Here is a 59,496-nt window from a genome sequence, read left to right on the forward strand (position 1 = left end):
AAAGCTTACTTGCCATCAGCTGTAGGAACCCCTTCTTAGGCCTGCAAAGTATGCCCACTGATTATATTACTAGTGACTTTTCACATCGGGTACTTTGATCAGACACTAAGTTAGCCATGGCAGACGAGGAGTCCTTTGAATTTTGCCAAACACTCAGGTTAGAGGCCCCTAAGTGGTTCCATGTTATGTGGGTGCACAGGGCCAAGGTTAACACAATCAGATATATGATGTGGGTTTGTGCCTAAGAAATTCAAATCAGTTTATCACCCTGAGCATGAAGTGAGCCTCTACAGATTGAGGTTCAATATATGCAGAGTAAGGAGTGGCATTAATAAGCACATGGTATTGTGAAGCAAGATATTCCAAAAGTTTTTTTAATGCCAAAAGGTGTGACCTTGTATAAAGAGTTGTTGCCATGTCTGGGTGAGAAACGTAGATCCTTGTCTATGGCCTAAGGATCTGTAACCATCTGCAAATGAGTTCAGTTCCTGGCCAGGGAATTCTTTAATGATAGCATGATGGCCTAGGGTCTAATCCATCTTATGCTCGGGATCCAATCTTTGATCAAAGATGTCCTGTTTGATCTAGGAACAGAACACAGCACACTGTCCATAAAAAATACAAACTCCCTGGTCTCTCACATGTTCCCAAGTGGACAATGTGTCTAAAAAGATGACCTCTTCCAGAACAGACTGCATCAATCAGAGAACAGGGACCACTGTTCCTCCTGTAGGTGGGATATGCCAGAGGTGCCATTCTGTAAGTACCAGTATCTCCTTAACGAGGTCACCTCTGGGTAGCAAGCCTGAGGGGGTTCTGCATTCGTGACACAAGGCAAGATGGACTGCCTGGCTTGGAGGATCAACTCAGGTCCTGGGAGGGCCTCCATTGAGAAGACACTGTCAGTCGCCAGCAGAGGATGCTCTAATTGTGTGCAGCACTGGTTGAGAAGTTTCAGGAGGAAGAATGCCTTGGGAAATTTATGTCCACCATGTGTGGTTCAGACTCCTGGATGCATAAGATAAGGCTACTAGAGCCTCTATGCTAAAGGAGTGTGAAGAAGGAGATGATAATGGAGCAACCGTTATTTCAGTAAATTAAGAGCCATTTATTTCTCCATTCAAAGTTAGCCGATCTAAGTGTTGTGTGAATAAGCAAGCAGATATGATAAATATGACAGATGGGGTTGCTGCAGTTGAGGAAATGTGCCCATGAGTTAGTTACAACTGCTTCTGTTTCCCTCTTGGCTCATAATCTCATGGTGTTGCCTCAGAGAAGCTTTCCAGGACAGGTTATGCATGGATTTTTAAAGATGTTCGAAGTAAGCAGAGACAAGTAGGCTTCAGCTAAGAAACAAAGAGCCAGAAATACTCTAAAGATGTCAATGGAAAGAAACTATGCTGATGCTCATGAATGAGGATACCCCAAGGCAAATTCCAAGTGGGATACACCTTGATATTTCAGAACTGCAATATTTCCAAAGATCTGTCCAAAGATCCTCACTTATAAATACAGATTCTCAAAGCCCTCTCAGTCCACTCTTAGTTTAGGTGATGAGGACACCTGCAGCCTTAAGAGGGTGTTTTCTCAATGCAGACTGGGCTGTAAGAAAGGCCTGCTGTGGCCCCTGTTCTTCTTCCCCAGTTCTACAATTCTTCCTAAGGATGCCACAGTGGTGAAAAAAAGAGTTGAACACATAAAATTCAAGGTTCAGGAGCTTAACTTTCTCCTATCATACAAAAGCAATTGTGTTTTGTATTAATTACACACACACACACACACACACACACAGTTGACCCTTGAATAAGGCAGTTAGGGACATCAATTCTCCATGCAGTTGAAAATTCCCATATAATTTATAGTTGGCCCTCTGCATCTATGGTTCCCCATCTGTGGATTCAACTAAACCCAGACTGAGTAGTAATGTAGTATTTACTATTGAAAACAATTCGTGTATAAATGGACCTGTGAGCTTCAAACCTGGGCTGTTCGAGGGTCAACTGTATATAATTCTAGTTGTACTTGTTAATTTTCACAACCATATAGTAATACTGCCCATGAAAAGACGGAAAACATTTAACCTCCCCCAAAGAACACTCTTGTGGCACCCACTTGAACAAAATCGCTCCAACCCGTTAACACTAAAAAAATGAAACAGACTGAATTCCTTTGTTATTTACAGAAGCTCATAGTGTTACCTTCGTTTCTCATTCTTCAACAACACGTGCTGGAAGTCTAAGCATATGGAAATGAAACCTCTGAGCAGCAAAATGGACTGAAGTGCTTTGTGGATCACTGACACAAAAGACTTCAGTCATCCCTATGCTAAAGACCTTAAAATTATCTCATATCTCCTTTTATACTAAATTAGGATGTTACTCAAACTACAGTTGACCCTTGAAGACAAAAGGTTACAGACGCCAACACCCAGTAGTCAGTAATCCGAGTAGAACTTTACACCAGGCCCTCTGTATCCACGGTCCTGCATCCTTGGGTTCCATCCATGATCGTGTAGTATTGAAGTACATATTTAATGAAAAATCCTTGTATGAGTGGAGCCGCACAGTTCAAACTCATGTTTTTCAAGGGTCAACTGTAATAGCCTTTCTCTACAGTTCACCTCAGTTATTCCTCAGATGATAGCCTCTAAGCATCAACAGCTCTTTTTGGTGTTTCCACTGAGAAATCACAGTAGGTTTGCACAGATAACACTCTACTCACAGAATAAACTCAGAATGAGCTGGAACTGTGTAGATGAATGTAACCGTTTCCCTAAATGGGAGAAACTCCATGGTTTAATGAAGCAAAACGAAAAAGCCAAATACTATAACATTTAAAAAATTTAAAGGGAAATGAAAAATACTCTCAAATGACATTAAACACAAATAGAAACCACAAATACCTACGGCCCAAATCAATAGGCAGTCCCAAGCCCTAGAAAACAATATCCAAAATCATGACTATATATTCTACATACACAATGTATAACAATTGCAAAAATGAAGATAAACCATGTCTATACTTGATGGGTAATCTTGACTGTGAGTCAGGAATGTATTGTTGCACTCTACTTCCACATCCAAGTTCTTCTTCAAACAGTGTTTAAGATGTACCACCTGGCACAAATTCAAGTGATCAATGACATCATCATTCACTGAGGCTCTTACCCTCACAGAAAAGATGTATTAACACCACAGCAACCCTATGATCTCATGGGTTTTTTTTGGCGCAGGGCAGGGTGGAAGGGGGGGGTGGTTGACTCGAGGAATGGGAGATTTCCCCAACCAGGGATCAAACTCATGTCCCCTGCAGTGGAAGTGCAAAGCCCTAACCACTGGACAATCAGGGAATTCCCTCATGGTATTTTTTTTTTTTAATTTACTGGCTGCATTGGGTCTTTGTTGCTGAGTGAGGGCTTTCTGTAGTTGCAGAGAGCAGGGGGCTACTCTTCATGTCAGTGGGCAGGCTTCTTATTGTGGTGGCTTCTCTTACTGTGGAGCACAGGCTCGAGGTGCACAGGCTTCAGTAGTTGCGGCACATGGGCTCAGTAGTTGTGGGGCACAGGCTTAGTTGTTCCACGGCATGTGGGATCTTCCCCAACCAGGAAATCAAACCCCGACCAGTGTCCCCTGCATTGGCAGGTGGATTCTTAACCACTGCACGACCAGGAAAGCCCAGTATTTTTTAATATTCATCTATTTTATACACCAAAAGTTTTACCATTTGTTAATCATCTCTCTTTTCTCACAAAAGTTTAAGCACCTGCACTGCTAGAACTTGTTTTTCTAATGCTACCATATCTAAATCCTACAGCACCTTGATTATGTGTGCTGAATTTGGTACACTGACTCTAAAGTGCATGGTGATGAGGGATATTGAAAAATTAGCAACAAAACTATAGTATCTGAGAAAGAAATGCTTGATTAAAATAGTGGTCCATGGGAATTTCCTGGCAGTCCAGTGGTTAGCACTCAGCACTTTCACTGCTGTGGGGCCAGGTTCAATCTCTGGCCAGCAAACTAAGATCCCACAAGCTGCAGGGCTTGACAAAAAAAAAAGAAAATAAAAAAAAGAAACAGTGGTCCTTTCTCCCTTGGTAAGTTTGCATTCTCTCACAATTTACCTAAACTTATAGCCCCAGTTGAGTCATAAAAGGGATATTAAAAATATTACAAAGTATAATAAGAAGTAACTTTATATATTTTAAGTGAGGTACTTTACAAAAACAGCACCTAATACACTGAGGGAAATGAAACAGTGCTTAGAAAACAAGTAGGAAAGATAAAAGCTGTTCCAGAGGACCGGGACCTGGCCTGCATCCACTGCAAGGGTAAGTCTTTTCCTGCTGAAAACTGTCACACAACTTTACCAAATAATATAACTGGTTACCATGATGGATCAAGACATTTATAAGGGGATTATGTAACCATAGCTCTAAAAATGGTAAAAGATAAAGTTCAAAAGCATTAAAAAGACCAGTATTCCCCTCTTCTTACTGAGGCTTCTTAAGAATTAAGTTTAGCTTTATTGCATTGTTTTTGCCTTCTAGAAAATGATTATGATTACCATTGATAGTTTCCCTCCTCACAACATTCAATATGGAAGAAAAATCTTGTTTCCTTGAGTAGTAGTCAAATCTTCTAACACAAGCTAAAATGCTATAAGAATTCCTTTTGAACATCCTATTACAATTATATGCCATAGTCCTTTACAGTTTGTGGTTATTCTTATTTGAATTCATTACAATCTGCTCTTTGACTACTGATGCAATCCTGTGAGGTGCTGGAAAAAGGGCATTAAAAAAACATGAATTTAACTTTTGGGCATTAAGAATGATTAAGAAATTAGCCACATGACAAAAACTGCAACTGAAAAAAAAAAAAGAACAAAAGAAAAAGAAAAAAAAAAAAAAGAACCAAAAAAAGAAAGAAAAAAAAAAGAGAGAAAAAAGAAAATTTCCTAGAGAAAAAATACCTGAACTGGTATGCACATAATCTTGACTCATAATGCACAATGAATAAATGAAGAAAATTAGAAAGTTTACCTCAAAACTGATAATTATAATGGGACATTTTCATACATCCTCTCAGGAAATAAAAAACACACTAGTTAAATGGCTTAGAGAACAGTTAATAAAATGTTTCTATGAAACAACTACAGAAGCATTCCCGTGACAAAAAAATTCACATACTTCTACTTACATACACACATAATTTAAAACATATTGAGAGATTACATTCAACTATATGAACAGGACACACCAACACAAGGAAGGAGCTTATTTTCACATGGAAGGATCAGGTGAAAGCAGCCAGTGTACAATGCAGTAGAGATATACATTCCCCTGTTGGTTTTTCACTGCAGCCTTGCAGATGTCATGATGAATCAGGAAAACATACTCACTAGCACCATTAACAGCCTAAAGTAGAATTTAGGATAATAATCTAGAGAAGAGGGGAATCAGACAATACTCCCAAGCACTAAAGTCCAAAGTAGCTTCCTGGTGGATACAAGAGACCTTACGGAAAAATGCAAACTCTAATGGATCTTTGATGTGCCTCTTGGGAAGACATCAGTGGAAACCTACAGCTCTATGAAAATGGAAATCAAACATTGGTGGTGATTTTGAGGTACTCTTGATTAGAAGGTCAAAGAATCCAAAAAATGGGCTGGAAGATGATATCCTTGAAGTTCCTATGTATTGGTCTCTCTCCCCGTATGGTGGCTCCAAACTCTGACTAATGTCTCATTCATTTCTGCCTTCCAAAGCCTATGCAAGTGAGGCTATTGGTGAATTCTAGCATGGAACCATAAAGGGGATAGATTCTATAAAATTTAGTTTCTAACATTACCCACAGGTTCAGATATCTGTTCCATCACAGGTCTCTCTTCTTAAAATCTATTCACCAAATAATAGTCAAAGGAAGGACAACAAGCAAAGGCCCAAATATAAAAACAATTATTCACATGAAACTCCAAAAAAGGAGCTTTGTCATTAAGAAAAGTAGAATACATAAAATAGACTATAAAGATATCCAGGAACTGCCCAGTATTCAGATATCCAGTAGGAAAATCCCAACAAATATCACATTTTCCAATTGCCCCTTAACACAGAATAAAACTATAAAAAATTAAACCTGACTATGCACATATCAGAAAGACATTTCAATTCACCCACGGATCCAACAGATTTCAAAATGGAGAGAGAAAACATTAAGTGATTCAAGTAAAAGCACCATCTTTTACTCTTATGTACTATTGTTGAAAGATGACTTGCAGAAGTATATCACCCCAATATTCATCATTTATGAAACTAACTAGTAGAAACCCACACTTCAATGATGTACTTTAAAAAAGAGGCCTAATAAAATATATTTACAACTTGTTAGAAACAATTCTTTTGTGTTGAAAGTTTTCTGGAACATTATACATGGATTAATTTTCATTGAGCTTTCTCATGTTACTTACGTTCATACTTTGTTTCTGGTGGGAGTTTTAACATGCAACAGATGAAGGCCAACTGAAGTCTTTCCCATGCTGTTTACATTCAAAAGGTTCTACCCCATGAGTCCTTTCATGCCTTCGGAAGGAAGTGGGATGACTGAAGGCTTTCCCACATTCTTTACATTCGTAGGGTTTCTCTCCAGTGTGAGTTCTTTCATGTCTTCGAAAACTCTGATACCACCTGAAAGCTTTTCCACATTCCTTACATGCATAGGGTTTCTCTCCTGTGTGAGTCCTTTCATGTGTTTGTAAGGAACTGTAACCTCTGTAGGCTTTACCACACTGTTTACATTCATAGGGTTTTTCTCTAGTGTGAGTTCTTTCATGTGTTCGAAGATAACTGGGACACCTGAATGCTTTACTACATTTTTTACATTCATAGGGTTTTTCTCCAGTGTGATTTCTCTCATGTCTCCGAAAACTCTGATAACATCTGAAGGCTTTTCCACACTGTTTACATTCATAGGGCTTCTCTCCAGTATGAGTTCTTATGTGTGTTTCTAAGAAAGTGTAATCTCTGCAGACTTTTCCACACTGTTTACATTCATAGAGCTTCTCTCCTGTGTGTGTTCTTTCATGTATTCGAAGTGAAGTTGAACAACTAAAGGCTCTTCCACATTCCTTACATTCATACGGTTTCTCTCCAGTGTGAGTTCTTTCATGTTTTTGAAAGGAAGGGTAATACCTGAAGGTTTTACCACAATGTGTACATTCATAGGGTTTCTCTCCAGTGTGACTCCTTTGATGTATTCGAAATGAACTGGGAGAAATAAATGCTTTCTCACACTGCTTACATTTATAAGGTCCAACTCCAGTGTGAGTGATCATGTGCACTCGAAGGCTAGCGAGAGCTCTAAGGGCTTTCCCACATTCCTTACATTCGTAAGGTTTATCCCCAGTATGAGTTCTTTCATGTTTTCGAAAAGAACTGGGACAACTGAAGGCTTTACTACATTTTTTGCATTTATAGGGTTTTTCTCCAGTGTGATTTCTTTCATGTATTTGGAAACCTATATTAGAACTGAAAGTTTTACCACATGGCTTACATTCATAGGGTCTCTCTCCAGTATGAACTCTTTCGTGTGTTTGGAAAGAAGGGTAATATCTGAAGGTTTTACCACATTGTTTACATTCATAAGGTTTCTTTCCAGTGTGAGTTCTTTCATGTATTCGGAGAGAACTGGGACAACTGAATGCTTTACTACATTTTTTACATTCATAGGATTTCTCTCCTGTGTGAGTCTTCTCATGTATTTGCAAAGTTTGATGATATCTGTGGACCTCTCCACAATGTTTACGTTTGTAAGGTTTCCCCTCAGTGTGGGCTCTTTCGTGTATCTGAAGTGAAGCTGAAGAACTAGAAGTTTTCCCACAATCCTTACATTCATAAGAGGCACCTCCGGTATGTGTTACCATGTGTCTTTGAAAAGTTTTGAGCTGCATGAAGGTTCTCCCACATTCCTTACATTTATAGGTTTTCTCTCCAGTGTGATTTCTTTTATGTTTTTCAAAACACTGCAGATAACTGAAGGCTTTCCCACATACATTACATTTATATGGCTTCCCTCCATTTTTCTGATACTCAGATGGCTTGTGTCCAATGTGACTTCTGGTGTACCTATTACGAGATGAATGATGCATAAGGACTTTTCCACATACTTTGTGTCCCCATGGTTTTACCCTGATAAGAGTTTTCTTGATCAGATTGAGATTTGGAATAAGGTTGACATTTTCTCTACATGGACTATCCTCTTTCCCTTCACAGATTCTTCCTACCTTATGACTTCTGCAAAAAACAAGGAGGAATTATTAATGATCTCTTTATTAATGATTTCATACTTATTAGAATATTTCAGTTACACTTTTATGATTCGTAGCAAAAGTATAGATATTTTCCTATCCTGAGAGAATTGTTCAAAATTGAATATACTGAATCCTCCACAAGAGGTCTCACCCTTGCTCACCAAAACAGTGGTATTTATACACAGGGCTTATTAATACTGTTTCCAAGTGAACTATTTTGCAAACACTTAATGTTATGTCATATATAAGAAAGTGATTTGGTGAAAGTTTTCTGAGAAGCAATAAATTTGAAGCATGGATTGTCTTGTTTCTTTAAGATCTGGTACAATAGGATAATTCTCATATGAAACACTGTGTTCTATTGTGAGTGCCACTCACCTTAGTTTTCTCCCCTGGTTTTTGCACTCATCTTCAATGTCATGATCTTCCCATGTTTTTCCTAAAATGCAGACACAGAAAAATGATTCCAAAGTATTAAAAGTTATAGAAAAATTATTAGATCCTAGTTCTACAGTGAGTTGTGACCATACCTAGTTTATTTACTTATGTCTTCCCTATACACATTCCACTTTTTAGAATAATATTGTAGGGCAGAAAAACTTGTCCTTTGATTGACAAGGTGAAGGAAAGTTCTCATCCTTACCTACTGAGGCCAGGTTCCTGAAGGTTTCACCCATCACATCTCTGTAGAGTTTCTTCTGTGAAAAATCCAGTAAAGCCCACTCCTCCAGGGTGAAGTTCACAGCAACATCCTCAAAGACCACTGTGTCCTAAAACATTCCAAATATATGTATGGTAGGATGAGTAAGAATGACAGCACTGGACATCTATACTCCACTTATAAGAAGGTTGCATATCATTCTGTTATTTCCCAACATTTATTCTCTGACTTGATCATCAGAAACTAACTCTCTGTCCATACTTATTTCCTCATAAATTTAACAGCATCAAGAACACACGAAAATTATTTACACAGTTCTAGTGTGATCGCATTACAAATCCTATTGCTGTCTAATGGCAGGGTCCAGAGTATGTTGGGAAATGACAGAAATGCTATACAAATAAAATAAATATTATCAATTTAAGACCATCGACTGGTGAGAAAAACTCTTTCCTTACTACCCACCATTTACATACTACATGAGACAGAGTGTGTAATATCCTATAATAAACCATAATGGAAAAGAATATGAGGAAGAATATATAAATTTTTTATATATATATGCATAACTGAACCACTCTGCTGCATAGCAGAAACTAACACAACATTGTAAATCAACTATACTTTAATAAAATATATTAAAAAAATAAAGAGGGACTTTATCATAATGACAAAGCTGTCAATTCTCCATGAAAGCATAACAATCGTTCACGTGTACATGCATCACAACAGATGGGCAAAACACATGAGGTCAAAACTGATAGAATGCAAGAAAATAAGTGAACCCACTACTAGTTGTAGACTTCAACACCCACTTAGCATAAATTATCAACTCCAACAGGCAGAAAATTAGGAAGGACTGAAATCAACAGCACCATGAAATGACTGGATTTAATTTTAATCCACAGAAATCATTCTTCCCAAGCTCATAAGGAATATTCACCAAGACAGAACACATTCTGGGACATAAAACATACTTTAACAAATTTGAAAGGACAGAAGTCATACAAAATATGCTCTCACACCACACAGGCACTAATCTAGAAATCAGTAACAGGATGCTAGTCAGAAACTCCCCAAAATATGTGGAGATTCAACAATAAGCTTCTAAATAATACATGGGATCAAAAAAAGAAGTCCCAAGGTAAAAAAAAAAAACTATTTTGAAGTAAATGAAAATACAACTAATCAAAGGTTGTGGGATGCAGCAAAACAATGCCTAGAGGGAAATTTATGCCATTGAACAAATACGCTAGAAAAAAAAAAAGAAAAATCCATAATCAACAATAAAAGCATCTAACTTAGGAAGTAAAGGAACAATTTAAACCCGAAGTAAGCAGAACAAAAGAAGTAATAAAAATTGGGAGGAAAAAAATTAATGGAGTATACTGAAAGAAAAAAAGCTGGTTCTTTAACAAGATCAATGAAACTAATAAACATCTTGTGATCATAACTAAGAAGAAGAGAGACAGAAATTACAACACAGGGCCATCAGGGGTAACCAGGAGGTATGGGAGGTGGGTGCTGAAGCCTCTTCACTATAGCGAAGGAGTCTCTGAGGACACTACCAGGTGTGCCTCTTGTACAGCAAAAGTCTTGAGCCTTCTATCGTAGGGGTGTCCATTCAAGGTGGCCCAATTTGCAAGTAACAGCATAAATGGGCTCCGGTAAATCTATAAACAAGGGATATGTTGCCTCCCAAACATCACAAGAATCTAGTCCATGTTGTGGGTGCTAAGAGGGACTATCGCTATTTCTTTACAGTGTCAGGAAGGGGTAGCCTTCTGTTTATTAATTTTTTTTAATGTATCCATTATAGATGTCCAGGTCTCATATGCTTGGAGCAATGCCCATCCACTTTTTACAAGCGCCCCCCCCCCCTTTCAATATTGTATGTCCTGAATGTCAAATGAACTTCCTCAGAAGAGATGTCATTTATGTCATCTCTCTACTCATGGCACAAGGTGGATGCAGTTCACATCCTGCCTTCAATTCACATCCTGCCTGCAGAGACCGTGTGCAGTGGCAAGGGTGTTGAGGTTCCCTGAGAGTAACCAGGTAAAGGTGTGCCATGTCCCTTCAGAAGTGAAGGCCAAGTGCAACTGAGAGGTTGTTGAAACAGGAATTGAACAGAACAGACACAGCCAAATCTGTGAGAGCAAAATGTTTAGCAGTTGCTGCGGAGATGGAGTCATTAATTTCCATAATGTTTCTGACTGAGAATAAGGGGTTTATGTGATGGGACAAGGCCTCAAGGTTGTAGCATTCCACCTGAGGTGTCTTTCACTCTTTTCAGGTTTAATGACAGGTCAAATTAGGCTATTCAAAGTAGAAACACTGGGGATAATCACTTCTTCCCAAAATAAAAGGTTTCTTATAAGTTTTCAATCCTCAAAGGCCCTGTTTAACTTATACTGCGTTATACAACTAATTTAACTAAGGGGTAAGGACCATGGCGTCTCATTTTGTGAAGCCAATTTGGAAGTAGCAAGAATTTTATTTAACTTAATTTTAATTTATGATTTATTAGTTCAGAGCTTTCCTGCTCACTATAGAACATGTTATGACAATGGGTGCTATTATCCTAATGAGAGACAAAGAGTTCTGATGGTTAAAGTAAAGTATACCAATTTGCCCTCTATATTATATTCAGTAATTCCTCTAAGATCATGCAGTACACCTTGCTTAAATTTACTGAGATCCCAGGCATAAACTAATTTGAGATCTCTCACTGAATAACTGCAAGAAGGTTTGTGAATTACTGCATTATAGGAGACTAACATTAATTCAAAACCTATATTCTAGAGGCTCAAAAGGCAAGGACTGCCCTTTTTATCTTTTTGGTTATGTAAATTCTTTTAGTATATTTTCGATTTCCAACTGGAAAGTTTTGGGCCTTTTTCAATACATTTTTCCTTTTGTTCCTTCTCTCCTGTCCTCCCCTGAATTGTATTTTAAGTCCCAGGATACACTTTAGAAAAGAAAGTGTCCTCTCTACCCTGGCATTCATAAAATTTTTCCTCCAGAGAAGCGCACACTAGTGCCATGCAGATCAGAGGCCTCCTCTACAACAACTGGGTATTTTATGGAGCTTAAGTTTTTAGTTTAAGTTTGAACTAATCCCTTTGCTGTGCCACAGTGAGGCTATGGGTGTTATCTGCCACAACTCAGATGGTCAGGATCTTCATTGCAGCAGAGGTACATAAGAGTCCTGGTAAGCCCTCACATTAGTAGAGTGGACTCAGCTCACCCCCTACTGGCTGCCTTTCCCAGTCTCTTTCTTTCTCTGAAATACCTGCTCTTTAAGGAGTGACCATCTGATGGGCTCACCTCATTCACAAAGTATAATCAGCCTTTCACTCCCCTAAGACAAGGCAATCCCAGCCCCAGTTACACTTTTACTTAAAGACACAGGTTCCAGCCAGCGCATCAACTGAGAACTACTTTAACAAAGGCCCCATTCCCATACTCCTGCCCAGAAAGGACACGAATTACCAAAACTTCCAACTCAGTGTCAGCTGTATACGGAACCCAGGCTTGGTGGGGTCAACAGTGCAACTCAGGGCAGTATAGAACACAGGAGGAGACCCCAACAAGCAGCAGCTCACAGAGTAGGAGCCTCCAGGCTTTCTGATCAGCCAATTCAGGTAAGAAGCACTAGGGGAAAAGGGAGGGTGAGGCTTAACTTTCAGTAGTCAAATATCAAATATGTGGACCCTCGACCACTCATTATAAGAACAAATCTAGTAAACATTTAACAAAATGATCAAGAAGTAATCAAAACTAGTTATTTCAGGGTGGCTAGAGTAAGAGCCGAGAAGTAGAGCAGGATATGTAGGTTAGTTTCCTATTCTAGGAATTTTTTAAAAATTCAACCTTCCCATGCACTAGTTACTGAAAATAAGGAGAGAAATTTACATACACTGTATTTTCCTATGATTAATCATTTTTTAAAATTAGCTCTTGCTTTTTAAAATTTAAACTTTTCTGTATAAGAAACCACTTCAAGATTTAATCCTTTAAACGCTAACATATAAAACTGCAGACCATAAGAAATTTTCAAATCCCTAACTAAAAAAACAAGGGACTTGTATCAACAGCCCTAACGTACAATGCTTCAACTTACAATTTTTCGACTTTCAACAGATACATTTACAACCATCCTGTGCCCATACAACCATTCTATTTTTCACATTCAGTACAGTACTCAATAAAGTACATCAGGGACTTCCCTGGTGGCACAGTGGTTAAGAATCTACCTGCCAATGCAGGGGACACAGATTCAATCCCTGACCTGGGAAGATCCCACATGCCACAGAGCAACTAAGCCCATACGCCACAACTACTGAGCCTGCGCTCTAGAGCCTGTGAGCCACAACTACTGAGCCCATGTGCCACAACTACTGAAGCCTGTGAGCCTAGCCCATGCTCTGCAACAAGAGAAGCCATCACAATGAGAAGTACGTGCACTGCAGCGAAGAGTAGCCCCCACTCACCACAACTAGAGAAAGTCTGCGAGCAGCAACGAAGACCCAACGCAGCCATGAGTAAATAAATAATAAAGATCCTTTAAAAAAAAAAAAGCTTAAAAAAAAAAGCACATCAGATATTCAACCCTTTATTACAAAGTAGGCCTACTGTTAGATGATTCTGACCAAATGCAGGCTAATGTACGTGTTTTGAGGATGGTTAAAGCAGACTAGGCTAAGCTATGATGTTCAGTAAGTTAGGTGCATTAAATGTATTTCTGACTATTCATGTTTTAAATTTACAATGGGATTACTGGGATGTAACCCCATCATGAATTGAGTAAGATCTGCAAAAGTTCCTCTCTGCACAATATTTAACAGAAAATATTTTATAGTAGGAGTAGCATATTATAATACATAAGGGGTTTCAATTAAGCCCTGAAATGAAATGTACCAGGAATTTCAAAGATTTCCATAAGCTTTGAGGCATTTTCCTCATATCAGTGAAAATAGAAACTCAACTGCTTTTTTTCTCACATGCATTAAAATAGGAATTCATTTGCCTTAGGAATAGTATAGTATCTTAAAAGTCAAAGTTCTCTAGACACATGGACAAACACTGACCTAAAAAATGAAAGAAGCATCTGAGAACTTAAAAACACCCATATTTACAAAAGTGTAAAGCAATTATATTCCAATAAAGAGCTTAAAAAAAAAAAACAAAAAACCCCAAGGAAACAAAAACTTCACTGAATCAACAAAACAAAACAAACAAAAACACCCATATCTCACATCTTGAGGTTCTCTTGCCTAAATGGAACCAAAATTCTATTTGGTTCCACAATTTTCTTATCTTACACTCTATGTGCCAATCAACTTACACAGTATAACCTTAAATGCCAATGCGAACTAGTTTCAAAGGGCAGCAATATTCAATGGATAAAGGAATCAACACAGATATGCAGCAGGCTTCCCTACAATTCAGAAAACAAAAACACCACCACATTCACAAAGTTGAACATAATCACAACTTGGGTTCTAAACTCTCCTGGTTGAGATGTAAACTCCTACAGTGTGTCAGTCTCTGGTGAAGGAGGGCAGGGACACCTGAGCAGCCAAAACAAAGAACTCTGGGAGCTCCACACGTCCACCCCTGCCCTGTAAGCATGAAAGCTCTCCCTCCCCCAGGCTTCTACTCTCACAAGTGAGGAAACTCTCAGCCCGATTCTGTTTAAGGGTCTGACCTAAATGAACTCCCAAATTCATCAACCCTTTGTGCACGAGATAGAATACATGACCTTCAGGCTTTCTCAATATGCACCAATTACATTCTGAATGCAAAACTTCAACATAAGGCCTAAAAATATCTAGACCTAAGGAATCACAACTTCAAACTCAGAAACAGCATCAGGACACCCTCCCACCCCCATGTGCACAGTGTTCCAGGGGTTTGGTAGCTTTTCTCAGTATAAAGGACTCCTTCTGTGGTGGGTGTGAGCAGGAAGGACACCAGCAGAAGGACGTTCCGCAGGAAGAATCCAACAGGCCTTTAAGTACTTCCCTTTGCAGGTAAAGGGAGCCATAGATTGGATCAGTGACCACAGGCCTCTGCTCCGCTCTGCAGTTACTTTGGAACAGGGTTGATACTTTAAATGACAGAAACCCAGTGTATGAACAATCCAAAAACCCACTCAAACCCAGCATTTATGTAGAAAAGAGGGGGAAAAAATTCTAAGGCACTTTGATGAGTTCAAACAGAAAACACCAAATATCTATTCCTTTCAGAAAAAGGTGTCCAGTAATTATTATTCCAGGGAAAGAAATTGGTTCGTAAATAATCATACTGGAACACTTCTGCTCTGCAATTCTAAGCCCTAGAAATTTACTTGAAAACACCCCAAAGTAGAGATGAGACCTCAGAAACTTCCTATACATGCTCAGGGGAATAAAGAGTGAAAGAACCCTATTCAAATGGAACGTGTAATAATGGACCATATTATTTTCTTCCCAAACTCACCTCTTTTTTGCCAATTTGGATCTATTTTATACTGTCTTTCAAGCTCTATTGAGTAAGTACATTTTATCTCTATTGAAAAATTGAGACTTAAATACATGATAAAAAACATCTTTCTGAGGTGACAAACCCAGAGAGGGGCTGTTCTGACAAGACAAAAAAACACCCAGGAAAATTTCCAAAGAACCTCCACCCAAAGCACTTCCCATAGGATGTGTGTGTGTCCAAGAAAGATTAGGGGAGAGGCAAGAGGATTTGAAGCAACCTAGTTCTAACTGGTTTTTCTCGGCTCTCCTCTCACCAAAACAGCCACAGACAAACATAAACCTTTTTAAAAGAGCATTCCGTGGCTCTGGAGGAAAAAGATAAAATTTTGCATCTGCTTGACATGCAATCGAAAGACAAATAGTTAGTTGATTATAATGCTGTGAATCAGCGAGGGGAAGCTGGCTTTGGGAAGGAGGTGAGGGATCTGAACACTTAGGGATTTATTACCAGTCCTAGGAAGAGCTAGGGCGGGGGAGGGACAGAGGTATGCATTTGAGACTCTGCTTCCCAAATATCTGGAAAACTCAGGGGAAAACAGGTGACCCCCGGGAGAAAGCTCCTCCCACGCACGAACCGCAGAGACGGAGGCCTGACGGTCACGAATGACCCTCCCAGTGGTTACCGCACAACCTGGGGAGATGCCGGGATGCAGGCACAGCGCTGCCCAGGGAAGCTTTGCGGTCGGGGCAAAACGCCGCGCGAAATGACGGAACAGGACGCCCGAGGTCCGGATGCCGGCCCAGCGCCCACGCTGCGGGCCGGAGGAGACTGAGGTCCGAGTCCCGCCACAGCCGGGTCCCAAGAGACGCTCCGCCCCGACTCCTCACTCCGGGGCAGCACACTCACCATTTCTAGGTTTCCTGGGTCTCCCTGAGTCCCTACGACTCCCACGACCAGCGCAAGACAAAGCGCAGCACACACCGCGGCCGACTCACCAGGAACCGCGAAGCACAGGCGATACACGATCCCCTACGAGGCCCGAGCAAGTAGAGACGTCCACGCCGGTGCGGTACGTTGCCCCCACCCACCTGCACCAGCGGCGCCCCTGATTGGATAGGTCGGGTGGCCACGCCCCTCAGTTTGAGTGACAGTTGGAGGGAGGATGCGCGGCTCACAGGCAGCAGCGTTTGCTAGTGGGTGGGAACATCACCCAGCCACGATTATTTGCGTTGAGGAAAAACTTACTCCTGGCCAGGGGCTGCCTCTGAAGTTTTCTCCCAGGTCTTTGTAACCATGTGGGCACAGTTTACGGGGAATTCTTGAGTTTTCGTGAAACAAGCACGCAGCATGAGGGTGGCCCAGGCCACACTGGAGCAAGAGGGTCTTCTGTCTCTAGGGGTAAAGGGCTTGGCATAAGACTTAAGACACTCCGGGAAATGCAACCTTGTTTAGAAACACAAGACAGTATATGTGACCTCACCACTTATAATAAAGAACCCGGCTGCATTTGATCTTTGATCCTTCCACCCATTCCTTTCCCACCCCCACTTATTTGGTACTTAAGTGTAAAAAACCCAGGGCACTTGAATCTGTGGGAAGTTTGAAACCAACAGCCCCAGCCTCAGTCTAACCACAAGGTGTGAGATGTGCTCATTAATCTATCAGCTGATGAAATAAAACTTCGTATTCTATGGAAAGTTAAGGAAAATTTAAACATAAAAACTTTTCTCTGCCCTTTGGCCTCCTCTCTCCCGTCTACTGTGTACTGTGTATCAGCATTGCGCATCAACCAAACCTCCCCACCGGCACAAATACCTGCTCAACCATAAAGAGCAACATTCTCCTAGTATCAAGAAGATATCTCCTTAGGAGATAGCCTTCCTGCTTAATCTTGTAAGGGGCCATGAATACCCATGACCCACTTCGTACTTCCTTTGCACATGTAGACCTGGATTGTGTAAACTGTCGGTAATATGTCATTTAATGTAGAGCCCTATGTCTCAAAAATCTTATATAACTGTGCTTTGACAACTAGTGGGCAGAATAGTTCTTGGAGCTTTCTGAGCAGTTGTTTCCAGGTTATAATCCTCAATTTGGCTCGAATAAAATTTTCCATTTCTTTCTTAGATCGACTAATTTTTTCCTCAACACAGGTTTCATTAAATTCACATTTTACACTGGAAGGAAATTTATTTTAGGTCAGATTTTGCCTGTGTTTCTAGAGAACTTCAAAATGTAAATAACTATAATGTCCCTAAGGCAATTGATCCCAATTTTCACCAATAGAAAAAAAAAAGTCTTTATGTAAACAGGGGAAGTATGTGGAAATCCATGCCCCCCCCCACCAGCTTTACTGAGGTATGACTAATAAAACTGTCTGTATTTATAGATTACAATGTGATGATTTAATATCCTACATTGTATCCTACATTGTATACTTGAAATCAGCCAAGACAGTGGATTAAGTGATCTCATTATCCACACAAAAAGTAACCATGTGTGGTGATGGATGTGTTAATCAACCTGGAACCTCTTATATGCCTACAAGATTGAAGTGCATAACTCAATGTATTTAATTTATATGAACACCTTTATTGAGACAAAATCATATGCCATACAATGCATCACATTAAAGAGTACAATTCAAAGGTTTTCAGTATATTTCCAGATACATACAATCATTCCCACCGTCAATCTTTGAAGATTTTCATCACCTCAAAAAGGAATTCCTCTACACTTTTTCACTCCCAGTATCCCATCTTCCTCCTCCAATATCCAGCCTTAGGAAACCTTAATCTACTATCTGTCTCTCTAGATTTCCTTATTCAGGGCTCTCAAATGAATGGAATTATGGAATATATGGTTTCTGTGATTGATGTCATTCATTCAGCATAATTTTTTCAAGGTGCACCCATGTTGTAGCACTGATCAATACTTCATTCATTTTTATGGCCAAATAATATTCCACTTAGATGGATAAAATGTTTTGTTTATCCTTTCATCTGTTAATAGACATTCAGATTATTTCCACTTTTTGGCTACTATGAGTAACATTGCTATAAATTTCACATACAAATTTGACCACATGTTTTCATTTTTCATAGGCATATAGCTGGGAAAGGAACTGGGGAGTCATGATAATTACATATTTTATCAAATGGCTGCACCATTTGTGAATAAAATAAAGTGTCAACAAAAAAAAGGATCTAAGTAGATTTCTGTGTTGAGCAAAATTTTCCTTCGAAGGTAAGGGAGAAATAAAGACTTTGAGACAAACATATTAGGGAATCTGTCACCAGTACACCTGCTTTGTAAGAAACATTAAAGGAAATTCTTCAAGAGGAAGGAAAATGATAAAGGGAGAGTTCTTGAGAAAAAAATAAATGAAGGGAAAATATCACTTTAAAAAGTTCTTAATTAATCTGATAGATAACACTTGTTGAAAATAATACCAGAAACAATTTATTTGGTAATTACAGCTTATGGATAAGTAAAACGAATGACAGCAATGTTGAAAGGGACAGGAAGAGAGTGATTGGGAATACTCTGCTATGAGGAATTTACACAACCAGTGAAGTGGTTTAGTGATACTTGAAGGTCGACGTGGGTTAACTGTAAATGTATATATACTACAAATTCAAGAGCAATCAATAATAAAGCAAATAAAGTATAATTGATATGCTAGGAGAGGGAAAAATAGAATCAAGTAAAATGCTTAAAGCCAGAGAAGACAGAAAAAAGGCAGAAGGCAAAAGGGAAAAAAAAGAACAAGGGCAACAAACAGAAACCACAAAAATTATTGTAGATATTAATATAAATGCAACTGTATCAATAATCACTTTAAAAGTGAGTGGTCTACTAACTCATTAATTTGAATCATTCTTGGAGTACGAAGAAATTGGCAAAGGAAAGACCAGTCACAGAGAATGTCTTTCTAAACATCTTCTACCTCCTCTATCTTCTGCTGCTGGAAGACAATTTTGATTGAAGTTCTAAAGTCACTTTCCCATTTCTCTTCATTTACACTGAAATCTCACAATATGAAGTGAAGGAGTTCTTAAATTAAAAGACTATGAAAGGGACATTTATATAAATGAGTGGCTCTTTTCCAGGAGCTTAACTTTCTCCTCAAAACATTTTAATGAGCCACGTGGTACAAGACAGCACATATCAAGAATTGTCACTATTCTCTCTTTCTTTCTTTAATTTTCCCTTTCTTTGTTTTGGAAAGCATTAAGAGCCTTTGACTCTCTTCTCCCTGTGTAGCATATGTCATATCCTACTGTGCATCCATCTGTTCTATTTCAATATAACTTGAGGGATAAGGAAACATTCAAGAGCCCAAAAACCACATGCTAGTTTTTTGTTTTGTTTTTTTTCTATTTTGTTAACAAATACAACGGGGAAAGAAAAAAAAAAGTCAATGGTCTAAGTACAACAATTGAAAGACAGACACTGTCCAAATGGATTAAAAAACAACACTCAATTATGAATTGTCTGTAACAAACCAATATTAACATTAAAGACAGATGAAGTAAGACTAAGATATGGAAAGATGTATCATGTTAGCATTAAAAAATAGTTGAGGGGACTTCCCTGGAGGTCCAGGGGTTAAGACTTTACACTTTTACTGCAGGGGGCACAGGTTTGATCCCTGGTCGGGGAATTAAGATCCCACATGCTGTGGTGCAGCCAAAAAATAAAAAAAAATTTTTTAAATAGTTGAAATATATAATTTCAGATAAAGCACAGGGGTAAAATGGGGCATTACATAATGATAAAGGGGTCAAGTCTCTAAGGAGACCTAGCAATCCTTATGCTTATGCACACAAAAAAGTGGCAAAGTACACCTGGGAAAAATGGAACTGCAAGGAGAAATAGATGACTCCACTATTATTATTGGAGACTTCAACACTCCTCCATTAATAATTACAAGAACCAGCAGCAACTGGATTTAATTGAAAACTGTGAAATAACTCCATCAAACAACAGCAGAGCATACATTCTTCTCAAGTGTATATGGAAAATACATGAAGATAAAACACATTGTATAACATAAAACACACCTTAACAAATCTGAAAGAAGAGAGATCATATAAAGTATGATTTCAGACCACAAAGACATTAATCTAGAAATCAATAATAGAAAGATATTGGGAGCTCCTCAAATATTTGGAGATTAAACAACACACTTCTAAATAACTCATGGGTCAAAGGAGATTCAAGAGCAATCAAAAATTATTTTGAATTAAACAAAAATGAAAGTAAAATTTATCAAATTTGTGGGATCTAGCAAAAACAGTGCTTAAAGGAAATTTATAGCACTGAAGGCAAACATTTGAAAAAACAGAGCTGTAATAAGTGATCTAAACCTCAATCTTACAAAACCAGAAAAAGAAGAGCAAATTAAACCAAAATTAAGCACAAGAAGATAAATAATAGAAGTTGGAGAAGAAATCAATGAAATTACAGGACACCAATGGAGAAAAATCAACAAAACCAAAAGCTGGCTCTTTAAAAATATTAATAAAATTAAGATACATCTGCACAAGCTGAGAAAAAAAGAGGGAAAAAAATTATTAATATCAAGAACAAAAAGGGAAAAATAAAACTGTAAGAGCATTTGCCAAAATACATTCGTGACAGCAAACTAGAAATAAAAGGGAAGTTCCTGAGAAAGACCACCTACAAAAACCCTGTGGTTAACATCATACTTAATGGTGAGAAACTAGATGCTTCCCTGGTAAGATCAGGAAGAAGGTAATGATGTCCCCTCTCTCACCAGTCCTAGTCAACACTGTACCAGAAGTCTAAGCTAATCCAATAAAAGAGAATACAAGGAAATGAAATAAAAGGTATACAGAATGGGAAGTAGGAAAGAAAACTGTCTTTTGTCATGTGTGACATGATTATGGAGAAAAACTCAAAGAACCAATAATAACAAAGGAAACCCCTTGAACTAAAATAAGAGAGTAGATTAAGGTTGGAGGATAAATGGTTATACAAAAGTCAGTGCTTCCCTATAGAGCATAAATGATTAATATACGAGTCAGTGCTTTCCTATAGATCCAAACAAATACAGTCAAGTGATCTTTGACAAAGGATCAAAAGCAATTTAATGGAAAAAAAAACACTTTCAACAAATAGTGCCAAGGAAACTAGATAGCCACTTACCAAAAACAAAACAACAACAACAAAACCCACCACATAATCAATGTACCAGACACAAATCATAAACCTTCCACATGAATTAACTGATAATGGATTATAGGTCTTATGTAAAATGCAAAACTACAAAACTCCTAGAAGACAACAAAGGAGAAAATCTAGGTGATCTTGGCTTTGGTGATAAATTTTTAGAAACAACACCAAAAGCAAGATCAATGAAGGAAAAAAATAGTAAATTTGACTTCATTAAAATGAAAACTTGTTCTGTGAAACCCAGTGTTAAGAGATTAAAAACACAAGCTGAAGTCTAGGAGAAAATCTTTGTAAAACACTTCTCTGATAAAGGACTGGTATCCAATATGTTCAAAGAACTCTTATAAGTCAATAAATCAAACAAATAATTAAAAACGGACAAAATCTCTGAACACATACCTCACCAAAGAAGATACACAAATGGTAGAAAAGCATAAGAAAAGATGCTCAACATCATATGTCAATAGGAGCTGCAAATAAAAGTAGAATGAGATATTACTAGACACTATTATGGCTCAAATCAAAACATCAAGAACAGGGACTTCTTAGGTGGCACAGTGGTTAAGAATCCGCCTGCCAATGCAGGGGACACAGGTTCGATCCCTGCCCCAGGAGGATACCACATGCTTCAGAGCAACTAAGCCTGTGTGCCACAACTACTGAGCCTGTGCTCTAGAGCCCATGAGCCACAACTATTGAGCCCGTGTGCTGCAACTACTGAAGCCCAGGTGCCTAGAGCCTGTGCTCCACAACAAGAGAAGCTACCACAATGAGGAGCCTGCATACCACAATGAAGAGCTGCCCCCGCTCGCCGCAACTAGAGAAAGCCCGTGCACAGCAACGAAGACCCAATGCAGCCAATAAATAAATTAATGTATTTATTTATTAAAAAAAAAACCAACAAGAACAAACACCAAACAATGGAGAAGATGTGCAACAACAGGAATCTGCATTCACTGCTGGTGGGAATGTAAAATGATATGCCTACTTTGGAAAACAGGTAGTTTCTTAAAACTAAACCTATTCTTACCATGCACTCCAGAAAGCAGGTTTCTTCCTATTTCCCCAAATGAGTTGAAAGTTATGTTCATAAAAAACCTACATATGAATTTTTATAAGAGCTTTACTCATGATTGCCAAGACATACAGGTAACCAAGATATCCTCCAATAAACAACAGAAAAAATAACCATGGGAACATCCATTCGATGAAATATTAGTAAATATTTTAATATCATTAAAATATTAATAATACTTAATATTATTAAAGGATATGAGGTGGGACTTCCCTGGTGGTCCGGTGCTTAAGACTCTGCACTTCCATTACGGGGAGGTGGGTTCCACCCCTGATCCAGGATCCTGCATGCCACGTGGTATGACCACAAAAATAAATAAACAACCTCATGAAAGTGATAAAATATAAAGTTAATATTAAAATAAAATAAAAATTATTTTTTAAAAAAGGATAGGCGGTATCAAGCCAAAGAGACATAGAGAAACCTTAAGATAAGATTGCTGAGTGATTGTATAGTTCAAGAAAGGACAGAACTATGAGAAAGTGAAAGATCTTTGGTTGTCAGTGACTTGGAGATGGGAGGGAGGAATCCAGAGGTGGAGCACAAGGGATTTCTAAAGCAGTGAAAGTACATGACACAGAAATGATAGACACACGTCGTTTCATGATGTCAAAGCCCAGAGATTGTAGAACACTGAATCAAATCAATCTTACATGTAGATTTCAATGCATCAATATCAGTTCATCGAATGGAACAAATACACCACAGTAATACAAAATATTAAAAGTAGGGCAAACTACGTTGGAGACACAGGGGTTATGTGGGAGCTCTGTTTACTTTCTGATCAAGTTTTCTGTAAAACTTCTGTAAAACTGCTATAAATAAAAGTCTATTAGGAAAAAAATAAAGACATCTTGAATGACAACTGAAAATGGTCACCTTTCACTCAACTGATTTGAATTTATTTCAATTTGGTGCTCTTATGAGGCCTGGATCCTGAGACTTGAAAGAAAGGGTAAAATGACACTGAATGCCGTGTTTCACAGCCCAGCACTGTATATTTTGAGAAGTGAAACGAGTGCCTTGGTTACTATCAGCAGTGCCTGGGACTCTGACATGGATAAGAGTCTCCTGGTGAGGCCTTAGCACATATATAGACAAGTATTACCTTGATGTCTATCATGGGCATCTGTTAGGCAAGAGATTCCCAGAATTCTTTTACCACAAAATTCTTAGGCAATCATCCAGAAGACTGTAAACACATGCCGTCCAAGTCAATTGCTGGTCAGGGCTAAGACGACAGCCTGATGTTTGGTCAGCTGTGGACCCTTGAGTCCAATCCTTCATCAGGATGTCCCAGTTAAGGGATGAAAAGCAGTACTGCCTGAGCTGGATCATGTATGAATGTGGAGATGTTGTCTCTAATGTCTAAATCTCCCACTGCTCTTCACTCAGGGAATCCTAAGGAGCTCACAGGGAGCCTAGGGGTCTGGGAAGGGGAGTGACCTCCTTCAGCATCTGGCAAGATACTGAGGAGAGGGAAGGCCACCCCTCCTGCAGGTAGGTTATGGCAGGGGGTCCAGGTTTAGCTGTATCTTGTCTCAAGGGGTCTCCATAGCTGTGCTGAGCTCTTGGGGTCCCAAATCATAATGGGAATCTGGATGAGGGCTCACATGCTCGGGGCCATCTACTCTTAGCACAGCTCTGTCAGAAGGGAAAACTGCTGCTTTGATGGCACACAATGTGGGGCCTAGGGCAGGCTCTGGCATCAGAAGCCTATGAACAACTTCCTGGGACCTCCTAGGTGGTACAGTGGTTAAGAATCCACTTGCCAATGCAGGGGACACGGATTCAATCCCTGCTCCAGGATCAAAGCAACTGCAGAGCAACTAAGCCCATGTGCCACAACTATAGAGCCTGTGTGCCACAACTACTGAAGCCCACATGCCTAGAGCCTGTGCTCTGCCATAAGAGAAGCCACCACAGTGAGGAGCCCACACACCACAATGAAGAGGAGCCCCCACTCACCCAACTAGGCAAAGCCCGTGTGCAGCAACGAAGACCCAATGCAGCTAATAAATTAATTAATTTAAATTAATTTAATAAAAAAGAAGCCTATGAACCACTTCCTTGGGTTTCCCTGGTAGCACAGTGGTTAAGAATCCGCCTGCCAATGCAGGGGGTACCTGGTTTAAAAGTTAATTACAAGGACTTCCCTGGTGGTGCAGTGTTTAAGAATCCGCCTGCCAATGCAGGGGACATGGGTTCAATCCCCGGGCTGGGAAGACCCCACGTGCCACAGAGCAACTAAGCCCATGTGCCACAACTACTGAGCCTGTGCTCTAGAGCCTGCGAGCCACAACTAATGAGCCCATGCTCCGCAACTACTGAAGCCCGCGCACCTAGAGCCTGTGCTCTGCAACAAGAGAAGCCACCACAATGAGAAGCCTGTGCAAAGAAATGAAGAGTAGCCCCCCCCCCCCCCCCCGCTCTCTGCAACTACAGAAAGCCCGCAGGTAGCAACGAAGACCCAACACAGCCAATAAGTAAAAATTATTTATTCTTTTATTTATTTATTTAAAAAAAAAGAAGAAGCCTATTAACAACTTCCAGGCCATGATGAGTAACTCCAGGAGCAGGAGAGGAGGTCACTGAAGCCTCTGTTGTGAATCAGTGTCTGACAGCACTAACAGGAGTGCCTTTCATCTGGCATTTTGACCAACGTCCAGAGTCATTGTTTTTTTCATAGGAACTATTCAAGGTGGGCCAATTTACAAGTAATAGTATAAATGGGCTCAAGGAAAATTTGTAAACAAGGAATAAGATGCCTCCAGAACACCAGAAGAATCTAGATAAGGTTGTGGGTGCTGAGAGGGACAACAGTTATTTCTTCACCTTATCAGGGAGAGAGTGGGACCCAGATTACCAAATGTTAGGAATTTAAGCAAGCTACCAGGAGCCTCACGACAAATACCAACAATACCCTATCTACTTTTTAGGACTTCTTTTTGTCAATATTTTTATGTTCTGATGTCCTCAGAAAAGGATCATTGTGTCATTGGTGTAATGTCACACCTGTGCTTCTGGAGGAAGGAGGCTGCAGTTCAGATCCTGCCTGCAGAGACTGTGTGTGTTCACAGTGGTATTCCAGCTCCCTGAGGGTAACCAGGTAAAGGTGTATTATATCCTTTCAGAGGTGAAGGCCAACTGCAGCTGAGAGGCTGTTGAAATAGACACTGAACAGAATAGACTTAGCTAAATCTGTGAGAGCAGAATATTTGCATTGCTGAGTAGGTGGAGCCGATAATTTCCATTACGTTAGGGGCTGGGAATAGGGGTTTTTTGGTGCAACCACAGCTCATAGTTGCAGTAATCCAGTGTGAAGTGTTCATTCTTTCCAGGTTTAAGAATAGGTTAAGGGAATTCCCTGCTGGTCCAGTGGTTAGGACTCAGTGCTTTCACCTGCCGGGGCCTGGGTTCAATCCCTGGTCAGGGAACTAAGATTCCACAAGCCCAAAAAAAAAAAAAGAAAAAGAAAAAAGAAGCAAGAAAAAAAGAACAGGTTATGAGGCTGTTAAAAGGAGAAGCAGAGGGAATAATCACTTTTTCATTAAACGGTGTTATACAATAGTTTCAATCCTTCAAGGTGCAATATAAGGTTTAATTTATATTGGGCCAGATTAAATAATTTAACTGTGGGGGGAAGGCCTGTGGGGCTCCATTTCCCCTACCTAATTTGAAAGTGTCAAAGACTATATTAAAATTTCATTTATAACTCAATGGGGGCTTCCCTAGTGGTGCAGTGGTTAAGAATCCACCTGCCAATGCAGGGGACATGAGTTCCAGCCCTGGTCCGAGAAGATCTCACATGCCGTGGAGCAACTAAGCCCTCGAGCCACAACTACTGAGCCCATGTGCCGCAACTACTGAAGCCCGTGCACCAAGAGCCTGTGCTCTGCAACAAGAGAAGCCACTACAATAAGGAGCCTGCGCACCACAATGAAGAGTAGCCCCCTCTCCACAACTACAGAAAGCCCGTGCACAGCAACGAAGACTCAATGCAGCCAATAAATAAAAACAAAACAAAACAAACACAAACAAAAACTCAGTGGTTCACACCTTTCTTTGCTCAGTGTGGGCTATTTTAAGACAATGGGTGCTATGACCAAAAGGAATTTAGTTCTCACAGTTAAGGTGAAACATCCATTTGTCCTCTCTATGATACTTAGTTAACTCCCCTAAGATTATCCAGGATAACTTGCTTAAATTTTGTGGGATTCCCAGGTATCCCACATTTGGGCCCTAGTATTGATTATTTACACTGTGGTTTGTGAATGAGTGCATTACAGCAAAAGGTAAAATTAATTTAGAACCTGTGCTGCAGAGGCCCAAAAGCAGAATAGTTTCCTTTCATATCTTTTTCCTTAAAAATTTTTTAAATTTATTTTTCCTTTCATCCTTTTTGTTGTGTAAATTCTTTTAGGATATTTCGAATTTCCAGTTGGGTCAAACTGTAGACATTTGTTTTCTGTATTTTTTTCCTTTGTTTTCTCCCTCCTATCTTTCCAGGGTTTTTTTGTTTGTTTGGGGTTTTATTTATTTTTTTGTCACTGGATATACTCCCAGGGAGGGGGTATTCTCTACACCCTAGTGTTTGTAAATTTTTTCAACTAGAGAACCACAAAAAAGTGTCATCCCCCATGACAACTGTCACCTTATAAATGTTAAAAACAAGATAACAGGTTCAAAATGAGATCACTTATACTAAGCAGCATGCCACCAAACCAAGTTAATTAGTTTCGGCTGTCCCAAAATGGAATCTTAAACCATCAATCAGGAATTACCTGTTCAACACTAGTTAAATAATCTGCCACAAAGACCATTACCATCCCCTAAGGGAAGTGACCTCGCCAGACCAATCCACTTTTCCATAGTATTAAAGTTCCTTGTCCCTACTCCCTTCTGCCTATCTAATCCTTCCATTTTGTGCAGCTCTTTGAAGTTCTCTTCTGCTAGATGAGATACTGACTGATGAATCATTGAATAAAGCCAATAAGATATTTAAAATCTACCAGTTGAATTTTGTTTAGTATAAAGTTTAAGGACTGCTTGAATTTTGCTGTGCTGCAGTGAGGCCATGGTTGTTGTTTCCTATCACCCTGATGGTCGGGATCTTTGTTACAACAGAGGTAGCAGCAGCAGAGGTATTAAAGTGTCCTGGGAAGCCCTCTGGTATTAGGAGTGTGGATTCAGCCCACCATCTAATAGCTGCCTTTCCCCCCATGTTTTCTTTCTCTCTTTCTTTTTTAAAATAATTGTTCCTTCGGAGGAATCACCCAACATGTTCATCTCTTGCACAGGGTTTAGTTTCCCTCTCTCATCAGGGCCAACCCATCCTCTGTCACAAATTCACTCTAATGCACAGACAATTCGGGCAAAGAAACTGACAGGTTTAATTTAAGGAGGACCTCATTCCCATACTCCTGCTCCCAAAGGCTTAGGAATTCTTGAAACTTTCAACACTGGTCGTTTAATCATAGAACTCAGTCCTGGTGGGGTCAATCAACAATGCAACACAGGGCAGCACAGCTCACAACTCAAGCTCCCCAGCAAGAAGCAGCCCACAGTGCCAGCCCCCATCAAGCAGCAGAGCAGGTGAGCAAGTCAGGGCAAGAGAAGACAGACCCACAGGTGGTGGTCATGTCTGGACATGTTGTTCACTGCACCAACTGTTATGTTCACCTGCACAGGTGCAGTTCCCATGTTGAGTGACGCCAGTGTGGCATACACACACACACACACACACACACACACAGAGGGTAGGAAAAGGGTCATGAATCGCATAATTGAAGTTTCAAGGGAAGGCAGGGCAGGCCTCTCAGGCTGCACTGAAACGGATTTGGAAAACAAGGAAAGGAGCCTAGCCTGGGTGTTCGCTGTGGCTGGGGTTGGGGCTGGGACAAGAATTCTTGCCCGAGGGCAGGTATTTGTGTGATCTGAATATGCTGCCACCTCTAGAGGAGAGATCACCCAGATAGTCTCATCAGTTTATCCAAGTGGAGGCATGGGGGGAAGGGATGAGGTTTAAGCTGAGAGCAGTCAAATATCAAAAAGTGTGGGCTCATTACAAGTACAAAGATGGGTAAGAAAAATATGCATTTGCAATTGCTTCTTTTTAGATAAAGAAACACAGGATACTCAAGAAATGATCACCACTAGTTTTTCTGGGGTGGCTGAAGCAACAACGGTGGAGGGAAACAAAATGTTCAGGCACTGACTCTAATTTAAAACTTCTTATCTTACAGAATTTTGCTAACTGTTGCACGGCTATTTAAAATAAGTGGAATAACTTACATAAACCATATTTGTCTATCCAATAGACTATTTTTAATTAACTTGCTTTTGCTTTTTAAAACAATTTTAATTCACTTAATTTTTACTTTTCTATAAGGACACCATTCTAAGATTTAATCCTTTAAACACTAACTCTTATAAAAGTTTTAACCATAGAAAGAGAAAAATTTCAAATTTCTTTCTAAGAAGCACTATAAACTACAAACTTTATAAACATTACAAACAAGAAGCTTTACAGTTTCTCCCTATATCTTACTCTGGGGGATTATTATCATGCATCACTGTTATGAGTAATATAATGCACTAAGGATTGAGACAGGCTGGAACCTGGGGCCCTTTGCTGCAGTGCTTGCATCTAGACAAATCTTTCCTTGAGTAACAGAACATGAAGAAACTGTAAGAGACTAAACATAACTGCACGCATGCGAAGTTGGGACAAATTATGAACAACAAGGTACAAAAAGACCAAAAACCCACACAGCACCACCAGGGGAGTGGGCAGACCACATAAGACACCTCTCCAGAAGGACCGCTGGACACACCCCTGCCCTCACCCCATATAAGGTACCGGCTGCCCACTCCCCCTACAGGGAGCCAGCAAAGGTACCTGTTCCTTGTTTTCCACTTCCTTCTGCTGCAGCAGGGGCGCCAATAAAGCCTTGCCTGAATTTCCTGTCTGGCCTCTTATCAATTTCTATTGGTTAAGGAGGCTAAGAACCCTGGTCAGTAACAGGATTTGGGACTAATCCGTAGAATGTATTAGACTTCTCAAAGATTTATATGTTTTAAGTAGTTTTTCTCATAGCAATTAAAAATAAAATTCTGTTTGGTTCCAGAATTTCTTGCGTTACCTCCATTGCATCTCTCAATCAGCTTACATTTTCAAAGCCCAACAGTGAAAAATCTCATACATTCATAGGAAATAATATCACAAATTACCAAGGGAAAACTGAGTTCAGAGCCGCAATATTGAATATATAAAGGTATACAAGGAAAGAAATGCAAATGTTTGAATCAGGTGACATAAGCAGACTGTTCCCCTATAGTTCAGAAGAAAACCCAGATTCCCAAGCTTGCAGTCCAGTCTCCGCCTGCTGGACTACAACCCCTAGAGTCTGTCCCTGGTGATGGAGGGCTGGGGGACATCTGAGCAACCACAGAAATGAACTCTGGGAGCTCTGCACACCCTCTTCTCAGGGCATAATGAAACTACTCCCTCTCTAAGGCTTCAATTCTCTTGGCCAGTTTCAATTTAAGGTTGTGATCCAAATGAACTCCCGAATTTCTAAACCCTTTGTCCAGAAGACAGAACTCCTGACCTTCACAGACTTTCTCAATGTACTCAAGTTACTAAGTGCACCTACAACGTGGATGCAAAGCTCAAGCCCATCTCTACAACCACGGTTAGAATCTCAGAAAGCACCTCACCTCCCCATCCCCCTACCCACCATCCCATGTGCAGACCCAGTTTTCCAGGTCTCTGTAGCTTCTCTCAGTACAAAGTTTCCTTCTGTGTTGAGTGTGAGCAGATAGGACAGGTGCAGAGGGAGGCTCCCCAGGAAGAAAGTGGGCCTTCAAGTACTTCCCTTTGCAGGCTCAAGGGGGCCTTAGCTTAGAGAAACTGACCCTGGGCTTCTCTTCTCACCTAGTTGATCTGGACGGCCATTGAGACTTTAAATACAGAAACCCAGGGTTTGAACAATCCAGAAAAATCATTCAATCCAGGGTTTATGTATAAAGCATGGAAGAAAAATTTTAGGCAATTTTTTAGTTGGAAAAAAACCCACAAATATCTATTCCTTTCAGAAATTAAGTATACCAGTTATTATTTCTATGCTAAGAAACTGGAAATATTTTATGATTTCACTTATATGTGGAATGTAAAAAACAAACAAACAAACAAACAAACATAACAAAACAGAAATAGATCCATAGATATGGAGGGCAAACTAGTTGTTGCCAGAGGGGAAGGGGGTAGGAGATGAGTGAAGTAGGTAAGGGAGATGAAGCGGTACAAACTTACATTATAAAATAAATAAATTATGGGAATGTACAACAGAGGGAACTAGTCAATAATACTACAATTACTCTGTATGATGATCATTTTGTAATGTACAAAAGTATCAAATTACTATGTTGTAAACCTAAAACCAATATAACGTTGTATGTCAACTATACTACAATTAAAAAGGGGGGGGCTAGAAATTGTTGGGAAAACAATCACATTGAACACACTTCTATGTCTTGCATGTCTAAGCCCTGATACTGTATTTGAAATCACCCAAAAGAAATGGGCAGAATTCAGAATGTTCCTACACTGCTCAAGGGAAGAAAAAAAAAAAGGAAACAAAAATTTAAACGAATGGAAAGTAATAATAAAATATTTATTTCTTCTTCATGACTCTTTTGCCTCTTTGGAAATATTTTATATTTTCTATCAAGATCTATCAGTAAATATTTAAATGTTTATTTCAAAATAGAGTTTACAAAGTGAGTAAGTGGCAAACAGGCAGGGGCAGTGCTCACCTCGAACTGTAAGGAAAGCACAGATCACCCAGGAAAGTCACCAAAGAGGAACCTCAACCCAAAGGACTCCCATAGGATGTGTGTGCCCAGGGAGATTCTGGGGAAAGAAACACTAGGCTTTTTTTTTTTAATTTATTTATTTATTCATTTATTTATTTTATTGGCTGTGTTGGGTCTTTGTTGCTGTGCGCGGGCTTTCTTTTAGTTGCGGTGAGTGGGGGCTACTCTTCGTTGTGGTGGGCGGGCTCCTCATTGCCGTGGCTTCTCCGCTTGCGGAGCACGGGCTCTAGGCGTGTGAGCTTCAGCAGTTGCAGCACATGGGCTCAATAGTTGTGGCTTCTGGGCTCTAAAGCGCAGGCTCAATAGCTGTGGCACACGGGCTTCCTTGCTCTGCAGCATGTGGGATCTTCCTGGAGCAGGGATCAAACCCATGTCCCCTGCTTTGGCAGGTGGACTCTTAACCACTGTGCCACCTAGGAAGCCTGAGACACTAGGCTTTTAAACAACATAGTTCCAAGTGGTTAATCTCTGATTTCCTCTTATGTAAAACATCCACAGGCAAAAAATATATCTTTAAAAAAACCCACCCATGGCTCTGTGGAGGACTGATAAACAATTAACATACTGCATACTTTAAAATACACCACAGAGGACATATATTTGTAATGAAGCCATGAACTGGAAAGGGGAAGACGGCGTTTGGGACTGTGGGGAAAGATCTGGAAATTTAGGCATTTACTGCTTGACCTCGGAAGAGCTGGGGTGTAAGAACAGGGTCGTGGATTGTGACCCTGTTCCTCAAACATTTGGAAAAGTGATGGGAAGAAGAGTCCCCTCTCCCCGAGGAGAAAGGAGCGACTGGGGACCCCACAGACCACAGCTCCTCCATGCAGGAATCCCGATACTGAGTCGCGACTGTCCCCTGATAACCCTCCCCGTGGACACCACACTATCTGGAGCAGACACGGCCCCAGCAGCGAGCGAAGAGGCCCAGACTGCCGGCGGAGCCCCCACGCTGTGTGCTGCGTGGGGCGCTGGGGGGACTCGGGTCCGCGGGTCCGGAGTTGACCACAGGGAGGCCGGGGGTCCCACCACGGCCAGTTCCAACCAGTCCCTCTGCCCCACCCCGTCTCCCAACACCAGGCTCCCCAGCTCACCATTTCCCAGTTTCTCTGGTTCTGGGTTGTTAACCTCAGGACTGTCACAGCAAGTGCAGGTCACAGCGACAGAAGATACCACGGAGCCACTTGAGGACTTCAAGGGCAGAAACCAAGGACCCTGGGCGTAGCCAGACCTAACAGCATTAGAGCATGCATACCACTCCGCCCATGTTGTCATGGGAGCGCCGCCCACACATCTGTAACAGGCGACTCCCCTAATTGGACAATTCACAAGGCCCCGCCCCCCTGAGTGACAGCAGGCCAGAGGTCCGGTCTCTGAGCTGAGCTGGTACAGGCAGTGGGTTGGAACTGTCCCCTCCACTGAATCTGCATTGAGCCATGAGACTATGATGCCCTCATGGAACTGTGACACTTCTTCACAAACATGGACACTTACAAGTAACTTCACCATATGTAATAATGAGTCTGGCTCCATTTTGATCTTTGATCATCTCTTGCGGGACCTCAAGGTGTTACATAGAGGAGCTAAATCAGACTCCATGTCAGATCTGTTTGTTTTACATTAACCTTGTGTTCTATTGCTTTTGCTACAAGTTTAGAATTTTGCTTTATAGCCTGAAACATACAGGATAGCCCATTCTCCAGCCTCTGACCTTAAAAGGTATGATACTTTTTCATTTATTGAAGTTGCAGAACAGAGAATAACATTTGCCTTGTTGGAGGTTTACAGGAACACTGTGACCTGACATAGGTGGATAGCTGCAAGAACAAAGGATTCTGGCACCACGAAGTCTGCAACAACCAACAACACCCCCTTCCTTTTTTAGTATAAAAGAAGCCTGAATTCTAACTTAGGCAAGATGGTTTTTTGACAGACACTAGTCTGCCACCTTCTCGGTCTGCCTGCTTTCTGAATAAAGTCATATCCCTTGCCTCAACATCTCGTCTCCAGTTCACTGGCCTGTCCTGCAGCAAGCAGAGCGAGCTTGGACTCTGTAACAAAGGGTACTTGGCTCTGGTGGGAGGATGAACCCCACAGTCCTCGACCAGGCCCTGGCCGCAGATGCTAGAACATGGGAAACACTCAAGCAGAGAAACCACCGGAAAACCTTTTCAATGGAATTCCATTAGTACTCATTTGTTGAATGGTCAAAGGTGGTAAAACTGAAAGAACACTGCTGAGTGAAAAATAATATATGGTACAGGTATGAAGGATAAACAGTAAATCAGCACAGTGTTTCCCTGAGTTCTGTGAGCCGCTCTAGCAAATTAATCAAACCCAAGGAGGGGGTTGTGGGAACCTCTGATTTGTAGCCAAGTCAGACAGAAGGTATGAGTAACCTGGAGACCTACTACTTTCAATTGGCATCTGAAGTGGGAGAAAGCAGTCTTGTGGGACTGAGCCCTTCACCTGTTGGATAAGATGCCATCCACAAGTAGACAGTGTTTAGTTAACTTGTAGAACACCCAGCTGGATTCACAGAAAATTGTTTGTTGTGGTGGAAAACCCTCACATATTTGGTGACCAAAAGTGTTACAAGTGAAGTGTTGTGAGTGAAAGTAAAGGAGACACACAGGCGGGAGGAACTGGGTTTTCTCTAATCAGGAAGAACACTGAGTTTTCCCAGCACATCAGCAAACATTAAAAAATGGAGTCAGACACCACCACCACCACAAAAAAAAGAAAGAAAGAAAGAAAAAAAGAGTCAGAGACCTCTGGTTTCTGGTTTGGCAGATAAGGAGCTTAGAAGGTGACATTCCCATCTTCACTTAAAAAAAGCAAACAAAATCAATGACTCTTTTTAGATATATCAAAGAATCACAGGGCAAACCACTGTCTCCAAAATTGGAAAGAGACAGAAAAATAGCCATTCTGAAATATGCCCATGGTATTCTGCTAACAAGTCCTGTCCTCAAAAGTTCCTGTTCCACCAGAGCCTAACTGACTGGGATTTTTCCGGCACCCACCGATGTGGTGGGTGAAAAATTATCAACTTAGGTCCCCTCTAGCCATTCTGCCTGACCTAAGTCATATAACACTTTGCTCAAAGTCATAATCAGAACAGCGTATTCGTAATTATAGCTTATGGATAAGTGAAATGAATGACAACAATGTTAAAAGGGACAGGGAAGGAGGAATTGAAATACTCTGTTACAAGGAACTTGCACATCCAGTGAGTGGTATAAGGTTACTTCAGAGAGAGCTTGGGTTAGCTGTAGATGTACACTTCAAGCCTAACTACTAAGAAATATGTATAATGATATGCAAGTGAGGAGAAAAAATAGCAACAGCAGAACGCTCAATAAAAAGTAGAGAAAGCAGAAGAAATGTGGAAGACAGAAAAGAAACAGAGCAAAAAAGAAAAAAACAAATAGAATACAGTCAAAATGCAGTAGATATTAATCTAACTATATCAGTAATAACTTTAAACATCAATAGTCTACTTACATGTGAAAAATAACTGTCACACTGGATAAGTTAATAATTATATGTTCTCTACAAGATTCAGACTTTATACATGGAGACACAGATAGACTAAAAGTACAGGGATGAAGAAAGATATATCACGTCAACACTAAACAGAAGAAAACTGGCAGAGCTATATAATCAGACAAAGAGTACAGAGCAAGGAAAATTCACAGAGATAAAGAGGAACATTATAACATAATGATAAAGGGGTCAGTTCTCCAAGAGGTCACAGCAATACTTAGGGTGTATGTGCATAGTAGCACAGGGGCAAAATATAGAAAGAAAAAAATAAACTGCAAGGGAAATGGATAAATCCATTATTGTAGTAGGAGACTTCAATATCTGCCCCATCGGTAATTAAGAGTTCCAGCAGGCAGAAAATCAGGAGGGACACAGTTAAACAGCACCAACAAGCATGTGGATTTAAATGAAACCTATGCAACACTTCATCCAAACACAGCAGAATACACATTCTTCTCAGGTTCATATGGAACATTCACAAAAACTGACCATGTTTTGGGACATAAAATGCACCTTAACAAATTTGAAAAAAGAGAGATCACACAAGGTATGCTTTGGAGACTACAACAGTATTAATCTGGAAATCAGCAGAATGATAGTTGGAAAACCCCCAAACACTCAGAGATTAAACAACACACTTCTGAAGACCACGTGAGTCAGTAAAAGTGTGATGTCAGCAAAAAGGTAGAATAAGACGTTTCTCAGTGTACTGATTCTATAGTCAACCAAGGACAAAAGCACCTCTGTGGAAGTCTGGGAGTCCTTTGGAGAAATTCCAGCACACCACTGGAGCAAAAAAATCTGAAAATAGAACACCATAGAAAGGTAACAAGAACAGTTTTACTTGACTCCAAAGGTGGCACAGCTCACTGCCAAGAAAGACCTCCTCAGCTCATGATTTCCCCCATGGGGAAAGTGAGAGCATAGGGTTTTCAGCATTTGGAGTCCTCAGTGATGTGGGACACTGCCCAAGAGTCTCGCATCTTCCTTCTCTCAGTAAGAATACTAAGAAGATCAGCACAGCTGAGAGGCTAGAAGGCTGGAAGCAGGGAAGAGTTGCAAGGACCCAAAGCAACCAGAGCCTGGAACTCAACAAATGGTTGCAGACCCTACTAACTTCTGGCAGGATTCATCAGGAGGCTTGCATTTCAGCCACTTGGGGTGCAGTGCCTGCAGACACTTACAGGTGGACCAAGGGCACACCCAATGCTCAGCACACCTCACTACCCCACCCTCCCACTGAATATCCAGTTCCCTATGCATGCCCCAGACAGCAAGTGCAAGCCTCTCCAATATCTTGTAAGCACATGCATTCAGCTGGTTCAACTCAGTGCGATTGTTAGAAGACACATAAACTTTAGCATTTCAGGGGAACACTGTTGGGAAAACAAATGAGAGGCACTTAGCAACTGACCTGGCTTTGAGGAATCATAGGAAGGCCTACAATCTCTTAAGAACTCTCCCCAAAGAGGGAACAAGAGACGTGAAGCAGATGCATCCATTAAAAAGGGCAGAGAAAGCCTCATAATCCTGAGCTGGGCTGACTGGTCAAAGTGTTTCTCTCCCAAAGCCAGTCAATAAAGACCGCAGGAGCTTCCCAGGTAGCACAGCAGTTAAGAATCCACCTCCCAATGCAGGGGACATGGGTTCGATCATCTGGCAAGATCCGACATGCAGCGGAGCAACTAAGCCCATGCGCCACAACTACTGTGCCTGCAGTCTAGAGCCCTCAAGGCACAACTACTGAGCCTGTATGCCTAGGCCTGTGCTCCACAACAAGAGAAGCCACCGCACTGCAAAGAAGAGTAGCCCCAACTCGCTGCAACTAGAGAAAGCCCGAGCAGCAACAAAGACCCAACACAGCCAAAAATAAATAAATAAATTTATTTAAAACAAAAAAAGACCACAGGAAGTGACTGCTCCTTCATATGTGAACACAGCAATACAAGACTTTAAGGAATCAAAAAAAAACCAGCAAAAAAAAATCTCAATAATTTTCTAGTAAACTATTCCACAGAAATTCACAAAAATGGAGATCTCAAACCTCCTAACAAAGAATTTTAAATAATTGTTCTTAAGAAAGCTCAGCACGTTTCATGAGAACATAGATAATCATTCAATGGAATCAAGAAAACAATACATGTACAAAACAAAAGGTTTAACAAATAAATATGATAAAGAACCAAAAAAAAATTATGGTAGTGATGAATACAATAAATGAAAAGAAAAACGTAATAAAGATGTTTAAAAGCTGACTTGATGAATCAGATGAAAGAGTCTGTAAACTTGAAGATTGATCATTCAAAATTATCAAGCTGAAGGAGAAAACAAAAAAATGGAAAGGAATAAAGAAAACTTCCAGGACTTAGGGGACTCCAGCAAAAGAAATCATGGAAATCTCAGAGAAGAGAGACAAAAGGGTAGAAAACTTATTGAAAGAAATAATGGCTGGAGGGGCTTCCTAGGTGGCGCAGTGGTTAAGAATCTACCTGCCAATGCAGGGAGCATGGGTTCGATCCCCGCTCCAGGAAGATCCCACATGCTGTGGAGCAGCTAAGCCCGTGCACCACAACTATTCAGCCTGCGCTTTAGAGCCCATGAGCCACAACTATTGACTCCATGTGCTGCAACTACTGAAGCCCATGTGCCTGAGCCCGTGCTCCACAATAAGAGAAGCCATGGCAATAAGGAGCCTGTGCACCACAACAAGGAGTAGCCCCCACTCACTGCAACTAAAGAAAGCCCACGCACAGCAACAAAGACCCAACACAGCCAATAAAATAAATAAATAAGTAAATAAATAAATAAATAAATTTATATTTTAAAAAGTTAAAAAAAAAAAGAATGGCTGGAAACTTCCCAACTCTTAGGAGAGATATGGACATCTAGCTATGTGAAGTTCAGAGATCTCTATAAACAGGTTGAACCCAAAGAAGACTTCACAAAGATGCATTATAATCAAATTACCAAACATCAAAGACAAAGAGAGAATTCTGAAAACAGCAAGAGGAAAGTGACACATCACATAAATGGAAACCTCAATTAGACTATCAACGGATTTGTCAGCAGAAACCTTGAGGACATGGGAGAGTGGCATGATGAAGAAAGGAAAGAGAGAAAGGAAAAAAGAAACTGCCAACCACAAGTGCTTTACTCAGCAAAACTGTCCTTCAGAAATGAAGGAATGAGAAAGACTTTTGCAAACAAGCAAAAGCTGAGGGAGTTCATCACCATTATACCTGCCTTACAAGAAATGCTATAGGGATTTCCTAAAGTTGAAATTAAAGGAAGCTAAAACTAACCAATCAAAGAAACTAAGAATTGGTTGTTTGAAAAGATGCACCAAATTGACAAACATTTAGTTAGACTAGGAAAAAAGAGGAAAAAAATCAAATTAATAAAATCAGAAATAAATGATAAGAAATCACAACTGATATCATAGAAATACAAAGGATAAGAGATTATGATAATTATGTGCCAACAAATTTGATAACCTAGAAGCATTAGATATTCTCATAAACACTCAACCTACTAACACTGAATCATGAAAACAGAAAATCTGAACAGCTAAATAATGAGTAAGGAGATTTAATTAGTAATCAAAAATCTCCTAACAAGGAAAAGCCCAGAACCAGATAGCTTCACTGGTGAATTCTACCAAACTTTTAACAATTAATTCCAATCCTTCTCAAATTCTTGCAACAAATTAGACAGGAGGGAATACTTTCAAACATTTTACAAGGCCAGCATTACCCCCAAAACAACCAGACAAGGACACTACAGGAAAATTATAGGCCCATATCCCTGATGAACACAGATCTAAAAATTCTCAACAAAATAATAGGAAATGAAATTCAACAGCACATTAAAAGGCTTAAACAACATTGTAAGTTGGAGTTATCCCTAGGATGCAAGAATGGTGAACACACACAAATCAATAAGTATATTACCAAATTAACAAGATGAAGGATAAAATTTTTATGATCATCTCAACAGATGTGGAAAAAGTTTTTGACAAAATTCAACATCCTTGCATGATAAAAACTCTAAAATTTGGTTTAAAAGAAATGTGGCTTAACAACATAAAGCCTTATATGACAACCCATAGCTACCATCGCACTGAATGTTGAAAAGAGACCTCTTCCAGAACTATGGCACCTAGAAAGGGTGCCATAGGAGGATGGGGAGGACACCTCCGCCTGCAGGTAGGCTATGCCAGAGGGCTCAGGTTTGGCTCCATCATGTCTCAAGTCTCAGCAGACGTGCTGAGCTCGAGGAGTGCTGTTTCCAGGACCCAAGCCACAATGAGCAGCTGGGTGGAGGATCAGGTGGTCAGGTCCTAGGACAGCTTATATTTCCAGGAGAGCCCAATACCTGGTGGAAGTTGCAGCTTCAATGGTATGAAGTGTGGGCTAAGAAGGGGGCAGCTCCTTGAATAGAAGTAAAGTTTGTAAACAAGGAACATGTTGCCGTCAAACACCCCAGCAACCTAGGAGATGCCGTGGGTGCTGAGAAGGACAATATTTCTTCATGGTGTCAGGGAGGGGATTTACCAAATAATTTTTAGAACTTTAACCATGATGTCAGAGCCTCACAGCAAGCGTGAGCTCATGGCCTGTCCACTTTTCATGAGCTCCCTTTTTCAATATCCGTATGTCCTGAATGAATGTCAAATGAACTTCCTCAGAAGAGATGTCATTAATGTAATGTCATACTTTTGCTCATGGAGCAAGGTGGATGCAGGTCAGACCATGCCAGCAGAGACTGTGAGCAATGGCAATGGTGCTGAGGTTACTGGAGGGTAACCAGGTAAAGGTGTCCATGTTCCTCTAGAGGTGAAGGCTATCCACAGCTGACAGGCTGTGGAAATAGGCACTGAACAGAACAGACTTAGCCAACTCCATCCAATCCTGTGAAAGCAGGATATTTACCACTTGCTGATTGGATAGAGTTAGTACTTTCCATAATGTTGGAAACTAGAAATAGGGGCTTATTTGATGCTACCACAGTCTCAAGGTTGTAATAATCCACTGTGAGGTGCGATTCATTCTTTCCAGGTTTAAGAACAGGTGAAATTGGCTCTTACAAGAAGAGGTACTTTTACTTCTTTTTTAAAAAAAATTATTTATTTATTTTATTTTTTATTTATCGGCTGCATTGGGTCTTCGTTGCTACATGCAGGCTTTCTGTAGTTGCAGAGAGCAGGGGCTACCCTTTGTTGCAGTGCACGGGCTTCTCACTGCAGTGGCTTCTCTTGTTGTGGAGCACAGGCTCTAGGTGCATGGGCTTCAGTAGTTGTGGCACGTGGGCTCAATAGTTGTGGCTGATGGGCTTAGTTACTCTGAGGCATGTGGAATCCTCCTGGACCAGGGGTCGAACCCGTGTCCCCTGCATTGGCAGGCGGATTCCCAACCACTCTGCCACCAGGGAAGCCCTACTTCTCCTTTTAAGAGAGGATAATCACCTCTTCACTGAATAACCTTTGTATAATAGTTTCCAATCCTTCAAGGCCCTGTTTAACTAACCTTGGGCCATGTTACATAATTTACTTGGGGGATAAAGTCTGTGGGGTCCCAGTCTGTCAAGCCAGTTTGGAAGTAGCAAAGACAATTTAATATTTGAATCATTGGTTCAGTTTTCCTGTTCACTTTGGGATACTTTAGGACAATGCCTGCTATGGCCATGAGGAATGTAGGCAAGAGAAGAGCTGGCTGATAGTTAGGGTGAGACATGCCCATTTGTTTCCTATTTTATATACAGTAATTCCCCTAAGATTATCGGGGTAACTTTCTTAAATTTAGTGGGATCCCAAATATGACTGTAATTTGAGAACTAGTATTGTTTATTTGCATGAAGGTTTGTGAATTAGTGCATTACAGCAGATGGCAAAATTAACTCAGAACCTATGTTCTAGAGGCCCCAGAAATGAAACAGTATCCCTTTATCTTTTTTGTTGTATACATTCTTTTCATATATTTTGGATTTCCAATTGGGTCAAATTGTAGGCCTTTCTTACAGTTTTTTTTTTTTATTCCCTCTCTCTTGTCTTTCTGTTTTGTTTCTTGTGTCGCTGGATATACCTTGGGGAAGGGGTGTCCTCTCTACCCTGGTGTTTACAAATTTTTTTCCTCCAGAGGGCCTCAAATCAACACCACCTGGATTAGAAGCTTTCCCCAAGACAACTTTATAGTTTATAGAACTTCAGGACCCCAGGCTTAAATCAGGTTTGAACTAATCACTTTGCTGTTCCACAGGGGTGCCATGGTGTTGTTCCCAACATAACTTGGACTGCTACAGGATCAGGATCTTAGCTGCAGTAGAGGCAGGGGCAGTAGCAGCAAAAGAACTTAAGGGTCCTGGTGAGTCTCTGTTGTAAGGAGTATGGACTCAGCCTGCCATTGAATGGCTGCCATTCCCCTCCCTTCTCTTTCTCATTTTAAATGACAGCTGTTTTGGGAGCAAGGACCTGATAGGCCTGCCTCTTGCACAGGGTATAGTGCCTCTCTCCCACCACCACCTCCAGGGGACCAGCCCAGTCTTTGTCACAGTTTCTCTCTAACACACAGATAAACACCGGCACAGACATCAACCCAGGATTACTTTAAGAGCCCCGACCCCATATTCCTGCTCCCAAAGGCTTAGGAATTCTTGAAACTTTCAACACTGGTCGGCTGATCATAGAACTCAGTCCTGGTGGGGTCAACAATGCAACACAGGGTAGCACAGCTCACAGCACAAGGTCCCTGGCACCCAGCAGCTCACAGCGCCAGGCGCCATCAGACAGCAGAGCAGGCGAACAAGTCAGAGCAGGAGAAGACACACCCACGGGTGGTGGTCGTGTCTGGCCATGCTGTTCATGGCACCAACGGTTATGCTCACCTGCAGAGGTGTGGTTCCCATGTTGAGACTGATGCTGGTGTATCATACACACACACACACACACACACACACACACGGTAGGATAAGGCTTACAACACAATTGAAGTCTCAGAAGAGAGCCTCTCAAGCAGCTCCAAAATGGCTTCAGCAAGCAAGGAAAGGAGCCTGGCCTTGATTTTTAGCGGCCAGGAGGTATTAAAGAAAAAACACTCAATGACACTTGTCAAAGAGGGTAAAGCAAATTTTATCCAGAACCACTGGGATAGGTATAGAGACCACTGTGATGGGATTTCACAGGGGATGAGAAATGGATTTGGGCTCAACACTGAATACAGCATGCTCAAGGCCAGAGAGCAAGGTGGGGATGGAAAATTACTAACAGAATAGTCAGGGGTTAGGAAGTTCTGACTAAACCGACCTAACAGGACTGTACTGAAGACAGGCCAGGGTGATCACGCATCACTTGAGGGATGGTGAAAGTGGAGGAACGTGATCAGATATGGGGCGTGGAGGATTCTGGTTCAACTGACAAAGCAGGGTTCTAACTAAAAATGGATTTACCAAGAACTATACAGATAGGTCTAGGAGGCTCGGAGCCTGTTAGGCGCAAACTTTGATAGTCTGAGCAAGGAAAAAATCTTTGATAGGGGGTGGGACCTGGGGGGACAGGGAAAGAGCTCTGCTTATGCAGTTGGTATCTGAAGCCAGTGCCAGAGGAGGGAGCCCCAGGACTTTCTCTACAGCTTATCCAGGTGTGGACACAAGGGGAAGAGGGAGAAATGAGGGGTAACTTGTTCTGCAAACATCAAATCTGCAAAGCCCAACTACTCATTACAAGGACAACGAACGGTGGGCAACAAATACATGCATTCCCAATTGCCTGTTCTTATACATAAAAAAAAAAACACTGGAGGCTCAATAAATAATCAAAAGTGTGTATTGGGGGTGGCTGGAGTTACAGTGCTGAAGGAGACCAGGGTATGTTGGTGGTCAGTGAGAATTTAGAAGTAAAGTTTCCTGTTTTATAGAGTTATTTTGAAATAAACAGAGAAATTTATATACATGATGTTTTACTATTTACTAATCTTTCTTTAAATTTTACACTTCGTATATAAAAAACTATTCTAAGATTTAATTCCTTTAAAGACAGTTACAAAGTATAAACCATATAAGATGATAAACTTCAAATCTCTGCTAACTAAAACAACAAGGCTCATTCTGGTTTGTCCTTCCACTCTTATCTCTCATGGGGGTTATTTTCAGGAATAAGTAGAATATTATAATAGAGGTTTGGGTTTAGTTCCTTAAACGTAGTAGGATTTTCAAAGGTTTACTAAGCTTTGATTAGTTTTCCTCACATCAATTAAAATTGGAATTCAATTGTTTTAGGCTTTTAAATGGCAGTGATCTCTGGGAACATGCACATAGAACACTGATCTAACAATCAAACATATACCTGAAAACTTAAACATTCATCTCACGTCTTGAGGTTCTCCTGCCTAAAAGGAACAAAAATTCTACTTACTTCCACGATTTTCTTGCCTTAGTGACATCATGTCTCTCAATCAACTTAGATTTTTAAGCCCCGAAAACTAAAAATGTTATTTCCCACACAGGGAATTAATTACAAAGTGCTCAGGGAAATTAGAGCCAAAGGGCTGCACTATTCAATGGATAAAAGAATCCAGAGGGAAGAAACACAAATACTGGAATCAGCATAGATAAGCAGCCAGCATCCCACAGGACAGAAGGAGCCACATTCAGAAAGTTTAACACATGCTAGGCTCTCCTGGTTGAGACAGAACCACTGCACCAGGTCAGTCCCTGGTGGAGGACAGTGGGGGCACCTGAGCAGCCACAGGAATGGACTCTGGGAGCTCCACATGCCCTCCTCTCCCCAGGGAGTAAGGGAACCACTCTCTTTCTCAGGCTTCCATCCCCACAGTGAGAAAACTCTCAGCAGGACTCAGTTTAAAGCTGTGACTAAAACTCCCAAATGCATAAGCTCTAACCCAGGACACAGTGCTTGGAGACAGTGACCTCAGGCCTCTGCTCCCCGTCACATCGCTACTGACCACCACTATTTTAAATGACAGAAACCCAATGTTTGAAGAATCCAGCAAAATCATTCAATCTCAGTGTTTACATGTAAAGGAGGGAAGAACACTGTGAGACTTTTTGCTAGCTCAACAAGAAAAACTAAGAATCTATTACTTTCAGAAAATAATGATATTAATTATTATTATTCCATGGCAAGAACTTGTTTTATGAACCATCAATCATACTTGAACACTTCTGGTATTCAAGTTGAAGATTTGGAATTTGATTTGAACCAACCCCCAAATGCCGAAAAACCACAGCCTTAGAATATTACTACACATGCTCAAGGGAGGCAAAAGGGAGACAAGAATTTTTAAGACAATCAAGTAATTCTGGACTTTTTTTTTTTTCTGATATTCATCTATTTCCTGCCTCTTTGGAAATATTTTATACTGTCTTTCAAGCACTATTGATTATATAAACTTTAAATTTTTGAAAGCTTGAGGTTCAAATGAGTAAATCTTTTCCAAGTGACAAACCCAAGGAAGGGCAGAACAGATCACCAAGGAACGTTTCCAAAAAGGAATCTCCACTCAAAGGACTTCCCCTAGGATGTCTGTGCCCAGAAAAGATCCTGGGGGAAGAGGCACAGGGATTTCATACACACAGTTCCAGGTGGTTATCTTCTGCTTTCCCTATCAGGTAAGATATCCAAACACACAAAAAAATAAGTCTTGAAAAAAGAGCGATCCATGACTCTGTGGAAAAAGTTTAAACAATATACTGGGTCTGTTTGAAATGCATCACGGATGCTGATATATGCTTGTTGACAGCTGATAGATGATAGTTGATAGATGCTGTGAATCGGCGACGGGATGCTGGCGTTTAGGAATGCGGAAAAGACCTGGAAATTTAGGTATTTATTCCCAGCCCCAGGAAGAGCTAGGCTGGCTGGACAGGAGTGGAGATTTGAGAAACTGTTCCCCAAACATCTGGAAAACTGCAGGAAACGGCGCCCCCCCCCACCCCGGGGAGAAAGGAGGGACTGGGGACCTCACATACCACAGCTCCTCCCACACATGAACCCCGGAGACCGAGACACGACTGTCCCCTGAAGACCCTCCTTGTGGTCACCTCCCAAACGGGGGCGGGGCCGAAGTCGCCGCGCGCAGTGACAGGCAGGACGCCCGGGGTCCCGGCTTCAACCTCGGCCACCAGCTGCCCGCCAGAGGGGACTGAGCACCTAGTCGGGGTCCGCAGACTCCAGAGTGGACCACGGGGAAGCCCGACTCTGGCCTCGGCCAGTTCAGACCGATCCCTCCTCCCGGTCTCCACACTCCAGGTCTGCACACTCACCATTTCTAGGTTTCCTCGGTTTTCCGGAGCCCCTCTTATAACTCCCACGACCAGTGCAGACCAGACTGCGACAGAGGCTTCGGCAGAACCACCAAAGACCTTTACGGGCAGGTGACACACGAGACCAAGCAACGCTGCAGCGAGTAGAAACATCCACGCGGGTGTGGTGCGCGCCCCACCCACCTGCCGCAGCGGTGCCCCTGATTGGACAGTTCACAAGGTTCCCCTCCCCCGGGAGCTTGAGTGACAGCTGGGCGAGAGGAACCAGCCTCTGCTGATGGGCAGGAACCTGGCCCAGGGCCTTACAACTGGGTTTAAAGAGAACTTTCTCCTCCTTTGGCCTCTACTGTTGTCATCCAGCCCTTTGAGAACACATGGGCATGGAGAATCGCTAATTGAGGGTTTTTTTTGTTTTGTTTTTTTTAATTTTTTTATTTTTTTGGGGGGGGGGGGGTGGTACACCAAGTTCGCTAATTGAGTTTTAATTGGATCAAGTACGTACAGCGCTTGAGGCTAGTCAAGGCCAGGTCTGATTGGAACAAAGGTCTTATGCCCGCTAGGGGTCAAGACCTTGGCTTGTCTGTCAGGTCTCTTGTGGGACTGTGACCGTTGTTAGGACACTTAATGAGACTTCACCTACTGTAATAGAATCTGGCTCAATTTTAATCTTTGATCCTTCATAGTGTTTAGCCTGTCTTCTATTCCTGCCCCTTGCCCACTCATTTGGTACTTAAGCTAAAGAATCTCAGATGCTTGGCTCTGGTGGGAGGTTTGAAACCTGCAGCCCTAGCTGGGCTCAAGGACTCTTTTCAGTCAGTCACAGCGCATGAGATGTGTTCATTAAATTCTCACGTGTAGGGACTTCCTGGTCGTCCAGTGGTTATAAGACTGTGCTTCCACTGCAGAGGGCATGGGTTCAATCCCCGGTCAAGGAACTAAGATCCTGCATGCCGCATGCTGCAAACAACAAAAAACTACAAAGAGAGGCCTTTAAACACATATATATGCACACACATGCACACAAATAAAAACAAATTTTTTTTTAAAAATTCTTGTGTACATTCTACATGGAAGGAAATTTATTTTAGATCAGTTTTTGCCTAGGTCCTTAGAGAACTTTGAAATGCAAAGGCCTATAATATCTCTAAAGCAATTGACTATTTTCACTGATAAAAGAAAAACAATAAATCATTATGTAAATATGGGATGCACCTGGAAACTCTTCCCTCCCAGCATTACTGAAGTATAACTACTAAAATTGTCTATATTTAAAGATAACAATGTGATGATTTGATATACATAATTTGATACTATATCCTGTGCTTGAAATTTGCTGAGTGGAATAAGCATTCTCACCATACACCAAAAAGGTAACTATGGGAGGTGATTGTTGTGTTAATTAACCTGGAAATTCTAATATGCCTGAGAGACTAAACTGCAGCTCCTTTACATTGCAAGGCTCTATGCATTTATTTATTTATTCCAACAGTTTTATTGAGATGTAATGCACATACTATACACTGCAATTCGTTAATGTGTACAATTCACTGTTTTTCGTATATTTGCAGATATGCCAACTGCCACAATTTTTAACATTTTCATCACCTCACAAAGAAATCCCTCACCCCGTTAGCTATTACTCCCAATCTTCCCACTGTTAAAAGAAATAGGCCCAAAATGGAGTCACCTGTGCTACACTTGAATAAGCAAATCAAAACTAATACCTAACCATATTGCAGTTTTAACCTCCCCCAGGAATGTAATCCTAACCGGTCAATCTGGCATTTCCTGGTCAACACTAGTAAGGTGATTGGCCTAACAGACTTCTTTTGTGCCCCAAAGGAATGTGACTGTGCTTGAAATAATCTTCTTTTTTTTAATGACTTCTTTGTCCACCTCCTCTCTGCCTTTAAAAACCTTTCATTTTCTATAGCTCTTTGGAGCTCCTTTCTATTTGCTAGATGAGATGCTGCCCATCATTCATAAATTGTTGAATAAGGTCAATCAGATCTTTTTTTTTTTTTTTGGGGGGGGTACACCAGGTTCAATCATCTGTTTTTATACACATATCCCTATATTCCCTCCCTTCCTTGACTCCCCCCCCCACCCCTGGGTCAATCAGATCTTTAAAATTTACTTGGTTGAATTTTTGTTATTTAACACCATCTTCCTCAGCCCTGGGCAACCAGCAGTATGAAGTACATTGACATTGTGAAAACCAATCTCCAACTATTTTCATCTTGCAAAACTGACACTCTATATCTATTAGAAAACTCCTCATTAGCCGCTTCCCCCCCAGTCCCAGGTAACAACCACTTCTTCTATGAATTTGACTACTCTATGTCCTCAAAGAGAATCATACCGTGTTTGACTATTTTTGACAGGCTAATTTCACTTAGAATTATGACACTGAGATTCAATCATGATATAGCATTTGTCAGAATTTGCTTGCTTCTTTTTTTTTCTATTTATTTATTTACTTACTTTGTTTATTGGCTGTGTTGGGTCTTCATTGCTGCGTGCGGGCTTTCTCTAGTAGTGGTGAGCAGGGGCTACTCTTTGTTGAGATGCGTGGGCTTCCCATTTCAGTGGCTTCTCTTGTATTTAAGCCTGTAATGTTTTGCCAGGACAGAATCCCTGGACTATGAACTTCAAAACAGGTTCTTAGTAGTCATTCTTTCCTTTCTGTCACAGAGAAAACCTGAAGGGTCAGGGAGTTTTCCGACTGTGCCGTCCCACTTCAGATAAGATTTTGGCAAATCAGTGTTCTTTTTTTTTTTTTTATATTTGTGAAATGAAATTATTTTTAAGGGCATTTTAGTTTTATTGTGGAGTTGCCACAGTAACATAAAAAGAGTTAGTATGAATTAAGTATAATAATTGGTGGTAATCCAGATCAAGTGAACATCTCATTTGGAAAGTCATCCCACAGTCCTTTCATTTCATAATGCCCCACAAACTGAATGGCAGAGCTTATACCTGAATAGTATAATAATAGGAGATTGTTAAATACATTTTAAAATACCTAGAGATATTTTTTCAAGGCCAAAAGTGGGGGAGGGGGGTGAGGTGATAACATGCATTGCCTCAATGGCACATATCTGCTAAAGAAAAAAAATGACACAGTATGATTCACCCTGCTGATATACTTGCTATGCCACCTGTAGTGGTTATAATAGGCCTTTTCAGATATTCAGAGGTATGCAAATCAGTGTTCTTTAAGAGAGAGCCTGAGTTACAGGGAACAGGACGCTTTTTGTACATATCAAAATGGTTTCCCCCAATTCCTGCATGAAGCAAGAAGCAATGCTTTTCCATCATTCATGATGAGAAACTGGTTGTGCTCCTGAAGAAAAAAATTCATAAATTGGGGGGAGTTTCCTGAGACCGGACTCCCTAAAGGTTTTAAATCTCAAGCTAGTCCAATCTGTGTCTCCAGCAAATTCAAGTTATCAGTTTAAGTGTTCATAGAGGTTGCTGGCTCCAGTTGCTTCACCTCCAGGTGACAATTCTGTCTCTGATTTGGGGGGGGCATTGTTTGCCATGTAACCTCAACTCTCGCATGACTCTAAGAACTGTTGCTTTTCAGACTGTTCAGCTTTTTTTCTTGTGGTGAAGGTAATGATCACTCAGAGTTCTTTACATATCAGAGCAGAACCATCCATTCAGTTGTGTTGCTCTGTTTTTTTTTCCTTTATAAGACTGTTTACCATTTTCACTTATTCATTCCTCCGCTAGTGACCATGTTGGTGGATTCAAAGTTTTTCTTTTGTGATCAGGCTATTTGAATATCTATATTTGAATTTCTTTCCTTACTTCTGAAAATTCCCTATCCTGAATGTTTGTCACCCCGAAGACATTTTCCATGACTTACCTTGTTTCAACATTAATCTTTTAAAAAAACAAATTTATGTATTTATTTGTTTATTTATTTATTTATTTTTGGCCACATTGGGTCTTTGTTGCTACACGCAGTCTTTCTCTAGTTGCGGTGAGTGGGGTCTACTCTTCATCACAGCGAGTGGGCTTCTCATTGTGGTGGCTTCTCTTGTTGCAGAGCACAGGCTCTAGGAGTGTGGGGTTCAGTAGTTGTGGCACATGGGCTCAGCAGTTGTGGTGCACGGGCTTAGTTGCTCCATGACATGTGGGATCTTCCCGGACCAGGGATCAAACCCATATCCCCTACATTGGCAGGTGGATTCTTAACCACTGTGCCACAAGGGAAGTCCCTTATCATTGCCCTTTTGAGGGCAGGATCAACCCCATACCTAAAACAGGATCGGATGTCAATAACAATGTTGTCATGTACATCAATAGAAAGATATTTATTACGCAAAGGTACTTTCTAACAAGAGTAGGGCAAAAGTAAGCTGGTTCAGAAGCCTTGTACAAACAATGGGTTGGCCCTTTAATATGTGTACAAGTGGAGGCTGTAGGTTTTCAAGGTTTGACCCTCCTACTTAATAACACAAAAAGAAACGAAGCAAGTGTCAACTCTCCTAACAGTTATCCACTGTAGGCCAGACAGGTGAGCAGGTACCGAAAGCCTTAAGAAGTCAAATATCAAAAATGAGGTCATTTCTTTATTAAAGTTCACTCCTGAGGTTTATAGATGTAATGATGCCACATCTCATTTAAGTGAATTTGAATATTAGTTGAAAAGCCATGTGACACAAGCCACACATTATAAATAAGATCATGAAGCTTCAAAACAACCATGGAATCCTGTCATCCCTGGGTGTTGGAGGGATCCAGGAACGTGCCAGTACGGTTCTGCAACTCTGTTCAAATATTTGAAAAAGGTTGTTATTGTTTATTTTAATTTGCTGTCTCATTTGTTGTGTTACTGGGGATACCCTGCCAGTGTAGTCTACCCACATGCAGCAAGCAGCCCTCCTAGGGGAATAGAACTCCCCCTCCCTGGCTCAGAAATAGTGCAAAGCCAAGTGGCCATCAGCTACCATGTCTACCAGAGAGTTTTCCTTCATGGAAAACATCTGAAGCATTAGCTGTCTACTACACATATGTTGAAAATTTTTGACATTTCCTGATCGGCATTGATGATGTGTTTGTTGAATGACATCATATGCCCAGGTCAGTGCCAGTGGCTCCAATGACAGTGACCTTATGATTCTAAGTTGTAGGAAAAGAGCATGTATGTGTTGGATGCGCCAGAGGAGTTTGAAGGAGGGTGCCCAAAATGAAATACTGATGCGCAGGGGTACCCAGTATATGGATGATGTTAGGAGGAAGAACCGAGAGTGGGATGTATATGTGGTGGCCAGGATGCACTATGACAATAAACCAACAACCTGTAGGAGGTGACCAGTCTGACAGAAATGTCTAATATAGAAAGACTCTACCTGTAAGCCTGATGATCAGAACAAAGTAACTGGCTCCGAAGACAGTGGATTTAATCTAGAAATAATACACTGAACAGCAGGAAGACATATGCAGAAGAAAGCAAGGTTTAAGTAAGCCATTCGGACATCCTATGAGGGTTGTAGACTGGGGTCCTAAGATTGTCACTGAATGCCTTTTTCAAGAGCCTGGTTTTTCAGAATTGAGTTGGTATCAATAATTTCTAGAGTGTGTTGGTGAGTCACTGCATTTTGGTTTCAGAAGGGTCACACATGGTAAGTAATTTTTGTACATAAATATCTACCACAGCCAGAGCATAGCAAGTAGACAGTAGAGGGGGTGACTGGCCCTAAAAATTCTGTTTGCCATCAGTTGTGGGGACTCCTTCACTGGTCTGGAAATTATGTCCATCGAGCACCTTACCAATGTTGTGTTTGTTCACATCAGGTGCATTGGTCAGTTACTAAGGTAGCCACAGCAAGGAGGGATGTCCCAGGAATTTTGCCTAAACAAATTTTTTTTGGCCGCACTGTGCAGCTTGTGGGGTCTTAGTTCCGCGACCAAAGATTGAACCATGGCCCTCAGAAGTGAAAGTGCTGAGTCCTAACCCCTGGACCACCAGGGTATTCCCGAATTTTGCCTAATATTGAGGTTAGAGCCCTCTAAATGGTTACAGATTGTGGGGTCTCAGAGGGCCAAGGTTAATACCATCAGATCCCAGGTGAGAGCATGGTCAGATATTCTAGTCAGTTTATGGCCTGAACATTGAAATGAGCCTCTGCCAATTAAGGTTTAATATATGCACAGAGTAAGGTCTAGCATTGATTTGGTCGTGGATATTGTGAGGCAAGTTATTTTCAGAGTTCTTAATGCCAAAGGGAGCGACCTTGGATGAGGAGCTGTGATTGGTGGATGAGAGATCTTGATCATTGGCAGTGGCCAAAGGACCTGTAACAATGTGCAGGTGAGTTCTGTTCTTGGCCAGGGAACTCTCTAGTGCTAGCACAATGGCCTGGAGTCTGACTAACCCTTCTGATGCTTGGCTAATCCACCTCATCCCAGATGGCCTGTTTGATTTAGGGACAGCACGCAGCATCTCTGCCGTGGACCCCATCAGGTGTGGTAGCAGCACACTGTGTATAAAGTATGTGAACTCCCTGGTCTCTCATGTGATCCCAAGTGACTCCTCAAGAGGCCATGTGTCCAGAAAGAAGTGACCTACTCCAGAACAAAAGGCATCAACTCGGTTGGGGGGGTGGGGGGGACAACACAGTTCCTCCAGTAAATGGGATGTGACAGAGGGGCCCATTTTTGCTCTATGCTGCAAGTACCAATGCCTTTTTAACAAGGAGGACTCTGGTGAGCAAAACCAAGGGGTCCTACATTCATGACCCAAGGCAAAATGGGAAGCTGGCTGTGGAGGCTCAACTCTGGCAATGGGAGGGCCTCCATATACAGAACAGCTCTGTCAGCTGCCAGCAGAGCTGCTCTAATTGTGGGCAGCAACAGCTGAGGAGGCTAGTTTCCGGAACAAGGCGGCCTTGGATGACTTATGTCCACTGTGGGTGGTTTAGAGACAGCTGGATGCATAAGCAGAAGCTGCTGAAGGCTTTATGGTAAAGGGGTTTGGGCAGGGAGACAGTAATGGAGTAACTGCTATTCAGATAGGTTCTAGGAAACATGTGATTCCTTGTTCAAACTCAGTAAACATCGAAGTGCCGTGTGAGTAAGCAAGCAGACATACTTTACAGATAGGAGATGGTTGGGATTACTGATGTGCCAGGACAGGGGTTCTGCCAGCTGCTTCTGTCGCCCTGGAAACTCACACCCACTGGTGCTGCCTCAGGAAATTTTCCAGAGTGGGACATGCATGGATTCCTAAAGATGTTTCCACGTAAGCAGGCACAAGTAGGCTTGAGAGCTGGAAATAACCTATGGATGGTGATGGAAGGAAATGATGCTGATTTACACAAATGAGACGTCCCCAGGCAGATCCCACTTGGGATACATCGTTAGGTTTCAGAACCACAGTATTCCTTATGTGAAGAAGGAGCTTATTCTCACGTGGAAATAATGGGCCAAGGCAGACACTGCACAGTGCAGGAGAGAAACAAATTCCCATGTCGATCTCTTTGGCTTCACCATTGTGAATGTCATGGTGAGTCAGGAAAACATACTCATTAGCTCTATTAATGGCATAAGGTGTTTCCTACACAAATCAGACATTATAAAGGTATAATCTACAGAAGATGGTGATCACGAAACATGAATTCCTTTGCTAGCGGACACATGAGGCCTTACAGAAAACTTCAAACTCTGATGGATTTTGATGTGGAACTTGTGACGATGAGGGCAAAACTAGACTTCTAAGAAAATGGAAATCAAATATTTGTTGGTGGTGTTGAGGATACTCTTAACTACAAGGCACGGAATCTGGAAAATAAGCTGGAAGATGGTTGCTTGAACCCCCTACCCATCTGTCTCTCCCTCAATGTGGTGGCTCCAAAATCTGAAGAGTGTCTTCTTTGCATCTGCCTTTCCATCCAAGTCAGGTGATGCAAGTGATGACTTCTAACATGGAACCAAAAAGGGGATGAATTCTGGTAAAGCTAGGTAGATCACAGGTAACATATCTCCAACTCCATAGATTTTTTTGTCATATCACAATTCTCTCAATTTGAATTCTATTCACCAAATACAAGTCAAAAAGAAAGACAAAAGGCAAACAGGAAAATCATAATTTACATAAAATTGTACTTTGACAACATTACCATATATTAAAATTTATTCCAAGTCTTTAATAAAATGGAAAAAGGCTCCTGTACCCACCACCTCCAAACAAGAATCTCTCTCAGTAAAAAAGCTACAATATATATAACAGATTAGGGATATGTGGGAACTGCCACCCAACACCAGAAGGAAAATCCCTACAAATACCAAACTGCTATTTTCAATGGCCCTTTAACAGAGAATGAATAGAATATTATAGAAATTTAAGCCTAACTGCATATTAGAAATACACTTTCATTCACACATGGATCCAACAGACTTCAAAACAGAAAGAGAAAAAAATTATTATTTGATTAAACAAGAAATCACTACCTTTAAACCTTATGCACTATTGTTGAAAGACAACTTACAGAGCTAACTCACATTAATACTCATTTTTTGAAATTAGTAGAAATCCACCCTCCAAGGATACACTTTAAGAAAGATCCTTGCTAAACACAACACATTTATAAACTTTTAAAACAACCCTTTCATACCAGAGGTTTTCTGGAACATTAGGCATGGAGTACTTTCCATCAAGTTATCTCATGTTACTGACATTTATACTTCTTATTCATGGGAGTTTTCACATCTAAGGATGTGGGCCAAAGTGTTTCCCAAGCTGTTTGCAAACAAGAGGTTTTATCTAGTGAATCTTTTCATGTCTTCGTAAATTACTGTGATAAAAGAAGGCTTTCCCACATTCTGCACATTTATGTGGTTTCTCCCCAGTGTGCAGTCTCATGTGTCGCTGAATGCTTGACAGAGAAATGTAGGCTTTCCCACATTCCTGACATTGATAGGGTTTCTCTCCAGTATGAGTTCTTTCATGTACTTGAGCATAAGTGGAAGTGAAAGTTTTCCCACATATTTTACATTCATAGGGCTTTTCTCCAGTGTGGGTTCTTACATGATTTCGAAGAGAACTATGAGTACTAAATGCTTTAGAACATGTTTTACACACATACAGTGTCTCTCCAGCATGAGTCCCTTCCTGTTTTCGAGAAGAACTGGTAACAAACAATGACTTCCCATACTCCTTACATTCGTAGGGTTTTTCTCCAGTGTGATTTCTTTCATGATTTTGTAATCCTTTTTGCGAACTAAAACTTAAACCACATTGTTTACACTGATAGGGTTTCTCTCCAGTGTGACTCCATTCATGGATTTTAAGAGAACTGGGATTAATGAACACTTTCTCACATTCTTTACATTTATAAGGTCCATCTCCAGTGTGTGCTATCATGTGATACTGGAAGGTTTTGTACCATGTATAGGTTTTCCCACATATTTTACATTCATAGGGTTTTTCTCCAGTATGCGTTCTTTCATGCATTTGGAAACCTTTTTGAGAACTAAAATTTTTACCACATTGTTTACATTGATAGGGTTTCTCCCCAGAGTGACTCTTTTCATGTATTTTAAGAGAACTAGGATTCAGGAATACTTTCTCACATTCTTTACATTTATAAGGTCCATCTCTAGTGTGTGTTATCATGTGATATTGGAAGGTTTTGTGCCAGGTGAAGGCTTTCCCACATTCCTTACACTCATAGGGCTTTTCACCAGTGTGGGTTCTTTCATGATTCCGCAGAGAAGTGGGACTACTCAGTGCTTTAGAACATGTTTTACACACATACGGTTTCTCTCCAGTGTGATGCCATTTGTGCATTCGGAAGGAACTGAAATAACTGAACCCTTTACCACACTGCTTACATTCATAAGGTTTCTCTCCTCTGTGACTCCTTTCATGTGCTCGAAAGGTTTGTTTACATCGAAAGGCTTTTCCACACTGTTTACAATGATATGGTTTCTCTCCAGTGTGACTCCTCTCATGGGTTCGAAGAGAACTGTGATATCTGTAGGCTTTCTCACAGTGTTTACATTGATAGGGCTTCTCTCCTGTGTGAATTCTTTCATGTGTTTGAAGGCTTTCATGACAACTAAAGGCTTTTCCACATTGTTTACATTCATAGGGTTTCTCTCCAGTGTGAGTTCTTCCATGTACTCTTAAGGAACAGTAATAACTGAAGGCTTTGCCGCATTGTTTACACTGATAGGGTTTCTCTCCAGTGTGACTCCTTTCATGTATTTTAAGAGAACTGGGATTAATAAACACTTTCTCACATTCCTTACATTTATAAGGTCCATCTCCATTGTGTGTTATCATGTGTTTTTGAAAGGTTATGAGCCATGTGAAGGCTTTCCCACATGCCTTACACTTATAGGGTTTTTCTCCAGTATGGGTTCTTTCATGTTTTCGAAGACAACTGAGAGTACTCAATGCTCTAGAACATGTTTTACATTCATACAGTTTCTCTCCAGTGTGACTTCTTTTGTGCTGTAGGAAGGAAGTGAGATGATTAAAGGATTTACCACAGTGCTTACATTTATATAGCTTGTCCCCATATTTTTGAAACTCTCCTGGTTCACGTTCAATGTGACATTTCATGTGTCTAGAAAGGGATGAATGGTCCATGAACACTTTTCCACATGCACTGCAGTTGCATGGTTTTAATCCAGTAGTTTTCTTCCTCAGATTAAGACATGGAATAAGACTGAAGTTTTCTCCACATGGACTACTGTCTTTACGTTCAGAGAGTCTCTCTACCATAGGACTTCTGTAAAAAATGAAAAGCACATTTCTGATTTCTTTATTGATCTTATATTTCTCATATTTATTATGATTTATAGCAATAGTTTGGTTTTCTACCTTGTGTGAACTGTTAGAAACTGGACATACTGAATGCTCTGCAATTGGACTTCACCCTTCCTACTATTAAAGTGATATTCAAAGATAGCATTTATTAATACTGTATGCAAGTGAACTATTTTGCAAACACCTAACATTTATGTCACATCTAAGAAAACATTTTTGGTAGAAATTTTCTAAGAACTAAATTTGAAGAAGAGGCTACTAGTTTTGTTTGCTTCTTTTTAAAATTTCATAATTTACCAGGATTCTCACATGAGACAATGCTTTGTATTGTGAGTGTGACTTACCTTAGGCTTCCCCCCTGGTTTTTGTACTGATCCCCAACGCCATGATCTTCCCATGTTTTTCCTAAAATGCAGGCCCAGAAAAATTATTCCAAAATACTAGAAGTTAATAAGAATTATTTGATTCTATGCCCATTGTTTATGGTGACCAAGCCCAGTTTATATACCAATATCCTCCCTTTTCCAATTCCACATCTTAGAACAACATCAAGTAAAACGAAGCATTTGTCCTCTAACTGACTAGGCGAAAGAATGTCACCATCCTTACCTACTGAGGTCAGGTTCCAGAAGATTTCCCGCATCACATCTCTGTAGAGTTTCCTCTGTGAAGGATCCAGCAAAGCCCATTCCTCCAGGGTGAAGTTCACTGCCACATCCTCAATGGCCAATGAGTCCTAAAACACCCAAAATATGTGCATAGTAAGATGCATGAGACTGACAGCTCTAGACATCTGTACTCCATTTACAGGCATTTTACATATGAATCTGTTGTTTACAAAGAGTTATTCTATGACTTGATCAAGAGAAACTTATTCTCCCCTCATAAATTCAACAGCATCATGAACACATGGAAATTATATTTACACATTATTTCTGTGATCACATTATAGCTTACATCACATTAATGGTAGAGCCCAGAGATTGTTGGGAAATGACAGAAATGCTATACAAATGAAACAAATATCATTTTAAGAACATTGATTTCATATGAGAAAATTCTTTCATCTTCTCCCTTATTATCCACCATTTACAGCACTCCATAAGGCAGAGGGTCAAATCTGTATAAATTTTCAATGAATGAGTTTCCTGAGGAGAACTGGAAGCTTTTTTATCTAGTCCTATCACCAAACAGGGAACCTGTAGAAATCAAACTTTTAGCAAAGCCCAGCTGGCCACACTGTCCAAAAGTCCTCCAGGCCTTTAGAAGTAATCAGATGCTCCTGCCTGAAAGTAAATCTTGTGGGGAAGCACTGCTTTTACATTATCTAATAATGATCACAGACTGTGTTCTTCCCTTCTCTCTATGTATAATTTCACGCAGCTAGAAAGTTATTCTAAACTTAGAGCTCAGACCAGAGGAAGACGGAATAACAACTTAGACCACAAAACCTCTCTGCTCGTGTGCCTCAGGGCTTCTGCCAGCCAAACTATAGAACACATAATGAAATAACTGCCAAAATAGCTCTTTCTGCTCAAACTGTTCCCTTGAAGAATAGGTTAAAAACTACAGACTGCAAGTGAGTTCACTGAAGTTGATATGCGTTGATGGTAAATTTGTCCATGATTATAAAATATGGAAAGGTTTTATCAGTGGATTCCTCCAAGACAACATAAAGTCTCCATTCTGCAATTTCAGGACCTAGTGTTTCCTGAAGAGCCATGCTACCTGCTGCCTGGCCAACTTCTGGTCTGAAATTTATGAACTTAAAAGCTGTGATTCCCAGGACTTCCTTCGTGGCACAGTGGTTAAGAATCCGCCTGCCAATGCAGGGGACATGGGGTTTGATCCCTGGTCCAGGAGGATCCCACATGCTGGGGAGCAACTAAGCCCCTGTACCACAACTACCAAGTTTGCGCTCTAGAGCCCTCAAGCCACAACTACTGATGCCTGTGTGCCCTATAGCCCATTGCCGCAACTATGAACCCCATGCACCTAGAGCCCATGCTCGTCAACAAGAAATGCCACTGCATTGAGAAGCCCATGCACCACAATGAAGACCCAACACAGCCAAAAAAACCCCCCCAAAACCTGTGATTCTCAATCTCACTAGAAGAGAATGAAAAAAACTGAAATAAAGTCTTCCTGTAGCCATGAGATCATGACTTCAAAGGGCAAACTGGTGTCTCCAAAACTGGGAAAGAGAAAATAAAGATGTTTTGAAATATGCCACAAATATTCTGTTCTTAAGGCCTGTGCTGGAAAAAAGAAATGTTTTATCAGAGTATAATGCAAAGACAAAAGGAACAAAGAAAGATAAAACACAATATCCATAAACCCCATCAGAACCATTTTTTAACAGAACATTAAAAACACACATAATGAAAATAACTGAAGGGAAAGAGAGACAGAAAGGAACAGAAGATGTAAGTAATAATCACTGAGATTTTCCTAAAATTAATGATGGACAACAACTGCAGATCCATGAATCTCAGTGAAAACTAAACATAAAAACACCTAAAAAGGAGACCAAAGTATATCATATTCAAACTAGAGAAAAATCAAAGGCAAAGAGAATATATTTTAAAAAGCCAGAGAGGGAAACAGACCTCAAGTACAGAGAAACAAGTTAGAATTATATTCTACATCTTTTCAGAAAACAAACAAAGAAGCAAGCACAGAGTGGATTGAACTGCTTAAAGTTCTGAAATTTAAAAAACACTCCCAGAATACTATATAAAGCACAATTACTTCTTAAAAAACAAAGAAGAAATAAGGACTTTCTGAGACAAAAATTGAGGGAACTTGTCATTACTCATCTATTTTGAAACAAATTGTTCAAAATTTATAAGAAAGAATACCAACAATAAGGTGGATTAGGAGAGGAATAAATTAACATCTTTAATATTATCATATATAACAGATAACACTTTGTATAAAATAATATCAGCAACAATGACATTGGTAATGAAAACTCTATGGATAAGTGAAGTAAATGACAGCCATGTAAAAAGGGACAGAGGAGGGGAATTGAGAATAGTGTGGTATGAGGTACCTGCACAACCACTGAAAAAGTATAGTGTTACTTGACAGAAGACAAAGGTTAATTCTAAATATATACTGAAAACTCAAGGTAAACCACTAAAAAAGATTTTTTAAAATGTGTAACTGATAAGCTAAGACAGGATAAAATGAAGAATCACGTAAAATTCTCAATTAATGCCAGAGGAGGTAGGGACAAGGTGGGAAGCAAACAAAAGAAGGAACAAGGGCAACAGACAGAAA

The 59,496-nt window shown here is 40.7% G+C and overlaps 2 protein-coding genes across 3 annotated transcripts in view; both read right to left on the minus strand.

The window, feature by feature from the left end:
• Nucleotides 1-4,950: 4,950 nt before the first annotated feature.
• Nucleotides 4,951-45,516, minus strand: LOC130836638 (zinc finger protein 14-like). Of its 2 annotated transcripts, none has more exons than XM_057708979.1 (4): nucleotides 45,423-45,516; nucleotides 8,951-9,077; nucleotides 8,686-8,746; nucleotides 4,951-8,290 (listed from the first exon to the last, which is right to left on the minus strand). In XM_057708979.1, the coding sequence occupies exons 1-4, from the start codon at nucleotides 45,423-45,425 to the stop codon at nucleotides 6,496-6,498; spliced, it is 1,986 nt and encodes a 661-aa protein (XP_057564962.1). In that variant the 5' UTR covers nucleotides 45,426-45,516; the 3' UTR covers nucleotides 4,951-6,495. The 2 variants fall into 2 exon arrangements, with proteins under 2 accessions (XP_057564962.1, XP_057564961.1); XM_057708978.1 differs by lacking the exon at nucleotides 45,423-45,516 and adding an exon at nucleotides 16,346-16,461.
• An 8,087-nt stretch (nucleotides 45,517-53,603) lies between these two features.
• LOC130836968 (zinc finger protein 709-like) overlaps nucleotides 53,604-59,496 on the minus strand; it is a 12,362-nt gene continuing 6,469 nt past the window's right edge. Inside the window, exons 2-4 of the mRNA XM_057709660.1 lie at nucleotides 56,821-56,947; nucleotides 56,556-56,616; nucleotides 53,604-56,173 (exon numbers count right to left, since the gene is read on the minus strand). Coding sequence (XP_057565643.1) covers nucleotides 54,199-56,173; nucleotides 56,556-56,616; nucleotides 56,821-56,947 — 2,163 coding nt within the window. The 3' untranslated portion in view covers nucleotides 53,604-54,198. The remainder of the gene's footprint in view (nucleotides 56,174-56,555; nucleotides 56,617-56,820; nucleotides 56,948-59,496) is intronic.

This window comes from Hippopotamus amphibius, chromosome 15, assembly GCF_030028045.1.
Source record: "Hippopotamus amphibius kiboko isolate mHipAmp2 chromosome 15, mHipAmp2.hap2, whole genome shotgun sequence".
In the NCBI taxonomy this organism is placed as follows: domain Eukaryota; kingdom Metazoa; phylum Chordata; class Mammalia; order Artiodactyla; family Hippopotamidae; genus Hippopotamus; species Hippopotamus amphibius.

Excerpts from the sequence above, each read along its gene's own strand:
- LOC130836638 (XM_057708979.1), bottom strand. Across the intron at positions 8,747-8,950 it reads CAGGAACCTGGCCTCAGTAG|GAAAAACATGGGAAGATCAT; the intron begins GTAAGGATGAGA and ends TCTGCATTTTAG. Across the intron at positions 8,291-8,685 it reads AACCAGGGGAGAAAACTAAG|AAGTCATAAGGTAGGAAGAA; the intron begins GTGAGTGGCACT and ends TGTTTTTTGCAG.